Below are 72089 nucleotides of genomic sequence, written 5' to 3' on the forward strand. Positions count from 1 at the left end.
TTCCCCTCACCAGAGGGTCTGGATATAATGTGATACCTTTTTTCTGTGACATACAAAAAGTATCAAGTTAGAAGGGATATTTAAAAAAAAAAAAAAAACAAATCCTAAATAGCAACACTGTAGTTTTTTTCCCTTCTCTTCAATTCTGCTTAAAAAAAAAAAAAAAAAAAAAAAAGGCTCTTAAAAGACAATGGAGAAGATGAGTGAGTGAAACACCATCAAAATGACCTCTGATATCCCACAATCTCAAAGCATTTTTATTGATTAAAAATGTGTTTTGTTTAAAGGAGTTTAAGAAAAATTTAATGTCCTGTTTTTTTGTTTGTTTTGTTTTGTTTTTAGAACTCAGAAAAGGCCATGATATTATACAGGGTCAAGAGCAGGTTGATAAAACTAGCTAATTGCCTTTTGGCTTTTGTATTTCCTTAAATTGCCGAAGAGCTTGTTATTTTTGTGAGTACCAACTGAGAGTGAGAAAAGACAGTAGCTTTGGATTGAGCCTCACACTGCAACCATTATTTAAATGTGATCATTATTAAAAGTGATCTTGTATTTCACCAATGACAGCTTATACTGGAGAGGATGTGGAGAGAGGGAAACACTCCTTCATTGCTGGTGGGAGTGCACTGTGGAAATCAGTATGGCAATTTCTCAGAAAATTAGGGATCAACCTACCTCAAGATCTTGCAATACCACTTTTGGGCATATACCCGAAGGAGGTGCATTTACACCACAAGGACATTTGCTCAACTATGTTCATAGCAACATTATATGTAACAGCCAGATCCTGGAAACAACCTAGATGCCCCTCAACTGAAGAGTGGATAAAGAAAATGCGGTACATTTACACAGTGGAGTACCACTCAGCAGTAAGAAATGATGACACCCTAAAATTCACAGGCAAATGGGAAGAACTAGAGAAAAAAAATCCTAAGTGAGGTAACCCAAAACCAGAAAGACAAATATAGTATGTATTCACTCATAAGTAGATACCACATATAAAGCAAAGGATACTCAGCCTATAATCCACAACCCCAGAGAAGCTTGAACCCTCCTCCAGAAACAGATGGAAGCAGCTGCAGAAATCCACAACTAACCACTGGACCAAGCTCCTGGAATACAATTGAAGTGAGAAAGGAGTGAAAATATGAACAAAGGAATCAAAACCATGATGGGGAAACCCACAGAATCAGCTGACCCAAGCTAGTGAGAGATCACTGCCTTGGGTCTGACAAATGGGGAACCTGAATAAGACCAAACCAGTGTCCCTGAATATGGGTGACAATGATGTGACTGGGACAATATATGAGGCCACTGGCAGTGGGTCCAAGACCTAACACTAATGCACAAACTGACTTAGTGGAGCCCATTCTATATGGAGAGATACCATGCCCAGCCTAGACACAGGGTGTGAGAGTGGACAGGTGCCTTGGTCCTGCCTCAACTAGATGATGGAACAGACTTAGTATACTTCCTAAGGGAGGCATTACCGTCTCCGTGGAGATGGGAGGAAGGGAGGAGGGGAGGGTTTTTGAGGAAAGGAGGGAGGGGGGGGGGACTGGGATTGGAATGTAAAAACTTAATTTAAAAAAAAATGAACAAAAAAAGGTTTTTTTTTTTTTTTTTTGTTTTGCTTTTTTATTTGTTTTTTGAAGACTATATGGCCCAGGCTGAGCTTGAATTCAGTCTTCTTGACTTGGCTCCACCCTGTGACCTTATCCAACTCTACTGTTTCCCAAAAGTCCTTGCCTCCAAATACTATGACCAGACACTTAGGGAGTCAGTGAGCTTTGGAGGATGAGTTCAAGCCAAACTATCTGGTAAACGCTTACCCTGGAGCTTGGTCCACTGTCAAAAAAGGGTGGATATCCTTAAATCAGCATCGCCATTATGTCCTGATTGTTAGGAGGCAGCAATGGAAAGCCACAGTGGTCCATACTGGCCTGGAATAAAACTTCCTATGTGGAATGTGGGGTTGTATATTTACTCTTTGAAAAATCTCCAATAATCTTGGATCCATTTTTTTTATTAGACATAAGAAATCTCTGTATTCTTCATGATGAAAACCCAGTAAAACAATCAGGCCAAACAGCCAGTCAAGTATTAGTATTTTATAGTTTCAAGTATATCACCCAGAGGCTGGATTGACTGTGCAAGCAAAATTGTACATTCTGCACAGTTGTTAAGTCCTGCTTTTGAGGGAAATAGTAAATGTCACCGAATTTCAATTCTTTTATTCACTTATTTTGAAACATCTGAGTTAAACACCTGCATCTTTTGTGTAGGGCTCACAGGGATGACTTAAATTCCTCAATCCAAGTGGGTCAATAAACACATTATTATAATACCAGATGGTAAATGCTGCTGTGTGTGGCAATGAAGGGGCTACTGGAGAACCTTAGAGCATCTGGAAGTTTCCTCAGGCAAATCTTTCAGGGTAAGGAGGCCTTTGCTGTAGGAGCTCCTGGCATCTTTTAAAAGGATGGTGATATCAGTTTTATTAGTTTTCTTTCTATTGCTGTGATAACCACAACCAAAAATAACTTGGGGGGAAGTTATTTCATCTTTCTTCTTACAGTTTATTAAGAAAAGATGCAAGTTCAGGGTCCTGGAGGCAGGAACTGAAGCAGAGAACATCGAGGAATGCTGCTTAATGGCTTGCTCCTCATGGTGTACTCAGCCTGCTTTCTTATACCACCCATGACCACCCACCTAGGGCTGGTCGCTCTCACAGTGGACCGGGCCTTCCTACATTAATCATTGATCAAGAAAATGCCCCCACAGACTATTATGTGCACTTTCCTGCCAGCCTGGTCCCAGAGCCACATCAGTCCCAAAATAACACTCAGAGACTCTATTAGTTATAAAGCTGTTGGCCAGTTATTAGTGTTTCTTATTAGCTATCTCTGTCTTAAATACTAACCCATTTCTATCAATCTAAGTGTTCCCACATGGTCTTGGCTTACCAGGCATGCTGGACCTGCATCCCCTTTGCCTGCTACATCTCTGCAGAGAAGAGAGCGATTTCCTGTTTGTGCCTGCTTATATTCTGATTCTGCCCAGCTACGTCACTTCCTGCCTGTCTGTACAGACCTCCTGACCTCTATGGTTAGCTAGTGACAGTATCTGCCATGCTATGTCACTTCCTGCCTGGCCAATCAGTGTTTTATTCATCAACCAACCAATAAGACAAACATATATACAGGAGAACATTCCCCATCAGCAGACTTGCCTACAGCCAATTTGATGGAGGCATTTTCTCAACTGAGCTTCCCTCTTCCCAGATGATTATAATTTACATAGAGTTGATTAAAAAAAAAAAAAACCTAACAAGCACAAAGGTACAGGCCAGGGTTTCTTTATGCAGTGGTACCTCATTGAAAATTGGAGGAGCAGGCTCTCATTAATGTCTCCACCTTAATTCACAGCTCATCTCTTATTCAGCTCATCTCATGACAGCTCATTTTGAATACACCATTAACACTTTAAGTTTGTGGCTGATGCCATGCCAAAGCATTTAAATGAAAGTGCACGTTCCAGGTGACCACAGCAGTTGATAACCTTTCCATGCCACCTACTTTGTATCCATCAAATGGTTGATCCAACTCTCCTGTCTCCCAGTGACAGAGATGGGGCTGGCAGTGTTTTCAAGCCCCCTCGGCCCTGATACAATGGTGCTCGGCTCCAGGATTCCATGCACGGGAGTTATTTATGTTCCTCATTCTCCTGAAGTCTCCTTCTGCTATCACACTCCACAGGACCCACAGTAAGAAACTAGCATGAGAACAAGATAGCGAGTTATAACAAACCGGTTCTTCCATGGTCATTTACTGGTATTGCACTTAAGTCTTCCTGGAGGCTGGATTTTAAGCATGGAGAAATGAGCTAGGAACTGACAGCCTCGACCTTGAGAACATTCAAGTTTCTTGTGGCCTCTGCTAACTCTTAATGTTACACAGTCACAGGGAGGCTGCTGTGACTTCAGACAATAAGTTTATGTCCTTTAGCATGTCTTGTCTCAGACCTGACCAGAGACAAGACCTGGACATTTAACAGGGTTTGTTAGAATTGGATTGATTTTGTCTATTAGTAGATGAGTATATATTTGCAGTCTCTTGATTGAATCTGCAGACCTGCATATATGATAGAAATTTTCACATTAATTATGTCTACATGAAAGTGGTTCATGCTGATAGAAGTATAAAAGAGTGATATGATATTTGTCTGTCTTTAAAATTGACTCGGCTGCTTATTTGTGCTGAGTCTGGACAGCAGGGAATCATCCTGGATGCCCCCCCCCAAATACCATTTCAGTCTCTGTGCATTACAATAAAAGGCTGGGTTTTCTTCTGCTCTTATTGCAAACAAGTTGAAATTATACCAAGAATGCTCTTAAATGATCTGGCCAATACCCAGTCATCATATTTCCACAATCCCACCCTAAGAATAGAACCAGATTTTGTGTGTTTTTTTAAAGGTCTGGCTTTAAATAAAATGCTGAATACTGAAATACAATAAAAAGAAACACTCCCATCTCCAGGTTGTCCCAGAAACACCTACTTTTCACTTTTAAATTTCTTTCTGTAACTATAAAAATGCCTTCTGCATTTCTCCAGTGTGCCTAAGTCATTATACTGTAATTTCTCTGTTCTAAATGTCATCCATTTCCTGTCATGCTGTATGAAGAGTTAGCTTTGCAACCTTCCCAAACCCTTTTCAAGGTAGAAGGTTGTGTTTCTTTTGTTAGAAATAATTTAAAAGATTTGTTTGCTTATGTGTGTTTTGTGTATATGTGTGTTTTGTGTGTATGTGTGTTTTGCCTGCTTGTGTGTTTGTGCACCATAAGTATGCAGTGGCCACAGAGATCAAAAGAAGGCATCAGATCCCTTGGAACTGGAGTTACAGATGGATGTGAGCCACCATAGGTGGCTAGGATTGAGACCAGGTCCTCTGGAAGAACAGTCAGTGCTTTTAACTGCTGAGTCATAACTCTAGCCCCGTAAGTTATGTTGTTTTAACATATTAATCATGATTTACATGGTTGTGATTTGGGGATTTGGGTAGGCAGGCAGTGTCCCTATGTAGCCTAGGACAGCCTCCTGAGTGATGGGATTACAGGCATGGGCCACCATACCTGGGCAGTTCCTGCTTTTAAATTTGCTCATGGCAAAGGCTCTCCTGAATAGTTTTCTGATACAGTAGCGGTCATCATCCTTTAAATGTGCCATAACCCCAGTGGATAAAAACACCTTCTCCAAGAGAACCCTGGTTCCATTTCTCTTTGTTTCATTGCTATGCGTTGAACCAGAGCCTTATTTGTGTCCCATAAACACTAGGCCACCCAGCTACAGCCCCAACCCTCTTTTCACTTCTTATTTTGAGACAAGGTCCTCACTAAGTTTCCCAGGCTGGCATTCAATGTGCTCTGTAGACCAGGCAGGTCTTGAGCCTTTGATTCTTTATCTCTTCCCCCCAAACAATAGGGATGACAGGTCCATTCCATCAGTTCTTACTGGAGGTAAGAAATCTCAGGGCCTTCGCCAAGGGCTGACCTTATTGCTGTTATTATGTCACCAGTATGCATGCATTGCTTAGAGGCTGGTGTCTTACCTGACACTCAGAGATATACTTTCTGTGTGCAGATTGTCCCCACTCTAGCTTGTTGATCACAGGTGCGGGTTGCATATCCTTTCCACCATCACCATCACCAGAAGTTATCCTTGTGGCAGACTGAAGACAGAGGATTCTGTTCTGCCTGGTCCCGCAGCCATTTATACACAAATAAACACACAGAAGCTTATATTAATTATAAACTGTTTGGCTGATGGCTCAGGCTTCTTATTGGCTATTAACCCATTATTAACCCATTCCTATTAAACGGTGTATCTCCAATCTGTCTTGGTTTACTGGTGATGCCTGGTCCTCTTGCTCCCTTGGCAGTTAGTTACATGGTGTCTCTCTGGCGGCTCCTCCCTGCCTTCCTCTTCCTAGATTCTCCTGGTCTGGTAGCCCCTCCTATACTTCCTGCCTGGCTACTGGCCAATGCATTTATTCACCAACCAATAAGAGAAACATATATTCACAGCATACAGAAGGACATCCCCCCCCCCCAATCAGCAAACAGCACAAAGATGCTGCAAGGGTGTCTGTCACCTAATTACCAGAACCTGTGACTTCGTCACCTTATTTGGTAAAGGAGACTTTGCCTGTGAGGTGAGCTAAGGATCTGAAGATGGGGAAGCGCTCCTCCTCTGGCCTGAGTGGAGGCAGTGGCAGGATTTTCTAACCTTCACCAAGGCTTATCTTATTTGGAGTGCTGGTTTCCAAGGCTAGAGAAAGCTGTCTGCAGCAGGGCAGTCTGACAAATATGTGTTCAATCTGGTTGTAAAGATCTCCTGAAGCTGCCCAAGTGTCCCAGTAGTGTTTAAGAGTCTTAAACAGTCAGGCTGCCATGAAGGTAGTCTGACATGTTGCTTGGCTGACAGTTCCCCGAGTTGGTACAAATACAACCCTTCATTTGCACAGAGGGCTGTCTCATGATGAGTCTACAAGCACCCCTCCTGGCTTTAGAATGAAGCAGTTGGGTTCACATCTTGGAAAAGTGTAAGGCACCCTCTTGTGCTGCTCCTAATGTGGTATCAGTCTGCCGTTAATCTTTGTCATGAGTACAGCAGGAAGACCTGGTGGCGTGATGACAGATGGCAGGAGCAGTGACAGAGCAGGGTCTACAGTAAAGGTGGCGGTGGTAGCCAGAGTGGGCTGAAGAGCTCCAGAGAGTAACCAGGCAAGGAGCAGACAGCAAAGTCTGCCAAAGTGCTGAAGATAAAACTGTAGGTCCTGGCCCTTAAAAGGGTTCCAGGAGGCTGCCCAAGTTTAAGGATCCAGATAGCCTATGTTTAAGAGTTATAGTACTGTTCACTGTCAAAAGCCAATGACTGTCACACCCTAAGCCCAAGAACTATAACACTAGTCATTGTAGGAGTTGAGGGTCCAAACACCACAGGCTTAAACTGTAACAGTAACAAGTACTTCCCCCCCTCTATAGCTAGAAATTGGAAATCAGAAGAGCTATCAGGTTCCAGGACTTGTAGTTATTAAATCCCAGAGCAAGAAACTCCAACCCTGGTGTACCTGTCCTGGTAGGAGAGAGACTGTCTAAGAGAAAATTGTGCCCATCTTTTAGCTATCAGATTTTTGACACAATGGACTTCAAAGAATTTCCCCAGAAATCTCATGCTGTGGGAAGGGAAAGGCTGAAACCTCAGTGCCATCCAGAGAAGGGAACTCATCCTCCAGGAAAAGATTTCATACATTTCTGAAATGTATTAATGAGATAATGATGGGTCAGTGATGGGTAGGATTGCATTTTGATCAAGACTGCTTCACTCACATACCCCCCTTGTCTTTATTTAAATGAATTCCTTGAACATTTATTCAAAGCATTTTGATCATATTCCCCTCCTCCTTCAACTCTTCCCAGATCCACATCTCCTTCCATGCCCACCCAACCAACATTATGTCCATTTTCTCTTTCTTTCTTTCTTCCTTCCTTCCTTCCTTCCTTCCTTCCTTTCTTTCTTTCTTTCTTTCTTTCTTTCTTTCTACTTCTTCCTCTCTATCTCTCTCTCCTTAAAGATTTATCAAATCCAATTCAACACTGCCTATATACTCTTGGCTATGTGGCCACTCACTGGAGTATGGTTGACCTATCAGGGGTCACCTGCTGAATGAAAACTGCTCTTTCTTTCCCAGAAGCTAGCAATCGCTATGTTCTTGGTTGCCATCCCAGAGCTTGAAAGTCAAACTCTATTGTTGAAGACAGCACATTCTCAAGGGTACTCAACTGGAGGCTTCATCCTTATTGGCTAACTTTCATACTATGCATGCTCCTGGCAGAAAAAAATAATCAGCAATCTTATCTAGCTGTGAGCCCTGTGAACTACAGTATGACCACCATGGCAAGTCAGGCCCATTGGTGCAATAATGGTATGCATTCCAGGGGAGAAGGCAACTACATTCTGCTTGTATTTAAGGCCCTGTCACCCCACTTTCAAAACTGAACTTCACCCTGATATTCCCCTAAAATGAACTTGAGGGGTCACTGAACCCCTCTATTTGTACCTCTTCCAAGTGTGACCACACTGAACAAATCTTTCTCTGCTTTTCACTATTGCCTGTTGTATTTGGAATAGTCGGCTAAGCCTACAACCCAGGCTATGAACCTAAATGTTCTGGTAGCCCTAGTTTCTAAAACAGCAGTTCTCAACCTGTGGTTTGCAACTCCTTTGGAGGAGGGCGGGGCATTGAATGACCCTTTCACATGGGACATCTAAGACTATCAGAGAACACAGATATTTACACTATGATTTGTAACAGTAGAAAAATTACAATTTTGAAGTAGCAATGATAATTTTATGGTTGTTGTCACCACAACATGAAGAACTGTATTAAAGGATCACAGTTAGGAAGGTTGAGAACCACTGTTCTAGGATCTGGAACAATAGACTCCTGGGTGTTAGGGCTTAGAGCTATACATTTTCTAGGGTATGGGAACTCAAAAGCCCAGGACGGCCGATGCTAGAAGAGCTTCCCTTTTCCTATTCACAAGTTCTACCCGAGTGAAATAAAATGTAACAAGGAGCTGTCGTCCTTTTACAATAGTCCAGGGGACCTGAATGTCCCCATAGGTCAGACCTGGACCATGGAGTCACCTCAGTGCTGGGGGGGTTGTGGTGATATCCCCCTCAACCTAAGCTAAGGTTGGGAAATAGCTTCTCCATAGACAACTGGTTTCTCATGGAAAGTCTAGGCACTCTCTCCAGAGGCTAAGGGAGGAAAGCAGGCTTGTGGAACCAATGAATGCCAACTAGTGTTGTTTTAACTTCAGAGCAGTGGCTACACTTAATTTAGTGCTATCTCAGCCAGCAATTACAATTCCACTGTCACTGGCCTGCTTATTTGGCGGTGGCCTGGCTACACAGGCTGTAACCTGGCAAGAATTCTGCTCCCTCAGGAAGCCACCCTGTTACTGTGCTAGAGGTAAGTGTCTATCTTTGTAACTATGGATAAAACTCAAGATTCAAAGGCTGGGGGGGGGGGAACATGAGCTCAGAGAGGTGGAGTAGCAACTTGCTAACCTTCTCTCCTTGCAGCATTCACGGAAGACCATTTCTGCTTTGTCAAACCACAAAAAAAAAAAAAAAAAAACTGAGCCATTCCAAACCCTGCCCTACTACTTCCTGTGTCTCTCTATCTCTCCTGGATGCCCTCTGGTGCTCTATGATTACTTTATGTCAAACACATGCTGATGCAGCTTCCTGACCCAAGGTTAATTTTATTTGATTAACACAAGTGCAAACTTGGGGACACAGTGTGATCGAATATCCCCCAACAGACTACTCATCCTTTTGTATGATCAAGTGAACTATCAAGCCAGTTATTTTGTGGTGCAGACGCTGCTTATCATGTTTAGCTGAGAAAAGGATTATAATTGACATGAAGTGTTTCTATCGTTTTTGTTAAGAATGTGTTTGGGTATATATAAACATATTAAGCAGATATTTTTATTCTCTCCCTCAATTTCTTTATCAAGTAGTATAACATTGGTTGAGATAATATTAGTGGGTATCATATTTAATGAGATCCTAAAACGAACATTGCTACCTATCCTAACATACACATGCACGCACACACACAATGCATTTGTAGATGTATATAGTATAGTCATATCATGTTATAATCTGGTTATTATTTGCATTTGAAAATTAAGCATGTCACAAGAAGAGGTGATTGTGTGTCAAGTTGACAGGTAATCCTTGTGATGGATTTGTGATGGCTAATCTTGGCTGTTTACTTGACATCTGGAATCAACCAAAACACAAGCAGCTGGGCAAACCTGAAAAGGATTTTCTTCCATTTCCTTTGCAGTACTAAGGTGCTTTACCCAGCAGTGAGAAAGGGTTGCCATCATAAAAACTGATCCCTGTTCTACCTTTCTGTCTGATCATTTTCTTACTAGCACTAACAGACCTTCTACTTATGTATCTAAGTCTGCATAGCAAGCTTCCCTTTTTGAAGTTTTCCTCCACTGAGCCCCAGTTGTTAAGGTTTAGCTCTGTCTACAGGATGTAACTTTTCTATCTTGTTTCTACCTTGTTTCTTCTAAGAATGCAGTCTGACTCAAAATTAATTTTATTTTCTTTGTGCTTATGAATCTTTCATTAATGTATTCATTGCATTTCATTACATACATTTCATTACATACATATTGTACATGGTACTATGTTCTACAAGGATGTTTTCACACAGGTGTATATAGTATGTTGAGCCTGTTTCCCCCATACATGTCTCTCTTCCTCAGTCACCCTCCTCCCATTAGTGCCCTTCATTCCCCAAGACAGTATCACTTTGTTTTCTTAGTGATGGCCACTCTGACTCCGGTGAGATGGATTTCAGTGCAGTTTCAGTTTGTATTTCTCTGATGACTAGTAAGGAGACCTGTTAATGCAGTTTTCCCACCATCCTGGTCCCACAGCCGTGTCAGCCCCAATAACACACAGAGATGCTGTATTAGACATAAAGCTGTTGGCCTGTTACTAGTGGTTCTTATTTGGCTAGCTCTGTCTTAAACAGTAACCCATTTCTATTAATCTAGGTATTTCCACGTGGTTTTATCTTACTGGAGAGAGGGTCCGGACTTTCTTCTCTCTCAAGTCTCTACATCTTAAATCTCTTACTACATCTCCCAGAATCCTCCTTGTCTCCTAGTCCCACATATTTTGCCTTCCTACTTTCCAACAGTGCTTTATTCATTAACCAATAAGAGAAACATATTTACAGAATGACATCTCCCATCAGAGAACTTTTTTTTCAAGTTTACTGGCAGTCCATAAGCGTGGGAGCTCTTTCTATAGTCAAGTGTCTTCTTTGGTTTCCTCCTTCTGTGTTCAGGGTTAGCGCCTGCAAATAAGGATTCTTTGTTCCTTTCTTTTCGGTTTGCATCCCTTTCGTTTCTTTTCTTCTTTTATTGCTCTAAACTTCAAAGATCAAGAGTGTGGAAAATAAACACCCTTGTCTTCTGATTTTAGTGGAGAAGCTCCGAGATTTTCTTAACATGCTTTCAGTTCTAGGTTTGTTGGGGTTTCTAACTGCTGTGATGAAACACCATGAGCAAAAGCAACTTAGGGATGAAAGGGTTTATTTTGTTGTCTTAGTTAGGGTTTCATTGCTGTGAGAGACACCATGACCACCACAACTCTGCTAAGGGAAATGTTTCGTTGGGACTGGCTTACCATTTCAAAAGTGTAGTCCCTTATTATCATAGTGGGAAGCATGGCAGCAGCAGGCAGACATGGTTCTGGAGAAGGAGCTGAGAGTTCTACATCTTGATCTACAGGCAGCAGTCACTACAATAGACCTAGCTTGAGCATCTGAGACCCCAAAGCCTGCCTCCACAGTAACACACTTCCTCCAACAAGGCCACACCTCCTAATAGTGCTACTCCCTATGGGCCAAGCATTTAAACATGTGAATGTATAGGGGCTATTCCTACTCAAGCCACCATCTTTGCTTACACTTCCACATTACTGTTTATTCTCAAAGGATCAGGGCAGGAACTCAAACAGAGTAGGACCTAGAGACAAGAACGGATGCAGATGCCTCAGAGAGAGGTATTCCTCATGACTTTTCTCAGACTATTTTCTTATAGCACCCAGGGCCACAAGCCCAGGGCTGGCCGTTCAATCATTATGAAAATGTCCTACAGTCAGGTCTTAGGGATGCATTTTCTCAACTAAAGTTGTCTCCCCTCAGATGACTCTAGCTTGTGTTGAGTTGACATAAAATCTAGCTGGCATAGTATCACATCCATGTGGTGCTGGCTTTGCATTTACAGAATACAATAGTTAGGGGTGGGGTGGGGTCACTGAGGCTTGCACAAAAATTCCAGAGGAATGCTGATGAGACTAGGCAATATACAGCAGAGTTGAGTTTCCTGTATGTAGCTCCTGAGAGAGCTGTATATGAAACCCTGAAGGTGAGACCTAAGTGCAATGGAGATGTGGATGTTGGAAATACCAGGACTGTAGGATATATACCAGAGAAAGCTTCAGGCACTGAATGGAGCTGCCCAAATCTAATAGATTTATAGTGTGGGGAGTGAATGAAGTCCTAAGTGAGTGTGTGTTGTTGATCCAAGGACACATCAACATCCTGACAACATGTGACATGTTGACATAACCATGTCAAGGATCCCAATGCCTCAGATCCATGGGAATGGCAAGGCCTCCCCCCCCCCCCAGGTTCAAACACAGGTGTTGATTAGAGTGTACAGAAAGCATCGAACACAATTTCATCTTTCTCCAAGAATGTAGCTTGAGATTGCTTCCCTACAGAGACTCACACATCCAAAATTAGCTAGCCTGCCTCCTCACTCAGCTGTATATGATGTAATATAATAACGTGCTGGGTTTCCAGGCTGTGAGAGCATCTCCATTAGAGGACATATCCCAGCTGATCCAAGCTTTTCTATACTTGTCCTTCTTTCATTCCCATCCCCTTAGTCAGATCAATCCCAAAACCATGTAGGTTGCAGCCCCACAGGATACCACCACAAGTCCCAAGGGCTAGACATGGAGCCACAGGGTTAGTGTTTTGCATGCTGGGTTTCAGATTTGCTTTGCCTTCATTCTGCCCTCTTGGATTGAGAAAGTTTACTGTGTGCCTTGTATATTGGAAAAATGTAACCCCTTCAATTTTTAATTTAAAATATTTGCCATTATGGTTTTGAGACATGATCTCACGACACTTGGGTGGGTTTTGAATTAGTTATTTAGCTGTTAGTATCTTTGAGAGCCTCATTCTCCTTCCTCCACCTTCCAAGTGTGGTTTTACAGTGATACACCACAATATTTGGCTTTCTTTTTTAAATAGAAGATCCGAATTAAGGGATTGTTCTACGTCTCAGAAGAGATGTTGAAATTTGAATGTGTGGGTGTTTCCAGTCATCTGGCTTGGGCCCTTTGCTCTCTCCAGATAGAATCATGGGTAGATAAAGGAAACACTCTTGGAGCACTGGTCCTTGTCAGATTGTTTTGCTGGGTGTTTGGCCTCAGTGAGCCACAGCAGTAGGCAGGTAGGAGCTGCAGCGGGTAGTACCCTCTGTTGCTACAGTTCACATGCAAGCCTCCGATAGCAAAAGTTGTAGCCCTACAGATATAATAGCTCTTACATAGAACTAGGAAGTCAAGGTTCTTCAGCCCTTAACTGAGAGTCCTACGTAGCAGGGATTCCCCAGTTCGTGACAGCAGCTGGCTCTTGACCTGGGGTGTCTGAGACCTTTGTCCCAAAAGACTTGACAACTCTCTGGAACTCTTCTAAGAGCAAAGTCTGCAGTTCCTCTTCTCTGGCTCTTTATGTCCTTTGTCATTTTGCCTTAGCTCTCCATCCTCCCTCTCTCCCTCTCTCTCTCTCTCTCTCTCTCTCTCTCTCTCTCTCTCTCTCTCTCTCTCTCTCTCTCTCTCTACCTCCAAGGCATTTCGTCCTGCCTGGCTGCTCTCAAGTTGTTCAGTTGCTTCTTCCTCAGCTGTCAAGCTGGCTGCCTCATCCCTTTCACAGTTTGACTTGCCAACACCTGCGCTGTTGCTACAACACCGCTTCTTTCATCTCCTTCTCCGCATTACCTGCTCAATCCGCAATACTGAAAGTAGAAAGAAAAGAAAGGACCACTTGAAAGAATCCTTTGTTGACTATTAACAACTTGGGGGAGGGGCAGGAGAGTGCCTCCCAGTGCGTTAAGTGAGCATACTTACAGAGACAAAGAATGGGTATTTGGGCTAATCATGGCCTTTTGTTTTGGACCTATCAAAGACTTGCCTCTTTAGCATCACCCACAAAGTCTGTGCTAGACTGCTAGGGGAAATGCTCCTACTCTGGTGTAACTGGAAATGACTACAGAACCAACTAGAGTTCATGGAGGCTGGTGACAGCAAACAAGCAAATAAACAAACAAAAATGGACACAGTGTTTCAAACAGCCGTGGCTGAGGTTGGGACCCCATAAGTTAGAACAATCATCTCTGGGGTATTTCAAGAGGTTGGTGCTGGTTTACCTTAGTCTCTCTGGTTATTTGACTGACAGTTGTATAGAGACCTACACACCTTCAGAAAGTCTGATTTCAGATGGTCAGTGCACTCTGATGGAGACATACCAGCAACAGTCCAGAAACTCCGCTCATTTCTCATACATTGCAGGAATGGGAGGCAGGTGAGCTAGTCTGGGTAGGTCTGTAGGGAAGCAGTCTCAGGGTTCAGTCAACCAGGAGGAGGAAGCTGCTACTGCAGTAGTAGTTTCTGAATAAACCATCAACATCTGGGAGGAGGAAGATGCAGTTGATACTTTTCTATCACCATCATTATGCTAAAGGTCAACCATTTGCTAGCATCCATACTTGGATCAGGGGAAGGCTCTGTCATCCCTCTGAGTTTGGTCCAGGCAAGGCTTCTGCATTTGCACGGGACTGAGGAACTGGGGTTTTTGACATGGCTATGCTCGTGTCAGTAATACACATTCACTCAGGACTCCGTCTGTTTCCCACACTTAACTCCTGCTTGATGCCCCAGACACAGGTGGACACTTCTCACCTCTCACTGGGACTGTGAAGACTAAACTGAACTGAATGGTTTTTTTTGTTTGTTTATAAATAAATGTTCACTTATTTTGTTCTTCTCACATATATTACATCCTAACCACAGTTTCCTCTTCCTTCCTTTCCCCAGTCTCTCCCCAAGACCTCCTTTCTCTCCCAGACCCACACCCCCATCTGTCTCCCCTCAGAAAAAAAGTAGGCCTCCAGGAACATCAACCAAATATGGGGTTATATGCAACACACCATCACATCAAGGCTGAACAAGCTGACCCAGGGGGAGGAAAGGGGTCCCGTAAGCAGGCAAGAGTCAGTGACCGACATCCCACGGTCCCAGTACAAGGAATCTCCTGAGAGCACCAAGCTACTCAGCTATAACATATATGTAGAGGACCTAGGTAAGACCCCTACAGGCTCCCTGATCTCCATAAGCCCCCATGAGTCCTGGTCAGTTGATTCTGTGGGCTGTGTTCTTGTGATGTACCTGGCCCCTTAGGTTCCTCTAATGATTCCTTCCCCTCCTCCACAGGACTTCCTGAACTCTGCCTAATGTTTGGCTATGGGACTCTGGGCCTGCGCCCATCAGTTGCTGGATGAAGTCTCTATGGTCTCTGTGATGAGGATTCTGCTAGGCTCCGGTCCCAGAACACTGTGCAGCCAGGACACACTGTAGGTCAAAGGTTCAGGGGTTGGGTTGGGGTCCCACTCCCTTCACTTGAGGCCTTGCCTGGTTACAAAGGATGGCTGGTTCAGGCTCCATATCCTCCAGTATTGGAGGCTTGACTAGGGTTACTCTCATAGATTTCATGGAGCTTCCATTGCACTAGGTTTCCACCCCAGACCTGAAATGCTCCCTGACTTCCAGAAGTTTCTCTCAGTACCCTACCACTACAACCACTTAATCACTGAATGTTTTCAATTATGATATGAACATGACTTTATGGGGCCAGGAATGGGATGTTATGATTTGAATATAGAGTATTGCTATAGGCTGATGTGTTTGAACACATGGTCCCCAGCTGATGGTGCTGTTTGGAATGTTGTGGAACCATCCACACGGTGGTCTGTGTAGCCACTGGAGGTAAAGTCTGAAGGTGACATTTGCTCCTGGGTCTGGTCTATGCTTTCTTCTTCCTGATCCTCTGAGAAGTAACAGGCCATGCCGCAAGGTCCTATCACCATGGATGGAGCCACCCCAACCACCTTACCTTCCCAGCCATTATGGACTCATATCCCCTGAAATTATGGTCCACAATAAACCCTCTGCCCTTAGATTCTTTCTGTTAGGTACTTTGTAACTGCTACCTGGATACATATGACTATAGTAAGATCAGTTTGGTTGTCATTTGCTGGTTTTCATGAATAGCCTCGACATTTTGGCTACTGCTCAGAATCAGGCAACAGTGTCCATCACGGGAGGGCATAGCATATTCATCAGTTTGTTGCTTTAGGAATGCTTTGTAACAACATTACACCTCAGAAGCAGTAACACATATTTAAAGCCATTCTTACAGATTACATCATGGCTGTTGGATTTGGCTAAAATGCACAGGGTACAGTTAAATCCAGCTCCAGGCTATGAGCTGGCTCAAGACTTCTCCAGAGGGTTTCTCATTCTAGAATCAATAGTGACCTGAAACACGTTCTTCTACTGTCCAAGAACAGGATAGAAAAAGCTACACAAGGCCACATTTAAATTCTTTGCATGCAAATACAGTTTATATGTCTTGTGTCAATAATAAGTAAAAGACCAAGTCTTACATTTGATATGAGAATCCCTGTCCGCCATGGACAAGAAGGTCAGAAAGAGTATTTACCAACCCACTATACAACCTACCAAGGGGATGAGGTGAAAGGGTATATGCACTGTTTGGACTGGAATGTGTAGGCATTCACAGGGAGTCATCTGAGAGCCAACATGTCTCTATCATATGTCTCAGAGTTTCTATTGCTGTGACAAAACACCATGACCACAAAGAAAGTTGGGGAGAAAAGGATTTGTTTAGCTTACACTTAGACAGCATTGTTCATTATTGAAGGAAGTCAGGACAAGAACTCAAACAGGACAGGATCCTGGAGGCAGGAGCTGATGTGGAGGCCATGGAAAGGTGCTGCTTACTGGCTTTCTCGTCATGGCTTGCTTAGCCTGCTTTTTTGTTTGATGGTTGTTTTTGTTTTTCAAGACAGAGTTTCTCCATGTAATAGCCCTAGCTGTCCGGGAACTCGCTGTATAAACTAGGGTGGCCTCGAACTCAGAGATCCACCTGCCTCTGCCTCCCAGTTCAGGCTGCTTTCTTAAAGAACCCAGGACCAGCAGCCCAAGGATGGCACACATTCAATGGGCTGCACCCTCCTGCATTGATCACTAATTGAGAAAATGGACCTCATGGAGGCACTTCCTCAACTGAGGCTGCTTCCTCTCTGATGACCCCAGCTTGTGTCAAGTTGACACACAAAAAACAGCCTGTACAGCATATATTGCTGAGCCCATGGCCCATGCCAAGCACTGACCAGGTACTGGGAATACACTATATGGTCCCTTAAGGTGCAGTCCCAGGCAGCTGAAATGTCATCAGACCATATTATAGTCCTTAAAAGTAAAATAAAGAGGTGCTTTCAATGGGAACAAAGTGATGATTCTGATTCTTTCACTGTTGGGTGCCGGCCACCAGCCCTTTCAGCTCCCTGCTTACCCTCCAGGTGTCAGCTGCTTCCCAGTGCCAGGGAGTGGAACACAGGGATGCCAAGGAAGTGCTCCCACAAGATGCATGTGGCAATTATGCCATCAGCTACTGCTTCTAGCCTGCACTTGCTGGTGCTTCTCTCCAATAGAAAATGAATCAAATTACAGGGAAGGCTCCTGCCCCACTTTGCACTGTGATCTGTGCCATAGCAGTAATTAAATATCTAATTGCCAATGTTACAGAGTAAACCAGAGAATCCATGTATGGATCCTGTCCAATACACGAGGCACAGCTCACAAAGCAGACCCTGCCATGCAGAGTCAATGTCATGGCCTTGAATCTTTGGTGATGTCTCGCTTCACAATGGCTCATCAGGAAAACACAGACGTTTTCTTCCCCTTTCACTACCTGATATCTAGCACCACCAGGCTCCCCGAGGAGTGAGGTGGCTTTTGATCATCCTTCTCAGCAGGCACACCATACCTCTGTGAACACTCCTCAAAACTAGAGCGTTAACTGAGGGCTGCTGCTTGGAGGTGTGGAGAAGGAGCTGGAGCCACATGTGGCAAGGTCCCTCTCAGTCTTCAACACAGATAGAAATGGAAGAGAATGGGGATGAGCACTAGCAGCAGGCAATGGGCTGGCAGTCTTGGTACCACCAACTTCCAAATCCAAGGATTGCAAAAACTCCCATCGTAACCTTCATGAAGCCAAGTGATTATGGCATACGAGAGAACGTTTTATCTGAAGCTTCTTCTCTTAGTTTGACACTTCAAGCATTTAGGCAGATAGCTGGCAGGCCTGCATGTGTAACCTGTGTCTGAGCCCTCAAGGGTCAGGGGTGGTCTGCAGCTTCTTACTCATTGATTTCTCACAGGTGTGATTCTTCCAGCCACAGGATTTTATCTAAACGACACTGCATATCTCGTTCATTCACTTCTAATTTCCTGTGCATTCCAAATAGCACAAAATCGCCAGCGCAAATTGCTTTTTAAAATTGGTAGTGGGAAAGGAGACAAACTGACACAAACCAGTGCTTTCAAGGAGTTATGAAAAACCTTATAGTCAAAGAGCAAAGAATGAAGGAGGGAGGGAGGGAGGCAAGGAGAGAGGGAGGGAAAAAAAGAGGGGAAGAGGGAGAGGGAGGCAGGGAGGGAGGGAGGGGGAAGGAAGAGGGAGGCAGGGATGGGGAGGGGAAGAGGGAGGAAGGGAGGGGGAGGGGAAGAGGGAGGCAGGGAGAGAGATTTCTGGAAATTAGGATTGGGGATGGTTTCAAGACAGAGTTTCTTGCAGCAGAATCTTGAGGGTTTCAGCAGAACCCTGTTTAAAGCCTTAGTCCATTTTGGTTCACAGAAGCCTTAAAATATTGGATATGACCAAATGCGAAATAACCAAGGCTGGAGTGCCAGTTGCCCAGGGTTAAGTGCTTCTGCGATGGAATCCGCAGGAAGCATTATCTGGCAAAGGCTGTAAGAATGAACCGCTCTGGGAGTGTTGGTTTGCCATCCCTGCTCTCCAGGTGTCACCTGAGCATCAGCATTCCTGGCATCGTTTGGAAGCTGCAAGTGGCACAGATCTGCAGGGCCCACCCCCGCCCGCCCACTCCGGAGCTACTCTAGTTCCATCCGTGATTGCCCTGGGAACAGCTGCTGTCTGTCACCCATCATACTTGCTTTCAGTTTCAGTCGCTTCTGGTACTTTATTAGTCAGAGTTCCCGAGACAGCGAGCTAGTGGAAAGCGAACAGAACACATACTCTGGGGAACCGGCATGTGCGATCACTGAGTGTGACAAATAACAAATAACCTAGTGGCACAAAAGAGCTGACCTGACCTTGTGGTTCTTGCCACAGTCTGCTAGCCCGTGGGTGGGGTTGAGTCTTGGGAAGAGGCAGCATTTTAGTTCGAACACATTTTTTGTTTGTTTGGTTTTTGTTTGATTGTTCTTTGTTTGTTTGTTTTTATTTTTTGTTTTGACAAAGTCTTGCTGCAGAGATCGAAAGTCCTGGAACTTTTTTTGTAACCCAGACTAGCCCAAACTCACAATCCTCCTGCCTCAGTGTCCTGAGTGTTAGAATTGCAGGCGTGGCCTGTGATGCTCAGTGAATCTGAGTCCTAAGTCAGAGAAAACAAAAACAAGCCCATCTCAAGAAATAACCAGGCAGTGTCTGTCATACATAGCTGGCTCAGCCTTTTTGTCCTAGTCAGGTGTCGACTGATTGAAGGGGGTCCATCCACCCTAGCTAGGGACCCTTGTTTCACTCAGTCTATCAATGTAAATGTTGAGCTCATATGAAAATATCCTCACAGAAATAACCCAGATTAATGCTTGGCCCAAATGTGTACCATACCCTAGCTTAACTAATTAAAATTAGTTATCATATGCAGAGTATTGAAAAAAAAATGAGGCCAGGCAGTGGTGGCTCATACCTTTAATCCCAACACTTGCCAGTCAGAGGCAACCTGATCTCTGAGTTCAAGGCCAGCCTGGTCTACAAGGCTAGCTTCAGTACAGCCAGGGCTACACAGAGAAACCCTATCTCGTAAAACAAAAACATAACAAACAAACAAAAATGAGACTGTTACTGGCTTACTCCTTCCATTTCTCTTCATTATTCTTCCCCACTCTTGGATCTCCACACCCCAAGCCTATGGCCTGAGATCCTGACCGCTCTCCACCCCTGGCAGCCAGGCAGAGTCCTCGTAAGGCACAAGAACGGAAGGACTATTCCCAGGGACTCTGGGTTCACACAGCCTGTGGATCAGCTGATCTCTGTCTCTGTTTCAGGAACTGTCCCTTCCATCGCTGCATGGATCTCATAGTAAGATCCTTGCTATAACAAACAAGCTAACCCTGAGCACCCTGCAATGACTTCTAGCAGAGTCAATGTCCACCCAGCACCAAGCAACGATTCACAACCATTCAGGTGCCTTTGTAAACTGAAACATTTTGAGAAAGATGCCACTGATCTGGCTCGGCCTGAAAGGCCTTGCAACGAGGAGAATGCCTAGTTTTGCCCAGGTTGAAATTCTACTCAAAGGTAGAGAAAGGTTCTGCCCAATCAGCACGGCCCTTGCAGAAGAGACCTCCAGAGTTTAATATTTATGATGTTGAGTTTTCCTGTCATTTACTTTTTTCCATATTGTCATCTTTGTGACATGTGTGACTTTTTATTTTGGGGCTAGAGTCTTGCATTTTGTGAGATAAAGTAGATTTCCAAGGTAGCTCTGACCTCTAACTCGGTGCCTTCCGGAAATGAAGGCTGTTTTATGAAGAACTGAGCTAGAGCAGTGAGTAGACCTGGATTTCATTCAATCTCAGCTTGGTTGAGTTGTGTTTCCACTCCTCCTCTGAGAGCCAGTCTCCTTGGCTAGAGGGGAGGGGCTTGCTGTGGGTTAATGAGGCCCTGGGGCAGGATTGCTAGGATCAGGATCTGATGGATTGCTCACTAGCTATGTCTGCCCCTCTGGTCCATGATGCCTAAGATGGACAAATTGGTCAATGCAAGCTGCATACTAATGAGTTTGTTGGTATAAATTATTCCTCACCACCTAATAAAGGTACAGGTGATACAGCTATTAAATATCCCTCCCCTCAATGTTAAAACTGTACTTGTAAAAGAGAAAACAGGCTTTCACTGCCATGCACAGGCATGGATAGAGGCTGGCTGGAAGAATGGAAATCTTGAAGCACATACACGTCTTGCCAAGAAGAGATCCTTTGCAAGCCTGAATCTCATCCTTCCCCAGGAGACACTGATGGCAGATGACCTCCAGGTGTCCCTCAGCTAAACCAAACACTCAAGCAGCCACTTGCTCTGTGAGGTCACTCGGGTGCCTCCGGGGAACACAGACCATGACCATCTGGGTGAGCTCCTGGCTAGTGCTGCTGCAGCTGCCCTGGATGGGGATGTGGAAGAATGCACTTTGCAAGCCAAGCACTGGACAAGATCCTTTCCTAATAGCTGGTCTCATACACTTCTCATGCCTCACACACTGTGAAGCGTTTGAGTTTGAAAATAGTCAGCTCAGAGTTGTCCTTCATCTGTTCATGTCTATGTGAGGTGGATCATACATGAATGCTCTGGTAACCAGCCTCAGGGGCTTTGCTTCATTCTGCAGCCATCTCCACTTAGAGACAACATAAACATACCCTGGGAAGGAAGAAGGGAGCATCTAGGGATGTTATAGTGATCTAGATCTTAACCTAGCCATGGCCATATGATTAAACTCATTTGTAAGAGCATCTTTGAACTGCCTTGTGATGTGTGCACTTCAATCCACTTTTTTATGCATACATTATTTCAATTAAATTTCTTTTCTTTTTTTTTTTTTTTTTTTTTTTTTTTTTTTTTTTGGAGACAGGGTGTAACAGTCCTGGCTGTAGACTTACTCTGTAGACCAGGCTGGTCTAGAACTCACAGAGATTCGCCTGCCTCTGGCTCCTGAGTGCTAAGACTAAAGGCATGCACCACCACTGCTCTGACAGACAATTAAATTTCTTAGGGAAACATGAGAAGACCTAGAGGAGAAAGTCAGCAGGCACATTCAGGCACCTATGACAATTGGAGCGGTGTATCCAAAGGAGGACAATGACCTTTAGCTTCTGAGGAAGAAGTGAGGAAAATCCTAGAGTCATCCAGAGCTGGGCTTCCACTGTTGTTGGCGTTCATAACTTTGGCTTTGACCTTAATTGAAAGCCAATGTCAAAGTGAACAGCAGGGAAAGGTAGCTCACTGCTTCTCCAGCAGTCTGTCCCAGTAGACACCAAAGACCATCCCTCTCCACACTTGAGTAATCCCTACCAAATTACCTCAAGAAGGGCTGCGGGATCGCAGCCTCCAAGAGTTCTGATGAGTTCAGAATTGGAAATCATTTGGTCCCCATAACAGCTACTTAAGCATTTTTCGGTTAGGAATCCTTTGCCCCAGACACAAATGGTGGGCTATAAATTATTTATGGACCCAATTAGGGACATAATTGGAGTGGGTCTGGCTGGTTGCCAGAGCACTAATGCTTGTACAGTTTTCATCTTTCAGTTAAACTTTTCTCTGCTTTTCGTTACACTTTGATATTCTAATCTGCTCTCAGAAAATCTGCAAAAGAAAAATGTTCATGACTCTTTCATAAGTTTCTAAAATTGAGCATCCATTCAGAGTCATTGAGCATGCGTGAACTCATCCTGCTTCTCCTTCATCGTGTTCCCATAAGTGTTAGCAAGAGGCACACGCTCACATCTCTTATAAGAAAGGGCTGTGAGGCATGTACATTCTCTTCCTCCTCTGCTGGCACCTCCCTAGGTGCTTCGTGTCCCTTCTCTTCATAGGACTTGTGAGTGTGGCCCTATCGCTTCTGGCACCTTCTGATGATATCATCTCTTTATTAGAATTAACTTTTGTGGGTCTTGATCTGTTTTTCTCCAGACTGCCCTTAAGACACAGACTGAACTTAGTTAATTTCTTCAATATACATATATCTGTCTTTCCTTACTGAAAACTCGAGTGCCTTCATCTTTATTATACCTTGTCCCACACTGACACTCGATGGCCTTCAGACACTAAGACATCCCTCTCAGGGTTTCCATGATAGTTGCCGAGAGACATTTCTTTGTCTGGCCCACTCCTTTCTCAGCACTTCTCTTTGGTCTCTGTTATCTCCCAAGTCATGTCCATCACAGAGCCCAGAAATGTGAAGAATACCTACATCTACAGTAGAGATATATTTAAAAGTCTGCTGGTCTCTCAAAAAGCTTTCCACAGTGCAGCCATTTTACTGGACTGGCCCAAGGCTTTCAGCCCAGGAATTTTATCTTATCATTGTTCACAGGGCAATGGAACAGATGCCCACAAAGACCAGGGACCCTGACCTCTCAAGATGGTATGTCACCATATTCAATTGGTGTTTGCTGCCAGTTGGCATGACAAATCCAAATGTCTCTGGGGAGTTTGGGCCAAGAGCCAGAAGAAGACTTCTAGGCAACCAGAACTCTTCCTAGAGTTAGGCTGAGGTGACCCTTGCAGCCATCTCTCATGGATGCTGTCAACTCAGTCTTTGGAGTTTTGCATCTCAGCATGTTTCCACCTTCATCTAAATCTCTATCCTGGCTGGGCACATGCTGCCATAGAAACGTTGATAACATTGTAATAGATACAGCTCTAGCCCCACACTGAACACAAGCTACTGAGGCCACCCAGGAAAATGGTTTCACCTAGCACCATACTCCCTCATAGCAACATCTGTCTTCCAAAGACTGTTGTATTCAGAGAGACAAAACTTTCCATTTTGACTCACCATGAAGGGTAAACTGAGTCTGGATCTCCCTGGGAAGTTGGTGGAGACATTTGTCACAAACACATCAACACTCCAAATCATTAACCGGCCCTCTTTGCTCTCTCCTAGGTGCTGATCTTCTAGCAACAACTCTTGTCGTAGAGCCTATTTCCAGAAAAACGTGGTCTGAGAATATTGCCACACTCATACAGAATCCACGGGACTTCTGACTGACTTAGAAAAATGTGTTTTATAGTTAAATTATCATTTGAAAATGGCTATCTTCACTGGATGGTAGTGGCACACACCTATAGTCCCAGCACTCAGGAAGCAGAGGCAGGCAGATCCCTGTGAGTTCGAGACCAGCCTGGTCTACAAGAGCTAGTTCCAGGACAGGCTCCAAAACCACAGAGAGAGAGTCTCAAAGGCTCCAAAACCACAGAGAGAGAGTCTCAAAAAACAAAACAAAATGGTCTATCTTCTCCTTTCATACTGTCTCAGAGTTTTTTATTTCTGTGAAAAGACACCATGACCACAGAAACTCCTATAAAGAAAACATTTAATTGAAGGGGCTCACTTACAGTTTCAGAGATTCAGTCCATCATCATCATGGCAGGGAGCATGGCAGCGTGCAGGCAAACGTGGAGCTGGAGCTGAGAATCCTACATCTTGCAGGCAACAGGAAGTTGACTGAGACACTGCACAGTTTCCTGAGCATAGGAAACTTCAAAGCCCATCCCCACAGTGACACACTTCCTCCAACAAGGGCATGCCCACTCCAATAAAGTCATACTTTCTAAGAGTACCACTCTTATGACATTATGGGAGCCAATTGCATTCAAACTACCACATATACCCTCAAGGGGTCCCCTCAATGGTGGCCCTGTGTATACCTGCTTATCCATTCATAACTTCACTCCTCCATTCAACAAACATCACTTGAACACTATGATTGATGAGTCATACAAGTGTATAATTCCAAGTCTCAAATATAATTGAGAGATAATATAACATGTTCGACAGATGTTGGTGGCACACACCTCTAATTTCAGCCCTCAGGAGGCAGAGGCAGGCAAAACTCTGGGAGTTTGAGGCCAGCCTGGTCTACAGAGTGAGTTACAGGACAGGTTCCAAAACAATACAGAGAAACCCTGTCTAGAAATGTATGTATGTATGTGTATGTATGTACGTATGTGTGTGTGTATGACCCTCTTTAAAAGTTTTAAAACTTACAAACATTTTATATCTATTATCTTTTTAGTATCTATTATATTTGCAGTCACAGTGTAATGGAGTCAAAACTAAAATTTGCATTTTCATGAGTTTAAATGAGCTTCTCAAGATTTTACAAGAAGTAAGTTGTGCTTGAAATCCATTTATTTGAATACAGACCCAAGGGGCTTTTCATGGCTACATTTCAGGCTCAGACAGACAGATGTGAAAAATTAAAGAGTATGTAATTAAGTGATACATGACTAAGCCAAACACTATTGTAGACAGACAAGAAAAATGAAGGCAATTGTGTGAAGGGTAATTCCGACATTTCTCCTGCGTCTCTCTGTGGTTATGGTGAGGACCACTGACTGGTTGAGTCCATGCCCAAGCCTAAAAGATGAACTCTAGAATTTGGATTCATTTTGTGTATGTGGTTTGTCTTAGCTGGAGTTTTGCTATGAAGAGACACCATGACCATGGCAACTCATAAACAAAAACATTTAATTGGGGGTGGCTTACAGTTTTAGAGTTTCAGTCTATTCTCCTTATTGTGGGCCATGGTGGCATGCAGGCAGACAATGGTACTAGGTAAGTAGCTGAGAGATCTATGTCTTGATCTACGAGCAACAGGGAGTGAACTGTGACACTGGGTAGCTTGCGCATAAGAGACCTTAAAGCACACCCCCACAGTGACACACTTTCTTCAAGGCCACACTTACTCCAACAAGGCCACACCTCCTAATAGTGCCACTTCCTGTGGGAGCCATTTTCTTTCAAACCACCACAGTTGATAATTATTTTAGTGGTGGTGGTGGGGAGTGTTCTCACTATGTAGCATTGGCTGGTCAAGAACTGTCTCTGTAGAGCAATTTGGCCTCAGCCCCCTGAATGTTAGGGAGACCAGTGTGTGCCACCATACCAGGAAAGATTCATTTTTTTTAGAGAGGTTTGTCTACATCTTTTTAGCCTTCCTCACAAACTAATCTGGCATCCTAGGTCTTAATAGTATAGTGACGGGCTTTCAACTGTCTATGACTCCAATTCCAGGGCTTCTGACCAATGATCATACAATTAAAAGAAAATACAGAAAATAGAATAGTAGCAAGGAATTAATCATGACGTTCAAAAGCCGAGAGGTCGAAGGTTTCATTAAGCTGAAAGGTCATCTCAGTTATCAAGAGGTGGTAGCTAGAAAATGGGCTGTTTGAGTTTTTGTTTCAGAAGTCACGATGTAGGGCTTGGTCCTTGAAATGAAGGCCTGTCTGAGCTGAAGTCATTGGAGATGATTACATCAAAAAATGAGAATTCTGAGTGGCCAATGACAACCTGTAAGGAAGTGGAAATCACCCAGACTGAAGCAGATGTTGAAGGGAGGGCATGACTGTGGATGAGACATCCTGGTGAAGACATTGGTGAATGACAATGAGAGAAGGAGGAGAAAGGAAGTGATCCTCAAAGGAAAAGGAACTTTCTAGAAGAACAGATTGGAATCCGGCAGTAGGGACAAAGAGAACATCAACCCCACTTCCTGGCCCTGAAGTCACTGCTATGAAAGGAGAAAAGACACAAAAAACAGCTGCCACTTGAGATGGCTGTCAAGGAGTATTCTTATAGGAGGGTCCATTAAGTTCAGAAGGAAGAGGAGTGTTCTGGGAAGACGTGATGACATCAGAAAACTTGGCAGCATTCCCAAGCATACATGGAAAGTCTTGAGGGTGTCCATATTGGAGACAGATTTAATAGGACACGAAAGAGTCTGAGTGACAATGGAGCTCCTGAGATGACTTAGGCTCGGAAGCCCAGAAGCAGGGATCCAGATGCTCACAGTGTTTCTCCATCTGGATGTCCTATGGTACCTCATGACAACTTGCATCTCAGCCTGTGGCGTCTTATACACACAGCATACAAATGTGACAAATAGAATCATCTATTTTCCTCTCAACTGCAAAGGCTATGTCACCAACTCTTGTTGATTTTACTTATGAACTGTGTCCTTCCTCTCCTTTCTGCTAAGGGTCTTCTCATTAATCCTGCCTGATGTTACCATCCCCAACTCCTCCACACTATGACTGACTGGGAAGGAAAATCTGACTCATAGCTCTTTCCTTTAAAGCCTCGCTGGCTCCCTGGGCACTGAGCAGAGCGTGTCACATGACCCCAATCATCTTCCTGATGGGGGATGTCTTTCTGTATGTTGTGACTATGTTTCTCTTATTGGTTGATAAATAAAGCTGTTTCAGTCAATGGCTTAATAGAGTAAAGCCAGGTAGGAAATCCAAACAGGGATAGAGAGAGGCAGTAAGCAGAGTCGAGGAGATGCCATGTAGCCACCGGGGAGTCAAGATACCAGGGCATCACCGCCAGTAAGCGAAGGCCACGTGGGGATACACAGATTAACAGAAAGGGATTAATAATTGAGAGCTATCCAGTAAGAAGCCTAAGCCATTGGTTAAACGATTGAAACAGATATTAAGCCTCAGAGTGGTTATTTCAATAAGTGGCTGCAGGACCCATTGGACAGAGAGAAAACTGGTCCAGTGGGGCAGAGATAGATGGAAAAAGTCTCCTCTTACACCTTTCCAATCTCATTTCCACCTAATTCTCCAATTTGTTATTCCTCATGGATCTCCCAAACACCCCACAGCCCCCCCCCCCAGACCTGGCCTGTATTCCTACAACTCTTTCAGATGCAGAGAATAAAGACACACTGGGTTTTCCTTGGGAAAGGGTTTATTGTCTATCAGAATGGATTTTACCCTGAGTGGCTAGTCTTCATGGCAAAATGGAAACAAGAATCCAGCATGGCCTATAGGACTTAGTGTGGCATTATGGGATTCTTCATGGCCTTGTGGGATTCAGCATGTTGTTTGTGAGGTGAAAATCCACTTGGGCACTCCTAGATTATCTTCTTCTCTGACTAGCATTACTTAACTCATCAGTTGCCTTTCAGGGCCAACTTAGCTTAGCACTCTCTACCTCTTTCACACTGCTTCTGGCTTCTGTTGTGTTTGCCCTGTCCCTATCCTGCTTTTTTCCTGCATATTCTTTGATGCTTGCTGCTATCAACTGCTCATTAGCCTGCTGCTGTGGACTAAAAATCCTTCAAAGAGGGCAGGAGAGGTACCTTAGCTAGTTAAGTCCTTTGCATGTACACAAGAATGAGGACCTAATTCAATTCCTAAAGGCAAGTTTAAAAAAGAAAAACAAAACAAAACACAGGCATAGTGGATATTATAATCTTAATCTCAGAGCTGAGGGGGTGGGGAAACAGGAAGATTTCTGGGGTTCCCTAGCTAGTCAGCCTAACCTAATCAACAAGCCCCAGGCCTGTGAGACAACCTAGCTCTCAATAACAACAAAATAGCAAGTTTGATAGTGCCTCAGGAAAGAGTCTTAAAGTTGTTCTCTGGCTTATACTCATACACTCACACCACATGCATCATGCATACATACACAGACACACACACACATACCACACCGCACCACATACATCTACCTATGCAGTAACTGCATCTTACATATGAAATAAAAAGTATGAACACTCTTGGCCATCCCAATGTCTTTTGTATATCTCAAGTTTTAGATACAAAAGATCTCAATAAAACAAATAGATTTTTTTTTTCTGGGGAAGACAAGATGGAAGAGATGGCTTCATGAGGAAGTATCGTCTAAATAGAGACCCTGAAAGAGTGGGAGAAAGAAAGAGTGGGGGGTCCAGGTGGTGGTGGCACACACTTCTAACCCCAGCATTTCAGAAGCAGGTAGATCTTTGAGTTTGAGACCAGCCTGGTTTATAGAACAAGTTTCAGGATAGCCAGGGCTCCATAAGAAACTCTGTCTCAAAAACAAAAAAACAAAAACAAAAACAACAAAAAAAAAAAAAAAAAAAAAAAAAAAAAAAAAAAAAGAAGAAAGAAAGAAAGAAAGAAAAGAAAAAGAAAAAAGGAAAGGAAAAACAAGTCAGAGAGAGAGCATATATCATTTAAATATGTATATCTTAATATATATACATATAGGATATATGTATATATGAAGACAGAGACAGACAGAGAGAGAGCATGGCTTTGATAAAAATCCCAGAAGCATGACATGGGCAAGGGCGGATCAGGACCATGAGACAGCAGTCCTTGGCTGTAAGCCCCAGGTATCTTTGAGGGGAGGGATGCAGGTGGGAATGGATGGGCACTAGAGACCTCCACAAGCAATAACATCTGAGGAAATTCATCCCAGACCTCAGGTTCATTAATTCCAGGCAGACCAACTGGATCTAGCAAAGCTGATTTAATTTTTAAAAGGAATAAATTAAGAATGAGAGCCTCTTAATTAAGGATGAAAACTCCAAACATCAGAGAGAACAGAAAGCTCATGTAAACATGCCCAGCATGCTCTCTCCATGTAGATGGACTTAGGTGTGAAGCCGATTTCCAAATAGAACAGTGTGGGGTGATGATGATACCGGAGCAAGGAAACTGGGATTTCAATACATAGAGACATTAGTCCCCCATCAGGAGCTCAAGAGAATCCGATGGCACATTCAGTTTGGGCAGCCGGGGACAGTGCAGTTCACTGACACCGCCTCACTACCTCTAGTCAAGACAATGAAGGAAGGGAGGGGTGGCGGTGGTGGGGTCCAGAGCAGGGGAGCCACAGCAGTCACAGAACAGAAGCCATAGCCTCAAATCAACGCAGCCAGCACGGATGGAGGCAATGAATTAATTACGCAGCGCTGTTCTCATATATCTCATATCTTCTCTGTTCTCCTAAACTAAATGCAAAGTCAGGGACTGAGGGAGTCCATGAACTCTGCCCACCTAGGTCAATGGCCAAGGCCAGAGCAGGGTGGAGCATCCAACAAGGAACTGGTGTATTCTTCACAGCCAACAGCTTCATCTACGACAGGAAGTGCCCAGGATCCCTGAGCAACTCTTGGATGGATGCTGGTTCTTCCTTGTGGAGAACTCATCTTCCTTCACATTCTGAGGGCTCTGCCCTTTGGGGACATGCATTTTCTTCACAGAACTTCTTTGAACACCGATACTCTTTTCTCAACCTTGGCCCAGTCTGGCTGGCATAGAAAGGCTTTGTTTGTTCTTGCCTTTGGGGGTCCTGAATGACTATTTCTAGAGAGCATTCTGTGTGTATCATTCCCATCCATTATGGATTAACAACTATGGTGAAGTCTGAGAATTAAACTGTGCCTTCTGGCCACATGAATGGCTTTGAATTAAATTCTGTACTCATCAGAGATTGGAGACGCTAATGGTAGCCAATAATGCTTAGATATTTGAGAGAAACCAGTTAGGAAAGTATTACATTGGTGATCGGAAGGGGGAACAGAAGACGGTTTTAAAGACTTCTTGGGTTCCAGGAGATGCTCAATGGGTAAAGGCGTTTGCTGGTCGAGCCTGACGAACTGAGCAGAGAATAAACTCCCAGAAGTTTTCCTCAGGTGTGTACCTCCATATCTGTGACAAATGTGCATGCACACGCACATGTACATGCAAGCACAAATATTTTTAAAGGTGTTTTGAAAGAAGGCATACTAAAGGGGAAACAAAATGTCTAGAAGAAGATGAATTTTGGGGGATTATAATGTTTGAGGGGCAGAAGAATTCCAAGAAGGATGATTCCTGGTCATTATTAGCTATCTAGTTTTTTTTTTGTTGTTGTTGTTTTTTTTTTTTTTTTTTTTTTTTTTTTTTTTTTTTGAGACAGGGTTTCTCTGTGTAGCCTTGGCTCTCCTGGATTTCTATGTAGACCAGGCTAGCCTGGAACTCAAGGAGATGCACCTGCCTTTTTCTCCTGAGTGCTGGGATTAAGGGTATGCACCGCCGACACCAGGCCTTTATTTTTTTTAAGAACAGTGACACTACCTGCAACTGTTCTGTCTCGTGCTGGATGGCACTGGGGGTGGCCCATTTCCTCCCCTTGTGCATATTGTTCCCATGCCTCTTCAGATCCCAGGCCTTGGCAAATGCCTAGGTGCAGGAGCCACACATGAAAGGCTCTTCCCTCTGTGTCTCCTTTCATGGTCCTTAAGGTAAGACTTGTGTTTGAAGGCTTTGTCACACATGTGACACACATATAGTCCTTCGTTGCTGCGAGCCCACTTCTTTAGGCCTGGGGCGCGGATAAATGACTTCCCACACACCTCATGGCTGTAGGGCTTATACTGTAGGGTTTTCAGGTGGGACTGAGTGGTGAAACCCTTTGTACACAGTTCACAAACACTTGGCCTGTCTGCCATGTGGAGATTTTCATGTTTCCTCAATCTGCCCTGCCAGAAAACGTCTTACCACACGCTTGGCAGGCAATCTGCTCCCAGTGGTAACCGTAAAGCCAATACTCAAACTTCATGTCACTGGCAGCTGTTGTCCAGTCTGGAGTCTGTTCATCCTTCCCTGCACCCATCCTATCGTTAATGTTAAGGCTTGAGGGGTCTGAGACCCCAAATCTTTGGACTCAGGGGTCTCCATGGATTCTACTTCCTGGCCGTAGCAGTTCACATTCTGGACTTCCTACCCCCCCATCCCCCCACCCCCCACCCCTCCACCCCGCCCGTTCAAAATTGCTTACTGACCCCTGAGGGTGGTTGTGGGACACTTTCCATCCTCCTGACTCAGGCGAGTGCCCTACTGTGTCATCTGAAGGACTGTCATCCTGGTCCCCGATCTCTTCCACATCATGACCCTGAGTGTCAGCGGCATCCCGGATGAGGCGATTTAATGTGAGGCAGTACTTACTCGACAAGAAACAAGTGATTCTTGAGATGTTTTTTTAGTTGATGGATGATCAAGCTTTGGGGCTGTCTGGGCACTCCGTTTCTCATAAAGAAGATGCTGAAATGAATTTAAGATCTTTCAAATGTGTAAATAGTAGTGTTGGTCCTGTGTGTTTCAAGAAAAAAAGAACAGTTATACTTTTTTCTTTTCTTTTTCACATTGGATTAAAATACCTTTCATTGGCAACAAACATCAAACTGTCTTAACCAATATTGAAAATTAAACATTTATGTTTTCCAAGTATGTTTTATCACTGGCTGCAGTTTTCAGTAGAAGCTGACTACTGGCTTTTCATAGCCATAAATCAGAATTATGAACTTTGTTTCAGATCCGGCATACTAAATGTGCTTTTAACTATTTCCTTAGGAGTATATTGAAATGCGGGCAGAGTTTGAATTGCATTCTGTGAGAGAGTACTAGACGATTGTTTTAGGGTATGTACAGATGTAGAAAGTGCCAACTTTTAAGGTTCATGTTTGGTTCTTAAGATTTCCTTTTTTAAAAAAATAACACTAAGATGATTTCATTACATGGCTTGCTGTATTATCACCTATTACTACTATTGTGAGAAAAAATTATTTTCAGAATTGCTGTACATGTTATGCCCAAGATTATGAGGTGGGGATGCTACCTTTCAATTTTCTTATTTATCGGTAAAATGTTTTGGTTTAAAATTAATTTTTCCTGAAAGCTCTTTTTCTGTATTGGAGGCAGTCCTGTCAGTATGTTTCTGTGTTGTAAGGAGGGGACCGACTGCTGTTCCCAGCCTGTGTTGACCAAAGCAAACATGAAATGAGCTGACAGCCTGTTGATAGCTACTTCAACAAATCATATTTTGAATACACACACATACATACATACATGCATACATATATATATATATATATGTTTATATATAAACACTGACACATCCAAACATTAGGCAGAGCTGCTCAGGGACTCATACAGTAGGAAACCCCATCCAGACTTAATGGAAGAGGAGGTGTCTAGTCTCACTGCAGCTTGATAGTTCGTGGCTGGCTGATGTCCATGGGATGCCCACCCGCATCTGAACAAAAACCATAGAAGAGGAGTGGGTGAGGTGAGGGGACTGGGGAGAGGGAAGGGAGGGGACACTTCAATTGGGATGTTAAAACAAACAAACAAAAAAGAACACTGATACATTTTAATCTTTAAAAAATAGATAAAATTAGTGGCAGGCAGTGATGACACACACCTTTATTCCCAGCACTCAGACGGCAGAGGCCAGCTTGATCTACAGAGCAAGTTCCAGGACAGCAAGGCTACACCAAGAAATTCTGTCTTGAAAAACAACAACAACAAAAAAGAATAAAATAGATAGAATGGGATACCATCTCTATTACAGACATGCAAGGCATTTATATTCTACCTTTGAAATGTTTGGATTTTTTGTGTGGCTATTACCTTTATTTCTTATGAAAGTCCACAATTTAAACTGAACAGATTGGCTTGTAGGCTTTGAGATCATTGCAATCATTATTTTATGAACCTTTTCTGAACAAGACTTTGTAGATAGAAAGATGAGTGTGCTCCGGCATTCTCTTGTCTTTAATGAGTCTGATTACTATGATTACAGGGTAGATAGTAAGGTGTGTGTATGGACTCAGGGTATGCAAGTGGTGTATGGACTCAGGGTATGCAAGTGGCTCTGAACTCTCAAAGTTCAAGTTGCTTAACTAAAGCCTCATGGCTGTTTAGGGACGATGCCAGTAAGATTATCTGAGTACCTTTATTCTCACTTAAGTGCAGTTGGCTTTAAATTTCACAAGCAATCTTGAGCGTGAGCAATGGATGTCCCTAAGAGTGATAACTAGTGTCTAGTTAGCATTAGCATCAAGTCAAGCAAATGTCTGTGGTGCTGGATGCTAGAGTTTGTCTGTGAATGACAGATGTGTGGTTCCAGCTTCACGGAGCTCAGGTTAGCCTCTACTCATCTGTGTTCTAACTACATATGAATATGAAAATTGCTCTATACAATGTACCTTGTGTTACTGGAATGTGGGGCAATCACACAGCCAATTACCTCCCCTTCCTGTCTTGTTCTTTTCAGTAAACTAACTTCAAGAAACCAACCCAAAGGAATTCTCATTTCCTATGCTTTAATTGGCTTGACCTGCCATGAAGCCATCTGTCCTGGCTCGGTTTTATGTCTACTTAACACAGGCAGAGCCATTTGGAAAGAGAACTTTCCTTCCCTCTGAACAGACTGGCCGGTAGGCAAGCCTTCAGGGAATTTTCTTAAGTGATTGATATGAGAAGGCCCAGCCCATTGTGGGTGGTGCCATCCCTGGATCTGTGGTCCTGGATAGTATAAGAAAACAGCCTGAGCAAGCCAAGTAAACAGTATTTCTCCATGACCTTTGCATCAGTTCCTGCCTTGAGTTCTTGCCTTGACTTGAATGATGGACTACAAGCCATAAGATGAAATGAATAATTTTCTCCCAAGTTTCCTTTGGTCATGTCATTTTGTCACAACAACAGAAACCCTAAGATATCATCTCAACTGATTGGTTCATAGACTTAGCTGATGCCCTGTTTAAAGAATGCTGGACATGTGGGATTCCCTCCTTCTAGGTCTATAGTTAAGTGGCAATTACACAGAAGATGCAATTGATCCCATGAGGTTCTTCCAGCCTTTATAACTCAGCCCTATTTTCTACCTCCTGATTTTTAGCCACCTAATTAGCACACTCACTAGTGAGTACCCAAAGATAGTGAGGAAGAAGAAGCCATATTATCTCCTCTAGCATATTTGGTGGTTCCTCTACCAACTCCTAGGCAACTCTACCAATGCATAGGCAAACTAAATAACTATATAGCTTCTCAAAAGGGCTTGGCTGTAGAATATTAAGGTGGACATTGCACTATATATGCCTTATTGCATAACCAATGTCTTGCTTGAGTAGTATGTTGTTGATACTTGAATGTTGTTAATAATGATGAAAAGGCAATGAGGTCACATAGAATTGTCTGAGCAAACTATAAAATGTAGGAGTCAGTAATCTGAGTTCTACACCCATCACTTCACATTTAAAATACCCTTTCTCAATATTTATAGCATATGCTTAGAGATGAGATAAAGACATGTGCCCATTCCTCAGGATATTTTCTATACACATAGGCATTCTTGAGTATATTATACTATATGCATAAATGTGTGATTGGATTGAATTTGTAAAATTACTGACTCTAATCCTTTCCTTAAACATATTTTCTTTCACTATGAATATGACAGTTAACATTATGTTCCTAATAGAGACTCCTGACATTAGAAGAGACCGCTAGTCTTACCCTCTGCTTCCATAATTAACTCTGACCATGTGATCTGTGGCTTTCATTTCTTTGCTTGCATTCAGGGATAATAAAATGAGTTTACAGTGCCTCAGTGGTACCAAAGGACTGCTATTCAGTTGCCAACCCAGGTGATCCCATGTTTAAGATGCATTAGATGCAGGATTCTTCTGTGTAAATCCATACACATTGCACTGAGTTCCACTGATGAGTCAGTTATTAGAAATCAATTAAAGATGAAAAAGATGAAAGTCTAGGGCTAAGGAGTTTAAGAAATGACAGTCTGGTGGGAGTGGTTTAAATTCCTCTGTTGTTCATATTCTTGTTCACTGTTGTGTTGCGTCATGCCCCCTGGGCAGGGGCAGCTCAAGAAGCGGGACTAGCAGGATAGAGTTAAGTTATACACTTTCTGCTTTTCAAAGTGGATACTACTTTCAGATTTGTGCAGTAAATCATTATGGGGAAGAAGATAGCATGGATTCTCAACTGTGGCTGTGCATTGGGGAAGAATTTTTTTTTTCATTCCCACACTATACCCTTATTAATCAGAATTTCTGGGGGATCAAAATAGGCGTCAATTTTTAATTTATTTTATATATTATTATTATTATTATTGCCTTGGGAGAAATTCTAAATTTGAAGATTCATTTCAAGTGATGGTCATTAAGCAATTTTGGTGCCTGAGTGCAATCACAAATATTCAATGGCAAAAGGGTTGGGGTAGAGTCTGGGTACCAGGAGTCATATAAGTTCTCAGGATGACTCCAGTGTGTAGCAAGATTGGTAACCACTGGTAAGAACAAAGCAATAGCTATATAAAATGAACATATATTTTAGCCATGGAAATTCTACCTTCTTGTCTATCTTCTTTACCCTTTCTCCCCGGCCTTATGAAAGAGCAACCCAGGCAGAAGAGTGGCTGGACACATTTCTTTAGCTAGTGAGAGAGCTCTAGGTGGCATTGCAAAGCTGTATGCCCATTATGTAGATCTTCTGAGGATTCCCCCATAAGAAACTACTCCAGCAATGAGGTCAGCACCTGAGCATTAGATCTTCAGAGATGGGAAGGTCTCTCTCTACCTGTGTCTGAGGTGTCACATGCCCCTCACATAGAAGGACCAGATCATTTGCCTGACAGAGACGAAGCAGCTCCAACTCACACCAGAAGCTGCAGCTTCAAAAAGACCATGATGAGACTTGATTGTTCTCCTGCCGGAGGATGCAGATAATGAAAGGCCACTCTCCAAAGTGACTCCAAACTATTGCCACAAGCGAATCCCACCTAGAGGAAACACAGGCAGCATCCGGGCCAAAGCTCCAGCTGTGTTTTATGAGAGCAGAAGCAAAGCTCTAAGATGGAGCCAGACTGGTTAACCTTTAACCCAGTGGTTAGATGTTAAAAGGCAGTAAGGATTTCATGGTGGGCTAAAGGAAACCTAACTAATGCAATGATGTTTCTTTATATTTTTTATGTTTTCCTCAATCTCACTCTCCAGATGCCTGTTTTAAGGCATAAAGCTGAAGTTGAAGCCTTATAAGTGAGCAATGCCTGGGAAAACCTTATGCTTTTATTTGTGTCCTTTGTGAAATTGTATTGTAGTAGCAGGAGGAATGAATGCAGTCTCCTGTCTGCCTGGTAGGCAAGGACTATGGTGTCTTGTTTCTGGAATGATGAGATGGCAATGTGGCAGAAGTTCAGGGAGGTGGTTGGTGTGGAAAGTGAGCCATTGCCAAGTTTTAAATACTTCTCTTACCTTGGGAAGTGTACCAGCACCATGGCTCTAGGGCAGTCCCCCCATCCAACATCCAACTTGCTCGGATGCTCACCCCAATGGTACTCATTAGACAGTGTGATCCGTGGAGCTTCATTTCCCCTTTTGATTAGCTTGTTATCTGCCTACAGAGCTAAGCCCTAATTAATGAATTCCCAGATGGGAGATGAACCCTCCATTGCCAGCAAGCCCCTTCCTCGGAGGATCCTTTGCTTCCCAGCAGAAAGGGGCAGACATTTGGCTGCTGTCCAGCCCTGGGCTTCACAATTCCACTTTGATAAAGCCTTGGAGAGTTTCTCTCAGAATCCACTTCCTCAATCACCGGCATTTCAGAGGTAATTACACTGATTTAATGCACCTGGCTTTCTTTTACACTTAAAACCTTAGTGACTGGGAAAATACTGGTCAGCGTTTATGTGAAAGCCAGGGAGCCAATGATATTTAAGCTCCGGGAAACACATTGAGTCACAGTGCAAGAGTCGTCTGCAGCCCTGGAGAAAACATTCTGACCTCCGGCTGTGATGGTGCCAACACCATGCTGAGAATCGCTATGCTGGACAACCTGTGGACCCAAGCTGTTGTCTTAACAGTTTGTGTGTAGCCATACAGCTCTGCTGGCCCTTGTTAATGCCAATGAGAGAGTGTGAGCTTGGGTCCTCTCCTTAGGAGGCTGTGAGAAGAATGGCTAGGAGAATGAATTCTAGATTCTAGAGCCAGGTACCCTGGACTGAAGAGTCAGCCTCTAACACTGATTACACATAGGGGTTTGGATAGGTAATTATTCCCTCTATGCTTCCTTCACTATAAAATAAGGAAACTACCCTATTTTAGCTTTGTATGTGAGCCACTTGGGTCTCACTGTCAGGGATAGTGGCGTCACTGTTACAGATGGTATCTAGAACTCAGACGCTTAAGTGTCCCACATGCAATCTATGCTGAGAAGGGCTGTCAGCTGTAAACATGAAGGCTTGGAACTCCAGGTGTAGCCTTTGGATCTGCAGCACTGGTCTTGATGACGAATTTGCTTGAAATGTGGGCTGCCCCATATCCTTTGCAAACACACTGACTGCATTTTATTCAGATACCTCGGTGGTTGGCATGTGTCCCAGCTGCAGAGGAACTGGACAAAGCACATAGTGTTAGCCTGGCGCATAGTAGGAGCACATCAGGGAAGATGGCAGCTTCGTAATTATCACTGGATAGTCAGGCAATGTATTAGACAGAGGAGACAATGTCAGAGAATTGATTTTGAGGTGTAGGGGATTGGTGCTACCATACCTGCCAATACCCACCCATCAAAGACTACTGGAGGAAGATAAAACAGGTTTTTCAGCAAAGCTGGGCACACACCAGAGGAATCATGGGGCTCCCCAGTAGAGGGAATTAGAAAAAAATGATAGTATTTGGGTTTATACCAAAATGTTTTATAAAAGAGAGTTTTGAAAAGCAGGGGACAAGCTTGGTGATAGCAGAATACACCTTTAATGCCAGCACACAGAAGGTGGAGACAGATGGATCTTTGAGTTTGAGGCCAGCCTGATTTACTGAGTGAGTTCCAGGACAGCCAGGCTATATAGAGAAACACTGTCTTGAAAAAGCCCAAACACACACACACACACACACAGAGAGAGAGAGAGAGAGAGAGAGAGAGAGAGAGAGAGAGAGAGAGAGAGAGAGAGAGAGAGAGAGAGAGAAGCAGGGGATAGTTCTGGATCTACTGCTGTCATGGGCTAGGAACTATCAAGTGACTGAGTATCTTAGTGATTTTTATCCAGCTGGTAGGTAGATTAGCATAGCATTGGAGTCATACCCTGTAAAGGAAGAGGACAATATTGAGTAAATTAGGAAGCTGCAGAGTGCCTCCATGGACACATGGCAGACATGGCCTATCTGACTGTCACTGACATTCTCTGTCATTGCTCATAACAGGCTCCATGCCAGCTGTCAACTGCAGGGCTAAAGCACTTGCTGACATTGGTAACTATAGAATGTGGATTAATTCTGGTCTTTACTCATGCTCACTCCAGGCTGGGATCATCCATCAAAACAAAAGTATTTCTTGGATTATTAATGCTGCAGCAGCAGCTTTTCTTGCTTAATTGGTTACTGATGGCTTCTTCTCAATCCTGATGGATTATGCTTTGGGGAAGATTTTTCTCAGACATTCGTCATTGTAATTTATTTAATAACTCTCCCGTGTAACCAGTTCTCCCAAAGGATTTTATGCTGGGCCCTTTGTATCTCTCCATTTGAGCTAACTGATGAATTGTATTTTTGTACAAATGCATTTATTTCATCAATATTATCAAATGTGTTGACACAGAGTTATGCAAAGCATCCAACGATTTTTTTTAATTTCTTGTTTTGATGTTTCTTCCCTTTGAATTTCTAATATTATATGTCTGATCCTTCCTTCTTACAAATTATCTAGCAATCGATCTATTTTATTTATGTTTTTCAAAGCAGATTTTCAATGTGGGCATGTTGGCTTAGCTCAGCTCTTGAGGGAGAGAGGCAGGAGCTGTTGAGCTCTGTTTCCCTGAAGCTGCACCAGCCTGCAGGTACTGTCCACTGTTCCCACCTTCCCTCCCATGCTGAGCATAGCTCAGAAACCTCCCCAGACCCCATCAGGCTGCAAAAGATCAGCTACCATGGTGAGCTGAATAACCCCTGTCTGTTCTTTATGGCTGTAATACAGTTGAAGACAATAAAAACACAGTTATATATACATATGAAAACTTCACAGCTGGTCTAAAGCATCTAATCAATTTCTCAGTTAGAATTTTTTTTTTCCTCACAATTTTACTGCCTTTGTTGTCTTACAGGCACTTAGTGGAGGGCATCAGTGAAATCAGCTGCCTTTCCCACCCCCAAATATTGCAGATTAATGCATGGGGAGAAAATGACCTTAATTTCAACAGAGGAGGGTTTTAACAGCGTGGGTAAGTCCAGACTGAAATGTTCGATATGCCGCAATCAGAGGGCTGACGACGCTTTCTAAGCAGGAAGTTACGCCCTAAGCCTGCTGCAAAGCAGGTTCAGTCTGGATGAGAAGTGGTTCCAAGAGCCACCAAGGGCCTGAGTAGCCACAGGCAGGGAATCAAAACTGTTCTCTGTTTTCCAGGTAATGCATTATTGATTCCCTGATACCTGTTCAGAACATCAAACCCTCCGCAGCATATAAAATTGCTTTGTGTTAGCCTGAATACCCATTCTAGGCTACATGCAAGATGCCTAAGAAGTAAGACTTTAACCCAAATCCAATACCTCCCATTAGAAACCTGGAGAAATGGGTGGACTTGTACGAAGAGTGCAAAGATAATGCGCAATTTTGCAGATGTTTCCCATAACAATCTGCTATTTCTTCTGACTGTTAAGTTCAACATGTGTCTACAAGGCAAACAATTTGGAACTGTGTTATTTCAGCCAATAAGGACTTCAGTCTTCTAGAGATGTGACATAAACTCCACAGTATCTGCTGTCCACTTGTGCAAGATCTGAAATGGGGATGCCCTGGGCGGTGTCAGGAGGTGCTCTGGTTTCATGAAACTATTCTTGAACTTTCTGTGTGGATGGTTGAATCTGAAAATGTGCACTTGGGGTTTTGTTGTTGTTTATTGCTCCTGGTGTTTTTGAGATAGTTTCACTTACACCGCCGTGAATGGCCTGGAACTCACAGAGCCCTGCCTGCCTTTGCCACCTTAATGTTGGCTTTAAATACATGCACCACCACACCCAGCCAACCTCAGCCCTGGAGATGGGGAGAGCAAACCTAAGGCCTCATGGCTGTGAAACATATAGTCTACCAATTGAATACATCCGCCAGGAAACAAACATTGTTAAAATTTAGACACACAGGAGTGTTTCATCGCACATTTGTTTGTTGGATTTTTGTTGTTTTAATTTAGAAATCCTTGAAGTGTTTTTAAAATTTTAACTTGCTACAACTTGCTGGATCAGCAGTTCCATCCCTGACCTGTTTCCCACTGGGGCTGTTTCTTTATTCTGAATCCCCCAAAAATCTACACACAGAGGCCTCTCTCAAGTTAGGGGGTACTTGGTACCATGAAGCAGTGCCGGCCTGCTCACAGCACACTCTAGGCCCAATAAAAATCCACCTTGATTTCTAGGTTGGAACAAGTACCTACAACTCCAAGAGCATTTATAGTAATTTTAAAATTTCTTAGTGATGGGCTGAACCTGAGTTTGAGTCCCAACACCCACGTTAGATAGCTCACAATCTCCTATCACTCAAACTCTGGGGAATCAGACATCCTTCTGGCCTCCATAGGCACCTGAACACATGTCTCTACCTCTGTCTCTGTCCGTCTGTCTGTCTGTCCATCTGCCTCTCTCTCTCTCTTTCACACACACACTAAGTAAAGAAATAAATCTTTAAAGATGTTTCAAAACCATATCTACCTTTACAGTCATCATGACCTAAGAATTTTAAAAGTCTCTACAATCTGAAGAATGCTACAGATTTTCTACAGCTGACCCTTGGTTGTTGCTGTTTAATGCACTGTCATGCAGAACTCTCCAAAGTGTGAGAGTGGAATGTCTTCCAGCAAAATACGATGGGCTGGCAGCCCTAGGAGCTGCCTCCTGCCTGCCAGTGCATCCCAAAAGGAGATGCCTTTTTCATCCATGTCCCTTCCTCTCCATTCAGATGAAGGACTCTTAGCACTAGCAGATTGTGTCACAAAAGCAAGGAGAAAACATGTATTCCAAAGTTAACCAAAAATGCAATAAATCTCCCTTCACAGCATAACCACTTCTGTTCACAGATTTTTGTTCATTCCTTTGTTTTAAAAGATCTATTCACTTTTACTTTATGTATGGAAGTTTTGCATGCATGTAGGTCTGTGTACCACATCCATGCAGTGCCTACAGAGGCCAGAAGGGGGTGCAGGATCCCACGGAACTAGAGTTAGGTTTGGTTATTACACTGCCACGTGGGTGCTGGGAATTGAGCCTGGGTCCTCTGGAAGAGCAACCAGCCTTCTTCACCTCTGAACCATCTTTCCAGCTCTACCCCCACCTGGGTTTTTTTTAAACAATAAAATTTATTTATTTTTATTGTGTCTGTGTGTTTTGCCCGCATGTGTGTATATGTCCTGGGAACCAAACCCAGGTCCTCTGAAAGAGCAGCCAGTGCTCTTATCCACTGAGTCACCTCTCCAGGCCATGTCCATATTGTGTAGTCGGTCAATGCATTTTAACCCTTCCGACCTTGCTCGACCTTGGCTATTAACTTTCCTCAGCCCAGCTGTGCACTGTGCAGTGATACAGGCAGCTGCATTCGGGACCGCTAGACCTTATCCCAGGCCCCTGATTTTTAGCCTAGCATAAGGATGTGCCATGCCAGTTCTCTGTGAATGGCACTGGCTGCCAGGCCCAGCAGCATCTGGCTCTTCGTGGGGGTGGTTAACAGCAGCCTGATTGCTTATTTCTTTTTCAACTAAAGTGAATTGTTGGCATTCCACGGGAGCCATTTGTCATATAATGCAGCACCTGGCGCTCAGGGCAGGGGGAGGAAATAATTGATTATCCTAAAGAGTCCTCACTCATAGCATCAGCTGCAATGCTCACAGAGAGTGGGGGAAACCCTATCTTACAAGAAAAGCGCTCTCCCGAGCAAGCCACCGAGCTTCCTGGCACAGACTGTGAGAAAGTGATGAGTGTATACAGGTACTGTTCTCAATTACCAATATTAACTCACTATCCTCAAAGCAGCTCCATGCTGTGGGGGATGGCTGGGGATGTTAGGGGGAAACAGGGTCTTTCTATGTAGCCCAGGCTAGGCTGAAACACTTAAATCCCGCCTCCATCTCTCAGAGGCTAGGGTTACAAGTTGTACAACACATTCAGTATAAGAGGGCTCTAATCATCGGCCTGGATGCTGGGTGTTTGTGAAAACATACCCACTGTTGGCTTGGTATAACTAATCGAGTACTGAAAGAGTCAAACATTCCAAAAGACATTATTACTGAGTTTGCTCATTTTACAGCTCATCTGTAAAGTGAGAGGTGGAGCTTGCAGATGAGCCACATAGCTGAGACTGGCACACTGGAATTGGAACCCAGCAGCCTGGTTCCGGACTCCAGGCTATTGCCTATGAGTCACATCATGTTCAGGGAAAGGCTATGGCCATGCAAGAGAAAGGAGACTATATCGCCACCCACCCCTGCTGGTGGGAGGAGATTCTCTGCAAGGAAGCAGGTCTCCACTCATGAGCCTGCCCCTTGCTCATAGCTTGTTCTCAGAAGAACACTCGGCTCAGTAACACAGGAATGCATCACGGGGCGGAAGAGGTAAAGTTGCTAACACAGCCGAAAGAATAACCTCAGGAGGCCTGCAGTCAGGGAGCCAGCTGCAGGATGTGAAAGGAAACAAAGACAAAGTTGAGCCAGGTAAACACAGAGCAGGTGGACAGTTAGCCAGAGGGCCTGCGTGGAGAGGAGCAGGGAGACCCCAGTGACTTGAGCTGCTACAGGAAAGCCTCGACTTACCAGAGTCTTATCTTCCTTCCCCAAGGTGACATTTAAGAAAATGAGATTAAAAAGTATAAAGATTAGGGCTGGAGAGATGGCTCAGTGGCTAAGAGTGCTTGGTGCTTTTGCAGAGGACCTGGGGTCAATTCCTAATGCCCACAAGGAAGCTCACAGTTCCAAAGGATCTGAGGCCCTCTTCTGGCATCCATGGGTACTGCATATACATGTTGCATATACACGCATGTGACAGGTAGTCGTGAGCATAAAGTAAAAGTAAACAAATCTTTTTTTAAAATCCACAAGATTGTGACCTAGAGAATTAGACTTAGATAGATGCTCACATTCACAGCTCTTTCACTACCCAGCATGGGAAATGATCCATAGTTTCATCTAGGGAAGAGAATATGAAACTTCTGAAGCATGCCTGTGAGTTGAATGGGCCTTGAGACATAAATAATGCATTGCTTGTATCTCTTCATCGACAGTAATGATGGTAATATGCAAAGGCTTTACTATGCACCGGGACCTGCTCAAATGTTAAACAAGAATAGCAGAAGTTAAGTGCCTCCTTAACCACACACCTTAGAGCTGAAGAGCACCCCACAGCTGCAGGACTGCGAGTACCAAGTGAGAGTCTGGGGCAGTATGTGCAGAGCTGTAGACAAAGGAGGCTCTGAGTGCTACCCACAGTGCCCAGGTCCCATGTAAGAACTTCCCCCATTCTGCTACTCTGGCTTCTGTAAGATAAAGATTTATGGGTAAATGGTTTTAAGGGGATTGTCCAAGGAAGTATTGGTAGGGGAGCAGGGAAGTAAGACAGAAGTGAAAGGAGCCAGGACCTGTATGCTATATGACTATTACCCTGAGGGCACTCAGAGCTCAGTCTTGCTGGGCATCTGCAAGACTTCATGGACCACCCCAGAACTGACTACTATTTGATGGAGGACAGGTCCCACTATACAGACTGTCTATGAGCCAAGCATGCTATACCAGGTGAAGAACCACGCCATTTTACAAGAAAAAGGCTGTGGACAAAGGCAAAAGTGAGTATTGATGGGCATTGATGAAGAAAAGGTTTTTGCATGGTCTATCAACCACTGCATCTTGTTTAAGGACTTGAGAGCTCTCCTGTGGTCTGATACAGTAGATTGTATTTCAGGTAACAGCTTCCTGTCAGAAATTGACCAAGAAGTTTGAGCCATACATCAGGGCACCAGGATGGTGACACTCTGGGTCCCTGATACTCAGTGTTTTGGAAGCATAGGGCTGGTGTGGATGAATAACTGTAAAGTAGATTCGGGTCTATGGATTTATACTTTAAGAATAAATTCTATCTGGGTGTAGGGCCCTGCATGGACCCCCAAGGCACCTTGAGCTAGCCTGAAGCTGTTGGCGGGAACTCCTTGCCCCAAGACTATTGTTGGTACTCTTCTCGTGACACACACCTCGTGACAACACATCTTGTGACACACATCTTGTGACAACACACCTCGTGACACACACCCTGTGACAACCATACCTCGTGACAACACAGGGAGGAGCTAAGCCAAAAAATTCCTGTAATTTTCCACTGTGCTATAAGTCGGTATTTAAGCCCGTTCTTGCCCCTCAATAAACAGCATTCGGCATTTGGCGTTCCGACTTTGCCATTGAACGAATGACCCACTGTCTTGTCTTTATTTCAATCTCTAGGCCTTCGCCCGATTCGTGGAACAGATTGTAGCGCGGGCGCTACATCTGGGCATTGGTGGCTCACACCTTTGATCCCCAACAAAGCCATTACCTAGTTTCAATAAGCATTGAATGAAGTACAACCCATCATTATTCATTCCACCCCAATGGATTATTTTAAAACCAACCTCAGATACTTCATTGCCTCTACTAAGTACTCCTAAGGCTAAAAACCAACACACAACTGTTACCCTTAAAGCAATAACTCCTTTATGTAATCAAATACCAATACGCAAATTTCTCATCACAAAGTCATTATCATTCTAATGGAATTAGAACACACAATGTATTGGGCTGATATCACACACACCACACACCTGTGTGTTCTGAGACAGAGTCTCTCTCAGGTTGCCTGGACTTGCCTTGAACTCATGGCAGTCCTCCTGCCTTAGCCTCAAAGGTGCTAGGATTACAAACAAGAACAAACATACTCTGCTAATCTAGATGACATTTGCCTTTTCCAGTAAACCTTGTTTGCTTCTCTATTTTGTGAGACAAAGTCTCTCAGCATAGCCCAGGATGGCCAAAGCAGTCTATGTAACTTGGGCTGACATCAAACTTGTGATCCTCCTGCCTCAGTCTCCAAAGGCTGGTATTATAGGCGTGCACCTTCACACTTGGCTCTACTAGTAAATCTTCTGTTAAATTAGAACAGTTAGAAACTTATAATATTTTATCTTTCAATTTGTGTTTGTAACCAAGAGCTGGTGGATTAATGAAGTATGTGTGTGTGCACAGAAGACCCATGTAATACTTACCGCCACTGTCTTTCACTGCCCGTTTTCATACAATGCTTCGTGGTGCTGCATGAGCGTGGAAATCTGGACCCATGATGTATGACCATACAGAGAGAACTTAGGGCAAATACAGAGAGGCATGCTACAAAACTTGCTGGTTTTATAGAAGTTTTGGTAGAGAGAACATGCCTCAGAAAGTTAAATAAAAACAGTGTGTGTGGGGGGGAGGGGTCATAGCCTCAGCATAGAAACTATTATTGTTTTGCCAAATGGTGTTATTGTCAAACTGCTTTCTAAATAGGTTTGTTCCCACGGACCTATCTCCTTTTCAACCTTGGTCAGAGAAACCCCTTTATGCCATGGACAGCAGTTAATAGAGAAACTCACAACTGATCAAAGTGCTGAGAAAAGTGAGTATGAGTGCTTAACCCTGAGAGGGGCATCTATATCTATCACACACCTGCCCTTGACAGGTGACATAAGAGCCAGACGATGGGCCGAGGGCTGTGAAATGCTGTCTTCTGCGCATGACATGGTGGGTGAACTCATGAACTCACAGCAGCGTGGTTACCGGAGTGAGACCTTCATAAAACCAAGCCACTCAAACTTCCAGCATGGATAGGGAGGGGCTCATGAGGATCTCCCCCAACTGAGATGCCATTGGCAGTTGATACCTTCTGATGGCAGGAGAGTTACTCTTTTTTGGAGATATGGTCCCTGGCAGGTAGTCCATGTTCCAAAGGAAGGAGCACATATTACTAACTTGACAGAGTGGGTATTGTGTGACTTTTCTTGGGGAGACACAACACACACACACACACACACACACACACACACACACACATTTCTATTCATCCTAGAAAAGGAACCCAAACCCATGACAGATCAAAGTAATGATTGCACGAAGTCCAACTTGGTGAACCAATGAGTTTTTATTGGAGCTACTAACAGGAGTAAGCAGGATGGGTCACTTATGAGGAGCAGGGGTGACTCAAAAGCAGCTGCAGTATCACAAGGCTGTCCTCAGCATCAGTGACAACTCCTGAGAGCTGCAGGCAGCACTATAAGGAGTAAGGTTTTTCCTGCCGGCCTGGACCCATTGCAGTGCCAGCCCCAAATAACATACCGAGACTCTGTATTTGATATAATGCTGTTGGCCAGGTACTAGTTTCTTATCAGCTAGCTCTGTCTTAATTATTAACCCATTTTTATTAATCTAAGTACTTCCACGTGGTCTCATCTTACTGGAGAGAAGAGGCCAGCGGTTCTGCTCTCTCCTGTCTCTACATGCTGACCCCTCCCTACTACTTCCTCAAATCCTTCTTGTTTCCTAGTCCCGGCTATCTTGCTTTCCTATTGGCCAACAGTGCTTTATTCATTAACCAGTATGAGAAACATATATACAGAATGACATCTCCCATCACAGCACCACAATCTGAGTGTTCCTCTGAGGCTTAGCTGATCAGAGTCTCCCTTTCCCAGAAGCAGGTCGTGCCTTTATATACTTTTCAAAAGAGGCCTTGAAAAATATGGTGCTGGTCTTACCTGCTAAAGAATAGTGCTGGGAAATTTAACAGGCTGGGAAACCCTTATCTATCAGGTCTACGACAATGGCTTTATTTCCATGAATTATGTGTGAGAATGGTAAATTTTGCTATATATAAAATATACCTTAATATTTTAAATGCTAACAGTTCATGCATGCATTGTACACAGCACCCAATCTCAGGGATATTTCCCCAGGTTGTGAAAGAGAGTTGGGGCTTGGTTCCACTTCTGACAAGGTTTTTAATGACTGTCTGCTCAATTTCCATGTTTATAAGATGAAAATCAAAGACCATCCCCCAGAAGACTGTAGACAGGGATTAATACAAACAAAAGTCTGGCGTACAGGTAAACAGTTATTACCAGAAAATAATTTCCTGACTGAACTCTCGTTATTTCCATTCTACATTTTTCCTCATGAGGAATTCTCAGCCCAGTGTTTGTGTGAAATAATTAGCACCCTCAAGAATTCTTTCTGTTCTATTAAGTCTTATCACAATAGAAGAATTGGTCATAATTGCTAACTGGGGATAATTGAATATGTCTGCATGAATGCAAATTCTTATTAATAATTTCTTGTTTGACTTCTTTTATTCTCAGGAGACTGGAGACCTGGCTAAGAGTCAGTATCTCACAGGATCACCAAAAATATTTGAAAGAACTCCACTGAGTACAGAACAGAGCCCAGTTCATGACTCGGAGGCCTGCAGGACAAAGAGCTGCAGACAGTGTCAGGAGACCAACTCACCCCTCACCACAAAACAGATGGGCTGTTCACCAGGCTTGATAGAGAGGCTATGATGGAGAATCATGGAGAGCTGAAGATATTTAGAATGCTGATACACTGTGACATTGTAGGACTGCTGACCAGATTCCTTTCCATAATGGAAACACATTTTTAGCATAATAAACCACCAAACTTAAGCAGCAGCAGCAGCACCACCACCACCACCACCACCACCACCCCCCGCACCATGGAAGACCAAGGACCTACTGAGATGAAGGGAGGAGACAGATCACCTTCTTCACCTCCCTAACACTGGGCTTCCCTGAACAGAGCCTGTAATGAAAGGAGAGATGGGTGGAAGGGGAAGACCAGTGGCAGAAAAGTCTGTGGGCCCCACCCATACTCCTAACCCTGTGGAGTCAGAGACAACCCAATTGGAAAAGAAAAGAAGCTGGGCATCACGTGGACTGTGTGAGCAATACTACCTGATGACCCTCAAGAGTATTTGATACTGAAACCTATCAGTGCTCCAGGCATTCAAGGCATTACATAGGGGTGATAACATTATCAGCTACCACTTAGTGTATGTTTCCTCTGCTCAGTGCTCAGACACTAGGCTGCATCCCTCCCATCACCCAATGGGCCAATGGGAAACAGAAAAAGAGACTGCATTCTCCTTTTGCCCCATCATTCCATTGTAATGGTGCCGCCCTCGTTCAGGATAGGTCTTCCTCCCACAGTCAATCCGATTGGGAAAAACTCTCACAGACCTACACAGAGATGAGCTGTATCGATGCACTAAGTCCCATCTGAACCCAAGCCTGATAACAGTGACGATTAGCCATCACACAGAGGCAATGATGAAGCCTGAGGTGTGACTGGATGCAGAAGTGACTCAGGGCTGTATGAATCACAGTTAGTGCACTGAGCTTCTTGGGTCTTGGCCTCACAATTCAACCTCAATTTGAAGCATTGTTTTCATGGCATGAACACAAAAAGTAGCAAGAAATGGTCAAATTCAGGATTGAAATTAATTAAATGAAAACAAAAAAGAGGGCTAGAGAGATGGCTCAGCCATTAAAGGCTAGGCTCACAATCGAAAATTGGAGATGAAAATGGGACATTACAACAGACATCAAGGAAATTCATTGAAACATAAAGAGGTACTTTAAAAATGTATATTCCACCAAACTGGAAAACCTAAAAAAATGGGTGACTTTTATGATATATACAACCTACTAAAGTTAAATCAAGATCAAATAAGTAATTTAAACAGACCCATAACCCTTTGTGAAATAATGAAGTCTTCCAAGCCCAAACAAATCTCAGGGCCAAATGGATTCAGTGCACAATTTGATCAGACCTCTATAGAAGAACTAATGCCAATTTACTCTTCAAATTATTCCACAAAATAGAAACTTAAGGAACATCACCTAATTCTTTCTACAAGGCCACTATTTACCCTGATACTAAAACCACACAAAGACCCAACAAAAAAGATTATAGACCAATATTTCTTAACATAGTTGCAAAAAATTTCAATATTACAATTGCAAGCTGAATCCAAGAACATATCAAAAAAATAATAATCTACCATCATGTAGGCTTTATCCCAGAGATTCGGGGGTGGTTCAACATACACAAATTGATAAATGTAACCCACCACATAAACAAACTGACAAAAAACATATGACTATCTCATTAGATACAGAAAAGTCCTTTGACAAAATCAAACATTCCTTCATGATGAATACCCTAAAAAGTCTAGGGTTACAAAGAACATACCTCAGTTGGGTGATGGTGTCACACACCTTTAATCCCAGCACTCAGAAGGCAGAGGCGGGGGGATATCTGTGAGTTCAAGGCTATACACAGAAACCCTGTCTTGAAAAAAACAAAGCAAAACTATACCTCAACATAATAGCCTTAGCTACTTTTCAATTGCTGTGAAAAGATACCATGATCACCGTGGCTTATAAAGGAAAGCATTTACTTCGGGGCTTGCTTAGAGTTTCAAAGGTTGAGTTTAACAGAGAGGGGAGCATGGCAGCTGGAGAGAGTCATAGTTGAAAGCTAATAAGTTGAGACAACAACCACAAAGCAGAGAAGGGAGAGAGCTAGAGAGAAAAGCTCACTGGGAATGGCTGTGGTTTCACTGGGCTCAAAGTCCACCCCCAGTGACACAGCTTTTCCAACAAGGCATACCTCCTAATGCTTCCCAAATAGTTCCAACAACTGTTGAACAAACATTCAAATGTGCAAACCTATGAGGGTCATTCACATTCAAACCACCACCAAAATAAAAATAAAGGCAATATAGCATGCCCATAGCCAGCATCAGCTTAAAGAGAGAAACCCAAAGCATTTCCATTGAAATAAGGAACAAGACATGGTTGTCCACTCTCTGCATACCTATCCAATATAGTACTTGAAGTTTTAGCTGGAGCAGCAAGACAACTTAAGGATATCACAGGGGTACAGATAAGCAATGAGTCAAAGTATCTTTATTTGCTGATGATGTGATTTTATACATAAAAGACCCTGGAATCTCTACCAAGGAACTTCAGTAGCTGGTAAACACCTTCAGCACAGTAACATGATGCAAAATTAACACAATGTAGCCACCTTATATATGAATGACAAACTGACTGAGAAAAAAATTCAGAGAAACAATATCTTTCACAATCGCTTCAAAAATAATATTTTTTTTCCCTGAGCTCATGATCTATCTAGCCTCAGGTTCTTGGCCACTTTAGCAGTACCAGGTATGGGTTCTGTCTCATAGAATAAATCTTAAAGTCAATCATAAAATGATTGGTTATTCCTGTAACATTTGTGCCACTGTTGTACCAGTAAACTTGAAGGCAGGTCACTGTTTTGAGTCACAGGATTGTAACTGGGAGATATTGGTGATTGTCTTTTTCCCCCAGTAACACACAGGGTGCCATCCAGCACCATGGATGCTAGTCAGTATGGATGAAGTTTCTAGTTAAGTACCAGCTCTGTATCCCATTTTTACCTGGGTTATTTATTTTCTTCATGTTTGGGTCCATATATATATATATATATATATATATATATATATATATATATATATATGGTTGCTAGTCATCTATCAGAAGTAAAATTGGTAGAGATCTCTTCCCATGCTGTATGTAGGCTGCTATTTTACCCTAATTACAGTGCTCTTTGCCTTACAGAATATTTTCAGCTTCATAAGATCCCATTTGTTGGTCTTACTGCCTGTGCCATCAGTGTCCTGTTTGGAAAGTCTTATCCTGTGTCAATAAGTTCAAGTATATCCCCACTTTCTACTTTATGAGATTCAGGTTATCTGGTCTTATGTTGATGTCCTTGATCCATTTGTAGTTGAGTTTTGTGTGGTAATAAATATAATGATGAGTCTATTTTCATTCTTCTATATACAGACATGCAATTTTACCAGCACCATTTGCTGAAGATGCTATCTTTTTTCCAGTGTATAGTTTTGGCTTCCTTGTTAAAAGTCAGATGTCCATTGGTTGGGGGGAGTCTGTGCATCCTCAACCCTACACAAAAAACTTCAAGTGACTAAGAAATACTCAGAGTAGACCTAAAGGAAAATCAAATACTATTGTTCTATTAAAGGAACACAGCAATAAAATAACTCCTAACAACATGCTGCTACACCCATAGATCAGATCAGTTCTTCCACTCAGCTCTGATAGTAGGAGAACCAGCATAGGACTGAACCAGGCCCCCTGAATGTGGGTGTCAGTTGGGGGGTCAGTTGGAGGAGCTTCTTCTTAGTAGATGAGAAAAAATGGAGAGAATGAGAGACTTTGGAGCACACAGTCCTAATCGGGATGCCTTCATCAAGCCCCTCCAACCAGAGTTCAGGAAGCAATGTGAGATGAGGGGGTGGAAAGATCATAAAGCCAGGGGAGATGGTTGAGTCCAAGGAAGCCACGTCTTCCAGATACAACAGGACTGATGCACATAAGAACTCAGAGAGACTGTTGATGGGGAATGTCCTTCTGTATGCTGTGAAAAATATGTTTATTTGTTGATGAATAAAGCCGTTTTGGTCAATGAACAGGCAGAATTTAGCTAGGCAGGAATTCCAAAGAGGCAGATAAAGGAAGAGAAAACACAGGCTATGTAGTAGCCAGGAAGGCCTGGGTATCACTGCTAACTAATGGAGATACACAGATTAATAGAAGTGGGTTATTAATTAAGAGAAAGCTAGCCAGTAAGAAGCCTAAGCCATTAGCTAAACAATTGTAACTGATAGTAAGTCTCAGAGTGGTTATTTCATTAAGCAGCTGCAGAACTAGTGAACAGAGAGAAAACCGGTCCAGAGGGACCAAGATAGACAGAGTAAATCTCCCTCTACAGACTATGGCAGCATGCACAAGGCCTGCACAGATTGAAGCCAGACAGGGCCCAGTGATATGAGGAGAATACGTCTGCATGCCTGTAAAGTAGTGATGTCAGACACAGACAGCTCCCACCACTAACCAGACTATCTACAATTATTCCCTGCTTGCAAAGGAAAACATCAGTTTTCCCCAGTGGAGTCTCACTGGCTATATTAATCACATGTCAGGGTAGGTCACATGCACAACAGTAATTGGTCATCACAAAACAAACTCAATGGTATTTTTTGTAGACATTTTGCCTCATTTTGTTTTATGTGGGCTTTTAAAAAAGTATTTAAATTAAATTATTTAAATTAAAAAACAATTTTATTTTACATACTAATCCCAGTTCCCTCTCCCTCCCATCCTCCTATTCCCCTCACCAATCCCCCATCCCACCCACCCCCATCCTCTCCTCAGGGAGGGTGAAGCCTCCCATGGGGATCATCAAAGTCTGTCACATCATTTGGGGCAGGACCTAGGCCTTCACTATGTTTCTAGGCTGAGAGACTATCGCTTCATAGGGAATGGGCTCCCAAAGTCCATTTGTGCACTAGGGATAAATACTGGTTCCACTGCCAAAGGCCCCATAGACTTCCCAGACCCCCCAACTGACACCCACATTCAGGGGGCCTGGTTCAGTCCTATGCTGGTTCTCCTACTATCAGACTGGGATCCATGAGCTGCCACTTGCTCAGGTCAGCTGTTTCTGTGGGTTTCCCAAGCAGTCTTGACCCCTTTGCTCATCACTCCTCCCTCTCTACAACTGGATTCCAGTTCGGCTCAGTGCTTAGCTGTGGGTGTCTGCTTCTGTTTCCATCAGCTGCTGGATGAAGGCTCTAAGGATGGCATTTAAGGTAGTCATCAATCTCATTATCCAGAAAGGACATTTAAGATGCCTCTCCATTATTGCTTAGATTCTTAGTTGGGGTCATTTTTATGGATCCCTGAAGATTTCCCTAGTGCCAGATTTCTCATTAAGCCCAAACTGGCTCCCTCTATTAAGGTATCTCTTTCCTTGTTCTCCTTTTCTGTTCTTCCCCCATCTAGATCTTTTCCACACTCCCCTTCCCCCTCCTCTTTCTCCTACTTCTGTCCCCTCCCTCAATTTATTCAGGGGATCTTGCCCCTTTCCCCTTCTTAAGGGAGTCCATGTATGTCTCTCTTAGGGTTCTCCTTGTTTCCTTGTTTCTGGGGGGTGTACATTGTAGGCTGATTATCCTTTGCTCTATGTCTAATATCTACTTATGAGTGAGTGCATGCCATGTTTTCTTTCTGTGTCTGTGTTACCTTACTCAGGATGGTTATGGGATTTTTTTTTCTTTTTTTCTTTTTCTTTTTCTTTTTTTTTTTTTTTTTTTTTTTTTTTTTTTTGTCTTATAGATTTTTTTGCTTGCTTATTTTTGTTGTTTGGTGACATTTTTGGTATATTTCTTGTTTTGTTGTTTTGTTTTGCTTATTTTTAGAGAGAGAGAGAGAGAGAGAGAGAGAGAGAGAGAGAGAGAGAATAGATTTGGGGGGATAGATAGGTAAGGAGGATCCAGGGAGAAATAAGGGAGAGAATAACATTATCAAATTGTATCTCATGAAATTTTTTTTTCAATAAAGAAGTATCAGATACCTGACTTTCACATAAAATGGGCATTGTCTGTATCACCAGTATCCATCCAGATATCCACCTGCAGATGGTGATGGAGATGTGTATTTAAGGTAGAGCAACAGCCTCACTAATTGACAGCCACCAAACTGCTAACAAGTAAATTATTGATGTTTTGGAAGAAGAACTGTGCCTGGCATTCTCTTTCTGCACATCAATGAACTCCTAAGATTTGAAAAATCCTCAGTCTTTGGTCATGAAAAATTAGATCTCTCTCTCTCTCTCTGAACCACTTCTCAATTTCCTGTTAATCTGCAAAATGACTCATCACCAAGGCAACTATGTGAGGATATGAAAACTGGGAACATAAAAGCTTCCAAAAGCCCATTCATTGTTCAATACCCTTCAGAGTCCTCAGATTACAGTGCTCCTTGGTTTGGATGTAAATACTTCGGTAATGGTTTATACATCTTTTGTTATTTCTGCCAGTTTTTTCCAGCCTCAATTCTGAGCACAATAAAAATTCATGTTTCTGTCATTGTGCTTATCTGAATGAACACTTCTACATACCTATAAAATAGTGATAATTAGCATTCATAAGAAAGTCTCTGAAACAGACAGCACCTGAGGTGGCCTAATTTGCCAAGGCTAAAAGAATCATGTGTCGATATCAAATGGGCTTTGATGTGCTGTAGAAACTAATATAAATGTATATGACAATAATTACATGGTTCCTGTTTAATCCAAACATGCCAGTCTCTGCCTAAGGCATAAATAATGGAAAATTTGATCTTTAAGGGGAAACTAAGATTGTAAAATATAAATGAGTCTTCTAACACCAAGCTACTTTCTAAAAGTATCTAAAAGCATGCTATTAAATGCTAACTTCGTTATGATTTCTATCATCCTTTTTATATATAGACTCAAACTTTTATGTATTTCCTCTGTGATTCCTTTAATTAAAAAAAAAAATGAGCTAGGTGTGATAGCCCATACTTATAATCCCAGCACTTAAGAGGCTGAGACAGGAGGATTTCTGTGCGTTCCGGGACAGCCAGAGCTACATAGCAAGAGTGCCTCAAAAAGTTAGATATTTTGGACTGACGAGATGGCCCAATGGTTAAGAGCACTAGCTGCTCTCCCTGAGGTCCTGGGTTCAATTCCTAGCACCCACATAGCAGGTTACAACAGGCTTTAACTCTGGTTCCAAGTGATGCAATGCTGTCTGCTGGTCTCTGCAGCCACAGTAAGCACTCTGCACATAGAAACGCATGTAGACAAAAACAGCACCTCCCCACACACAAAACAGAAAGGGAAACATTAGATAGTTATCAGTAGAAAGTAATAAATCAGCGTATGAGGATAGCTGAGTCTACAAGCCAGTTTGATAAATGCTGGATTTTATAACAAAATGTGTGCTGAGTAAGAAAGGCAGCCTAGCCCATCAGTCAAAAAACCAATGATACATGTATTCTATGGGCTTGATCCTACATGCGTGATATGTGGAGTTCTCGTCTTTTATTATTATTGTTGTTGTTGTTATTATTATTATTATTATTATTATTATTATTATTATAAACTCTCTAAAGATTTCAGGGGGGAAAAAAAGAAAGAAGAAAAGAAAAGATTTTAGAAAAACTGTCTCCCTCTTGCTTTAGTCCAAGTGTGTCCTCCAAACTTCATGTGTTGAAATTTCCCTTGGGTGTGATTAGGTCAAAAGGATGAGACTTAGTGGGCTTAGTGCCCTTAAAAGGGGGACCCAAGGGGTCTAGTTTGCACCTTTCACTGAGAGCATAACATGAGCAAATGGGAAGAAGAGAGTGAATGCTCACCTCACAGAATCTGTTAGAAACTTGGCGTCGCCCTCTCTGACTTTAAAAGGATGGAAGAAATACATTTATGATGTTTATAGTTACTGAGTCTGGGGTATTTTGTAATACCAGTTTAAATGAACTGACACACAACTCCACCCAAATATCAAGTGTAGAACTCAGAATTTACTGTAACATCAAATGATTGAAAAGTAGTGTAATTCCTGCTATATTGAAAATATTGATAGCTAAACAAAAATGTTACATCCATTGTGTAACCAATAGCCATCTGTCCATCAATCCATCTGTGCAACCATAGGGCTGTCCCCTTCCTCCTCCCAATCTGTACTTTGACTGATGGATACTTGTATGGTGGTGCACACCTGAAATCCAGCATTGAGCGGGAGTGAAGCGAAGGAATCATGAGTTCCAGACCAGCCTGGACTATACAGCAAGACTCTGACTCACAAGTACGAAAAGCAATAAACAAATGCATGCTGTCCTGAACACTCTATCAAGTTGTCACACAAGAAGTGGCTGTATATAATAATAATTTCTGACCCTCCGGCTCCCTTCCCCATCGGATCTTGATGCTGGTCTTGGTGGTCATAAAGAAGGAAGACCACACTGACACTGGCCTTTACCAGTAGGAGCACTGGGTCAGATTCATACATGCCTGGGCTCTCAGTAAAATGGGATGAGAGTTACAGATTCCTCTGAGCACTTGTAGCATTGTTGACTAAGTACTTGGATTTCTGTAAGTTTTATTATTTTTTAAAGCCGTGTGACCAATGAAGGGGTCATTGTTATGATCTGATCTACAATTGGTTGGAAAAAATTAAAAGGACCATCTGGAAGCAGGCAGCAAATTGTGTTAATACTTTGCAACTTAGGCAGGCTTTGCCAGCAGTGATGGCGCACACCTTTGGTTTAAGTCCAGTCCATTAGGTCTACAGAGCTAATTCTAGGACAGACAGCAAAGGCTATACAAGAAACCCTGCCTTGAAAAAAAAAAAACCAAGAGTAAAAAAAGAAAAGAAAAACAACAAGAGTGAAATGCTTTGTGATTTAACATGTAATTAACATGTGATTTAACATGCAAAGTGGAAAAAATATTTCTGTGAATTAGTAAGTATGTGTTTATTTATCAGTTATTTGTACCCACACTTTCTATTTCTCGGTATCTAAACTAGTAAATTCCCCCTGTCTCACACTTAATAAAAATTAGGCAATCTGCCATTAATCTATTCACATCAAAGCAGTCTGCATGTTGTGGAGACCCAAGCATGTCCCGGGCATTGGCCATTTGGATATATTATGAAATGCTTCAAATCTTCTCCCAGTTTTCTGTGTGAAGTTCCAGCTTTTCTCATCAGTTTATGGGGCTTTCTTTAAATATCTGTTCTGGAACCAGTCCCCTGAAAAACATAACTACTGAAAATATCTTTATTTTGTGGCTGACTTTTCACTCTCTGATGCCTTTTGATGACCAGAAATTTCAAATTTTAATATAGTCTGATTTTTCAGCTTATACCTTGTTTACAAAAGTCTTTCTAGTTGGGCAGTGGTAGCACAGGCTTTAATCCCACCACTTGGGAGGCAGAGGCAGACAGATCTCTGTGCATAAGAGGTCAGCCTGGTTTACAGAGCCAGTTCCAGGACAGCCAGAGCTACACAGAGAAAACTATCTTGAAAAACAACTAAAACAAACATCTTTCTAACCCCAAGGATGTAAGATGTTCCTGTGTGTTCTCCTAAAACCTTCACAACTTCACCTCTCATATTTAGGGCAACAAATTGCCTGAAACTGATATTTCACATGAGATGGAGAGTGGACATGTATGTACTCACCTTCCACTTGTGTGTGAGCAGCCAGCCAATGGTCCGCTCCATAATTGCTGGTGACAGCCAGGGGATAACACAGTGCTGGACTCCTCTGAAGTGTATGTGTTAGCTTCTTCGGAGCCAGAAAGAGTTGCAGAACTGTCAATTATCTTTCTCTGAGGCCAATATCTGGATTTTTCCTTGTTGTCAGTTCTTAGAAGATAAACAGCACAATGTGTGAGTAAAAAATAGAAAAGGGGCAACTGGCTTACAGCAGTCCTTCTTAATCTGCAGGCCTGATGTTGTAGAATAAAAACTGTGCAATTAATGACAGCAAGCCAGTGGCCACCAGTGGCCAGTATAGCAACGATGACCAAACCCCTACCTGCTATTCATGGGCAGACTGTTAACTTCCCCGAACTGGCCATTCCTTCCTTCCAACACTGCCCTGGTGTTGTCTAGAAGGTCACTCCCTTTGGGTACAGGAGATGCTACAGGCCTGAATGTTAGACAAAGCGTGCAAGAGCTCTAGCTCACAAAGCAGGACCCTGACGCTAGCCCTTCCGTGTCCATACCAATAATAACCTTGAGCAAGTCATGGGCTATCTGAATCGTGTTCTCTTGATTTTGAAACAGCAGCTGGCTAGGAATTTCAGCAATCCTTTCCATGTTGCCTGCTTCTGTGAAACTCAAAACAACACTGAAGTCAAGCAATGACTATGAAAAAGAAAGTCTTAAACAGCAACTGGGCGACAGAGAACACCTTCCATATGCAATGTTTGAGAATTGCTATTTCTCAAACCAGCAAGACAATTACCATATGGAATTAAAGTAATAAGAATAGCTGATGCCCATACAGAAACACCAAGTTCAATTATTTTTGAGTAAAGGGAAATCATGTGCTAACTTGTGGGCGAGCCCTGGTCTTCTGGCTACTGCATGATCATTGTAATAAGAGGCGTGGATAATGTGACCTCTGGTAGCTTTAGTCATCTTTGTGTGGCATGCCCACATTATTCCTGGAATTCCAGAACATGTCCTGTCGTTCCTTTGTAGCTAGCTCTTTCTGGAAGGATTTAAGGGTAACAGCCTCACTGATGGGTTCCTTCCCAAGCTCAGACCTGGAGCCCAGCAAGTGGAGACAAAATTGGAATGAAAGTTGCCCCTAAGAAAAATGAGACAGAGAAGCAGACAAACTGGTCCCAACAGCCTGAGACTGCATTGTTGGGAGATCAAGGGCCCCAACCTTTCTGTAGGATGAAGGTTGAGTGCATTTAAAGGTTCTGGGGGACATATATATGCATAGGTAGCTACCAGGAAGTTACAGCTATTTATTGTGGTTTGACTGGAAGCACAGTGGGATGTTTTCAATATGCAGGCATATTGTTTAGGCAGGTGGAGTGGAGCAGTCAGGCTGGGTCTACGCAGTCCTTTATGGCTAGAGGCTATTGTCCAGTACAATTCCTCATGACCTATCATATGCCAACTCTGGAAGAAGACGAGAGGTTGTAGTTTCGGGGAGGTTTCTTCCTGCTGGAAGGGAGTCCCAGTGGTGGAAGGGGCATATTGAGGCCCCGTCTAGCTCGAATAGGGGCTGGTAGTTTTTGGCTATGAAGAATTCAGTGATCTTCTGGGAGTGAAAACTTGTAGTCTTTGTTGGAGGAACATGAGAGATAGAGGAAAAGGCAGGGGCCATAAAGTAAAGTTAGTACAATCATAATGATTGGGCTTGCCAACGGGGTACGCCAGGTCTCCAAGCAGTCAGAAGTCCCCAAACCTTCCGAAAGTGCTGTCTGCCCTGCATCTGTTTTTAATTCTCTCTAATAACGGTTTGGCGGTTTCCTGTACTAGGCCAGATTAGTTTGTGTAAAGACAGGGTAGTCATTAGTACTCGGAGGTTTTGGAGGACTGCACAGCCAGAGAATCCATTTGATTTTGCAGGGTGGCAGCTATGCTTTGTTGTACCACAGTCAAGTCTTCCTTAATCTGATTGGTCTATTGACTGTGCTGAGCCTGTTGAAGTCCCATTGCTGTTGCAGGGTGAGAGCCATTGGGAGGGCTGATGGGGGACATTTTGTTTGGCTATAAGGGAAGTTCAGCACTTGAGACAGGATGAAATGTATGAGGATAAGGAGGGGAAAGGAGTTTTCCAGGGGAGAAGCCAGAGTGGGAGGGGACTGAAAGTCAATACATAGGAGGAAGTTTGTGATTGAATTTGTGTCTATGGCCCCACCTCAAACCAGTTAGGATACAGAAGCAGCATCGTTCTCAGAGGAAGGCATAGAGCCCATCCTCAGCAGTAGTCACAGCTGGTCATGGAATATTATAGCAGCCAAAGAAGCAAGCTGGTCCTGAAGGATGCTAGGCTGATCTGAGATTTCTCTAAGGCTTTTGAGCTCTAGTGAGATAGAAAGCTTAACTAATGCAGAGAAGGCTTAAGTCCTGTTATTTTAGTTCTGAGATCCAAAAACAATGTCCACCGTGGCAAGAGGAGGGACTTGTGGGATGGAGTTGGACTTCCCCAAATTATAGGCTGCTCGTAAATGCTGTAGGAAAGTCACATCAGGGCTCAAACGTTCTACAACAGCCACCAGATGGTTTTTAATTTGTTTATGGAAATATAAAGGCGTGAATGCAGAAAAGTACACAAATGTACAACCTGGTGCCTTTTCTTTTTTATTTTAATTTTAGTTTGTTCTTTCCGGTGTATAGGTGTTTTACCTGAGTGTACATCTGTTTACCACATGCATGCAGTGTCCAGGAAGCCAGGAGAAGACATTGGATTCCCTGGGACTGGAGTTGCAGCCAGGCAGATGCAGGGCATCTAGCCTGGGTCCTCTGGAGAAGCAGCAGACAGTTGTGAGCTACCAGGTGGGTCCTCTAAAAAAGCAACAAGTTATCTGTATTTTTTAATAAAAAGAATATACCACTGTTATAAGCATCCTAGAATGCTAGAAACATTACCAGCTTATACCTTCCCCGAGGCACGATCCTCTCTAAGTGATGTAAAAAATGAGTTGACAAGGACTCAAAAAGTACAATTAAGTCAAGAATGTAATCTAGCCAGAGAAGGCCGACTGTGAAGGAAACACCCTAGAGAGATGAGGCATCTTGTTCCAAGACTGACTGCTAGCGACATACACTGGCTTTCCCCAGTTTTGTACTTTAAACAAGGAGTTTTGTGTCTACCTCTTCTCATTCCACATTTTTGCCTGTGGCTATAACTCTTTCATTCCTATTGTGTCGCTCCTATACTCCATGTTCACTGCTCACCATCCTTCCCGTCATCGGCTTGATAATGTCCCACCAGTATTTTACCAAAGGGATGCATTTGGCGTGCTAGAGATGTTTGCCCAGTAGTTTTGAAGATAAATAAGCAATACACTGGAGCAGTGGTTCTTGAATGCCAGTGTGCACTGAAGGCCCCTGGAAGGCTTGCTAGAACAGAGATTTCCAGACTCACCCCAAGAGTGTTTGGTTCAGTGGGTCTGTGGCAGCCTTGAGAACCCTCCTTTCTAACAAGTTCCCTGAGTACCAGCAAAACTGCTTATTCAGTGACCACACTTCCCCCCCCCTTGGGTGTTTATCAGTGTTTATTAATGTATAAAACATTAGGTTTTACTACATTTTCACACATGTAATGAAGGTACATCGGTCATATGTGTCTCCCTATCACCAATGGTTATCTATTCTATGGCCCCCTCCTGCCTTCCTGTTCCCTAGTAATCCCCCTTCAACTTTTATGTTCATTTTTATATTCCACATCTGAGAGAAATCATGAAATACTAGTTTTTCTGCATCTGTTCTACACACACACACACACACACACACACACACACACACCACATGTCCTCTATTGTTCACCCAGTAGTAGCCATGCAGACTGATTTGGTGACTTGGGCATTGTGAATAAGTACAATAAAAATGAGTATGCACACTTCGTGGATAATCACAGAACTGGAAAGATTTATAAAGCTTTGCCTCTGTAGAACTCACTGTCCCTGAAGCATGCCAGCCATGGTGAATGGCGCTGTTGGCCTCCAGCAGCCTTCAATACCCACACTCATTCTCCAAAGCTCTGCAGCTTTCTTTGTAGAGCTCTTAGACAGAAATTATTCCTTCCCTCTGGGAAGAAAGGAGCAGGGTTTTTCAGGTTGTAAGAAATGGGGGCCCATCAGGTTTCCTCAGGTGAACTGACATTTAGAAAGAAAAAGACTAGAAAGGAAGGCCTTCTAGAGCCTGCCTGTCACTCAGGCTTGCTGCAGGCCTGCCTGCCAAGCCTAGTTAGCAAATGAGTTGCCTGGAAATTTTGTGAACACATAGATCCTGAGTTTGGAAGTTGAAGGTGGAGCTCTATTCCCTGTATTTCTTTTCTGTTTTCATTCGTGTTACTTATTTTTTTGTTAGCATACAAAGTAATGGGTTTCACGTCATATCTTCATGCATATATGCCATTACATTTTGTTTTCATGCACTCCGTTCTCTATTGCACTCCTTTTCCTCACAGCCCATCTTTCTGGTTCCCTTTCTTCCCCCACTGGGTTCAAACTCCTGCTCTTTTATTCCATATACTTGATTACCTCACTTCCTACCTACATTAAGATCTCTTCCTCCCATCTCATAACAGCCTTTCTATTTTCATGATCTCCACACAGACATATACAGACACACAGGCACATACACAGACATGCACACACACATACACACACCCACACATATACAGGCATATACATAGACAGGTACACACACACACATATACACAGAGAGAGAGAGAGAGATGGATGGACATGCGGGCAGATGGATAGATGGACAGACAGATCTCTAGTCCCATTCATTTCCATGCTTGGGTAAAACCAAATACTGTTGTTCTACTAAAGGAACAGCAATAAAATGACTCCAATTGACATTCTGCTACATCCATAGATCAGTGTCTTGCTCAGCCATCATCAAAGAAGTTTCCTCCTGCACTAAATGGGAACTAACACAGAGGCCCACAACTGGACAGTCTGCAGAGTAAAAGATCTTGGAACACTCAGTCCTAATGGGATGCCTTCATCAAATCTGTCATCTCATGGTTCAAGGAACTATGAGGAAGAGAAATGGAAAGGTTGTGAGAGCCAGACGGGATGGAGGACACACAACAGGACTGACACACACATGAAGTCACAGAGACTGTAGCAGCATGCACAGGGCTTGTGTATGTTCAAGCCAGATGGTGTCCCAGTGCTGAGAGGAGGAAGTGGACATGATTTCCCAAACCGGGAAGCTGTCGCTAATTGACAGCTGCTTGCAAAGGAAAAAGAAAGTTTTCTCCAACCATCTCACTGGATATAAAACCACACTTAAGAGCAGGTCCCCTGCCCAGCAGTAAAAGGCCAACATAAAACACACTCAATGGTAATTTTTTTTGGAGATGTTTTGTTTTGTGATGTTTCATTTCATAGCGCTTTATTTGGGCATTTTAAATCTCACTAGTCCTTTGCTTGTATATTATGATTTTGTGTTTTTATGGTATGTTTCTTGTGCTTTCTCATTGTTGTGGTTTTTATTTTATTTTATTCTGGTTTCTTTGCTTTTTTTACTTGCCTGCTTGTTTTCTAAAGAGAAAGATAAAAAAGGCATGAAGTTGGATGAGTGGGGAGGTGGGAAGGAGATGAGAGAAGGGAAGCAACGATCAGAACTTATTGTACGAATTTTCAATGAAAAATTTATTGACAAAAATTATTCTGTTCACTAGCTCAATTATTGATGAAATGAACTGGGGTTTTGGTGTTTAATTTTTGCAAGTCTTTGTATAACCAGGATGTTACCCCCCTTCCTGATATCCAATTGGCAAAGGTTTTCCATTTTCCAGGCTCACTCCTTGCTCTGAAGGTTGATTCCTTTGCTACAAAGAATTTCCTTAATCCCATTCCATCCTGTTTGTCAATTCTTGGTACCATTTGCAGAGATCCTTGCCCATGCCTATACTCAAAGGATTTTCCATACATCTTCCTCTAGAAGTTTCAAAGTTTCAAGTCTTATATTAAGGCCTTTGATTATCTAATTAATTAATTTCGGTTTTTCAAGACAGGATTTCTTTGTATTGCTTTGGAGCCTGTCCTGGAACTAGTTCTGTAGACCAGGCTGGCCTCGAACTCACAGAGATCCTCTTGCCTCTGCCTCTGCCTCTCAAGTGCTGGGATTAAAGGCGTGCAGAAAGCAGGCAGATTTCAGATGAGTTCAAGGTCATCTTGGTCTACAGAATAAGTTCCAATACAGCCAGGGCTACACAGAGAAACTCTGTCTCAAAACACCAAAAAAAAAAAAAAAAAAAAAAAAAAAAAAGGAATATTTAATAATTATAAATACACATTCACTAAACAACAGGTTCTCAAACACTACTGGGCATAGAAGCCAAACATCCTAATACAATACCAATGTGCGTTTTCAATATTCCAGTCTCATTTATAGATAGGATATTCAACCTAAAGATCAAAAAAGAAACCTCAGCTAAAACATAGATTAAATAAACATAACATATATACAGGGTCTTCCTTCCTATAGAAATAAAATACGCATTCTTCTCAGAAGCCCATGGAATGGTATCTAAAACCAGCCAAAGGAACAGATTAGATCCTATAAAATATAAAATCACCAAAATAATCTCTTGTATCTTATCAGACTATAGCATATAAAACTAGAAATCAATAGCAAGAAAAATTCTGGAAAGTACATAGTTATATAGAGACTCAGTGTTTTATTCTGGAATGACCAGTGGGTTATTGGAACATCAGGGAGGCAATATAAAGGTTTCTAGAATCGAAGGAAAATGAAAACATAACTTACCAGAAGCTTTGGAATTTGGTTGTGATAGCTGATCTTGGTTGTCTGTTGTAATTTAAGAAACAGTGAGAGAGAGGGAGGGAGTGAAGGAGAGAGAGAGAGAGAGAGAGAGAGAGAGAGAGAGAGAGAGAGAGAGAGCATATAACAGGGCTCACATGGGAAGTTCATTGGATGAGGAGAGAGAAGGGGCAGAGAGGGGGGCAGAGAAGTCCCTGGGGACAAGAGTGGTGAAAGAGAAAGAGACAGACAGACAGACAGGAAGAGATGGGAGGTGGGCAAGGCCCACCTTTTAAAAGGGAAGGTAGTGAACGTGCACAGGAGGTGCTCTTGGTGGCTGCAGTTGAGGGTGTATCCTTTTAGGACCCTGAGGGCAGGCCAGTACAGATGCCTGAATACTAACATTGTTAACTGGATTACATCTGAAATGAACTAAAACCCAAGCAGGTGGGCACACCTGTGAGGGAGGTTTTGATTGGATTATTTGAGGTCAGAAAACCCACCCTCAATCTGGGCTGTAGCTGATGGTAGCCAACCGAGAAGGACATGGAAGAAGGAAGCTTTTTTTTTTTTTTTTTTTTTTTTTTTTTTTTTTCTGTCTGCTAGCCCTCACAGTGGCAAGTTTATTTACCATGTGGCCGAGACAGTCCTTCACTGGTATTAGAACCTACATTTTTGGGGGATCCCAGTCTTTAGACCAACATTTCTCTAGGAATTCCCTGGGACTTCAGCATCAGATTGGGATTGATGAGACATCCAGTCTCATGGACTGAACAATTATATGAGCCTTGGCCTTTCTGCTGGGAGACAGCCATTGTTGAAACAACCAGAACACAGTCTGAAAGCTACACTGACAAATCCCCTTTAGTATATACATATAAAGATTTTATATATTTTGAGGTCTCCTATGCTCAAGCCATGCCCAGTGTCACATTTCACTTCCTGTTGCCAGTGGATCAAGATGTAGAACTCTCGGCTCCTTTTCCAGCACCATATCTGCCTGCATGCCACCATGTTCTGCCATGATGGTAATGGATTAAACCCCTGAAACTGTAAGCCCCCCAAATTAAATATTTTCCTTCATAGGAGTTGCCATGGTCATGGTGTCTCTTCACAGCAATAGAACCCCTAACTAAGACAACTTGTTAGAATGTTCATAATGTGGCATTGTCATGACTGTCTCCTTAAATGACCTTCCCATTTCCCTCCAAACACCTTAAAATGACGCCACTTTAGAAACCAATGGTCTGTTTTCCCAATTGACTTGAGAAAGCCATTCATCCGTCCTCCTCTAAATCAGTATTCAAGGAAGCAAACTCACAGTGCTGGCATCCATGTTGGAAAGTGGTCATCCTCACCACCCTAATTTATCTCGGGACATATTTATAAAATTACAGAGGCAGGTCATTTGGCTACTATTGTGTAATTACTGCCACATACTTTGTATGAAAATCCCAACTCTATGAAATTCCAGAAAGAGTAAGTCAAGCCAAACCAAAAGTTTATGACCAGAAAAATCTGGCATAGTTTTGGTAATTATCCCATAAATAATGAGGCATTCTGATTTGGAAGGAACTGTAGTTCCTCTCTAAAGCATAAGATTGGTCAGAGCCTTTGTCTCCCTTGACACTTTTGCAGGCTAACAGTTGAGACATTTGTGAATTATATGAGCAGGACTAGAATGTTCCAGAATCTTCGAGAGCTGTGTAATACTTCAGATGTGAACACATCCAATACCCACACTTGTGTTAGGCCAGCGTGATAACCACTACACTACGGAAACCCCTCACAACCAATACCCACACTTGTAAGGGATCAGTCACTCAAGCACTAACAGAGGGCTCTTCCAGGCACCTCTGATTTGGGTTTAGATCTGACCATTGAAATCAGTGTTTACAAGAGAAAGGTGAGCTTTAACTGGGGCACTTGCTCAACAGCACATTCTAAATGTTTAGTGGTTACTAAGCAACTGGGTTCTTGAGTATACTGCTATTGCCTTTGGGGAGCCTTTTATTTATTTATTTATTTATTTGGGGAGGCTGAATAATTTCTTTGTTTTTTCTTTCTTTTTTTTTTTTTTTTTTGATAATTCTTTATTTAAATTTGAAACAAGCTTGTTCCACACGTCAATCCCAGCTCCCACACCCTTCCCCCCTGTCTCCCTCCACCAACTCACACATTGACCTTTGTCATATACAAGCAAGTGCAGCCAAGATCCCCCAAGTCCCACTCACATCAGTAGACTGGTACAACTCACCCACTGACCGGATAAGAACTAATAAATATTATTGTGTTAAACCACTAAGTTTTGGGACAATTTGTCTTGTACCAAACTCTAAGTGATAAAAAGTATTTTACCTCACCAAAGTTCATCCACAATGTGAACCTTTTTTTTTATTTTTAAGCTAAATTACAGATTATAGCCTCTGTTAAAACAAAATTTATACTTAGTCCCTTTCATCATTCAGGGTTAAAACCCCCATGGTTTTAAATTATTTCAGAAAATTACATTCAATTAGACTCAGGATCAAGGATGTATGACTTTCTGTCACACACCTACTTCCCCACATGGTGGAATTCTTCATGCCACTGAATTACACCTTAGAGCAGTCCACTATGCTTCAGTTGGTTGCCTACAAACACATACTTTAGTACAAACGAGGTTCTCGGTGAAGAGCCCAACCTCAAAGGGCAACTTCATTTTTAAACATTTACAGTAGTAAGAAAACCCACAAGGAAGATGCTCAGACTTTTCTGAGTCTTAGAGTCATCTGGAAAAGCTTTAAAGCTCCCAAGCCCAGGCCGGGCTCCAGACCTCTAAGTCAGAACCAGTGAGGTTAGTCCCCAGGTACCATTTTCTTATTTTACAGCAAAGCCTAAGAAGCACAGGCACTGTGTCCTGCTCAGAGCTGCATCAGCAGCAGATGTGCTAACTTTGTCTCCTTGCTCACTGGAAGAATCTAAAATATAGCATGTGACTCTCACTGATCTGTACTCTGTAGCATCTCTAAAGCACAGACAGGCACCTTCCTTCATCCCCCAACTTCATTTCCTACCGAGAGCAATGCAAAATGATCTGATGGCTTCACAATTCCCCAATGATGCTGACAATACTTGTTTCCTTGCTTCTTTTACATGTGTGTCTCTTAATTCCTGGGCCCTTACCAACACTCCAAAAGGTTTCCAGCTATTAATCAGAGACATAAATAGCACATCATTTTCTCAATAGCCTACTCCACTCAGGCTTCCTGACTCTGCCTCTTCCTGCCTGATGGAAAGCACTCTTAAAACTCTTTGCAAAGATTGCTCTTGGCTTGCTGTTCCGGGCTCCCCAGCCCCCATAGTCTCTTAGTTTTATAGCTCATCAAGAGACTCCTAACTGCACCCAAAATCATTGTATCTACCACGAACTTCCATGAGGGTCTTTTGATGTTCAGGGGTTTTTATCTGCATTTAACAACTTGACTCCACAAACCCCCAGCAGCTTCTCTAACCAAAGGTCTCCCAAATGAGCCAACCCATTTTTTAAAACTTTCCAAAATACCACCAAATAGTTGCTTAAGTAACATCACACACACACACACACACACACACACACACACACACACACACACACACACAAAACAAAACAAAACAAAACATCCAATAATCTCTGAGTTAAAAAAAAAAAAAGATAACACCCTGTTGTAGAAAATGGTTAAAAGAAATTTAGAGAGTTCTTACCCCAGAGGAGACTTCAATCATTCAAGCCTAACTGTGCATATGTCCATCAGCCCTCTGGCCAAAACTGCCCATCCAATTTATGCCTTGCATAAATCAAGCTGGAATTACTTCATATCAGAAAATAGAAAATAAAATAAGGAACAGAAAACCCAGAGTGTCTGCCAAAGTATTCTAAGGTCAATTACAATCATCTACTTCCAGATATAAGGAGAGGAGAGAATGTCTTGTCACTTCTAACAGAATGATATTTGAGATGTGTACCCAGCTACGTATAAAGTGATGGGAAGAGCAGTCGGGAACTGGGTCAGAAGAGCTCTGAAAAAAGAGAAGCCAGAAGGAACAGCAGACTGCCAGGCAAGTCTGCTTTGCAGGGAAGATAGGGCCCAAGGGGCCCTGGAGTCTCCTCCAGAGCAGACGGAGGAGAAAAACCAGATGCAGGGGAGACCCGAGATGGAGTTTTATGTCTAATAAAGGAATGAAGTTGACAATTACAAACAGATTCCAGAAAACCACAGTTTATAGAGAGTGGGTTCGAGCAGAGTTCAAGAGGAAAACTGTGATTGCCTTTCTGGGCAGACGTAACCCCTGCCAGCCAGATATTTCCAAGTGTCTAAAGTGGAAATCCCACAAGGAGAACTCTTCTTCCCTTCAACCATTGAACAAGCCATTCACTGCCCAGTAGTGAGTCCTCCCAAACTACTGTAGTTATAGCTTCGCATGGAGGATTCTGCCTGAACCCTGACTTCTATGTTTTTCCATAGCTACACACAGTAACACATCTCTCGGCTCTATTCACTGTGTTTGCCAAACAAGGGCTCCAAGCTTCTCAATAGCCTAAGCCCCAATTTGGTGCATAATTTCCTTGACAAAGATAAGGTGGAAACTTCTCAAGCTTTTTTTTTTTTTTTTTTTTTTTTTAAGCTTGGGGTCAGAAGAGAGGAGCACTGTCCTCCATCTTCCCGGAGGCTCACGATACAGGTATACTGCCCCAACTCTGGTCACAGTGGACTGGATCAGGGTGTATATATAGCTGCTGTGTGGTGTCTGCACATGGAGGGAAGTGGCTTGGGGTTACATCTGCCTGGAAAGAGGGCACTTTCCCAAATAAAACAGATGCTCTGATAGGCTGGTGGCCATCAGGTAAATGCTTGGCCCAGGCTGGGCCAGTTAAATTCTTTTCTTCCCCAAGAAACATGAAATTTCTAGACTTTGAGACTGGAGAGTTCGGGCCCAGTTGGGTATGGAGCAGAAGGAAAGCATCAAGGGGGAATGTAGGAAATCTAATAGTGCCCCAACAGAGTAGCTATCTCCCAGCTGAGGAGTGCCTTCTAGCTGTGAGTCTGCCCTGCCAAGTCCTGACTTGAGACCTGTAAGACACACCTGGTTGTCTCCAGAGTCCCTTCCTCTGATTGGCTGGTTCAAGCATGTTTCTCACAGTTCTACCAAATGACATGCCTCCTGGCATGTTAAGAGTTGCTCCCCAGGGTGGGAGAGATGGCTCAGCGCATACTGACAAGTCAGAGAAAGAGCTCTGATGGGAGATGTCATTATGTATATATGTTTCTCATACTGGTTAATGAATAAAGCACTGTTGGCCAATAGGAAAGCAAGATAGGTGAGACTAGGAGATAAGGAGGAAATAGGAAGGAGGGAGGAGGGTCAAGATGGAGAGTCTGGGGAGACGAGACGCTGGCCCCTTTCCCCAGTAAGAAGACCACGTGGAAATATTAGATTAACAGAAATGGGTTAATACTTAAGACAGAGCTAGCCGATAAGAAACAAGTACCTGGCCAACAGAATTATATCATATACAGAGTCTCAGTGTGCTAATTGGGGCTGGCGCGGCGATGGGCAGATAAAATGTAGTCCTTACAAATGGCGCCCACGTGGCTAATAAGAACTTCCACTTAAAATTTAACAAAAGCTTAAAAAAAGGGGTTAAAAACAAAAGAACAGAGACAAACAAGGTTTCTTGGTAGCAGCATTTTTCTCAGTTGGACTCTGATTTGCAAGAGACAAGCAAATATTTGTGCGGCTCCTTTAAGGGAAGATTCCTGACTCAGCATAAGGGGCAAAAAACTGCAAGGCTTTTAAAAAGCACTGCTAACAATTTATTGGTGTGTATGAGAGATGGCAATGGCATTGATCACATCTCCAAGCCGGCAGCATGCTTGCTAGATGGCAGCGCAGACCAAGGCAGTAGGCACAGCTTTCAGTGCTGGTGGTAAAAGTACCTGCCGCCATCTTTGGTAATCCGCAGCAGGAACTATGACTTTCATTTCAGCAATGTTGTTGTTTACCAGATAAAAGACTCATGGCCAGAAAAAGATAAAGATTTACAGTAAAGACAGATTCACATTAAGAAAAAGCGCTAAAAGTTTACAGTGTGTTTTAAAAAATAACGTAGGCTTGGAAAAAATAAATAAATAAAATGGTTTTAAATAGACAGAGAGGATCTGGTGTGGTAGCACATGCCTTTAATCCCAGCAGTTGGGAGACAGAGGCAAGCAGATATCTGATTTCAAAGTAAACCTGGTATGCAGAGTGAATTCCAGGACAGATAAGAGTTACACAGAGAAACCCTGTCTCAAAAAATAAAAAATAAAAAGTAAAAGAAATGGAGTAATAATAAAGCCATGTAAAGATGAAAAGCTCACAGAGAATCTGGATACTGTATGGTATTACATAGTCTTTGTATTGTTTGACTGCTGAGGAAACAACTATTAAAACAAATGCTGCTGAATTAATTCAATTTATATATTTTAAAAATGCTTTGATTCAAAAATTTAAGTTCAAGGACAAGTTACTGGGGAAAAGAATTTCTATTTTTGTTTCCAGAGAAAATAAAAGGCTGTGGATTCCTTCCAGACTAATGTGGTTTGATCAAGCCACACCCCCTGAAACAGAGTTCCTGGTGATCCTACATTCAAAACAGCTGAACAAAGCAGCCTTGCAGACTACAGCCAAGATTTCTGTGTCTTCTCAGGATCCCCTATGACAGCGCCCCCTATCAGCAGGAAGTAGTTTGGAAAGAACGACGCCCAAATTCCCAAATATTGTTTATGTTTGTTTTTAAATCTTTTTAAATGTAAAAAGGGAGTTATGATATAGATATGAATACTTTGTTTTGGAATGGATTTTCATTTGTTGATACAATTTAAAGTCAATTTTGTGATGTGTATATTTCTCCTCTTGTTTAGGTATTGTGTTTATTTAGCTCAGTTAGAAATGTAATGTATAATGTAGTACAAATTATAGATAATTACCTATGATAGTCAAAGCTTAGAGTTTAGTTAGGTTTTTAAAGATACACAGGTGTATTTAAGATAGATAGGAATTCTTCAAATTTTTCAAAGACCTACAGAATATGGCATTTAAAATGGTTTAGGGTTTTTCTTGACAGTGAGACATAATTGTTCCTGGCAACACCACCTTCGTCAGAAAGGAAGATGGACATTGAAGAAACTCGTTATGGAGTTTACTTCCAATATGTCAAGACTGGCCATTTGGACAAGATACTGCTCTTGTCTGGACTGTTTGACTTTATGCTGTATAAACTGGACATTCAGGGCCCACAGAAAAGTGACTGCTGATTCAAAATGGACATTGCTACAACGGTCCTACTTCATGGAAGAGTCTGCCAGACAGTCTGCAGGACACAGAGAAAAGTGACTGACAAACTGCCAATTACAAGAAGACAGTTTAAAGTTTCCTGCTTTGTTGAAGAGTCTGCCAGACACACTATGGCCTATGGGCTGAAGATGGAAGATTACAGAAGAACTTCAGGTGACTGACAATGCAAGATGTCTCTGTCATTTCTAGGGTTTATATACTATCCTTCTGTGGTCTTTGAAGGAGTTGAAGACAGATAGTTATGGTTATAGTTTTCCTTCTTAAAGATAAGTTACATATAGGACTTTAGACTCACAAATGTAAGATAGATAATAGAATAGTTTATTTTAATCTTGCTAAATGTTAATGAACTAAATATTGTTAACTGTGAT

The 72089-nt window shown here is 42.8% G+C and overlaps 2 pseudogenes; one reads left to right on the forward strand and one right to left on the reverse strand.

Moving 5' to 3' along the window:
* Positions 1 to 21879: 21879 nt before the first annotated feature.
* LOC127221264 (zinc finger and BTB domain-containing protein 14-like) lies at positions 21880 to 57609 on the reverse strand (annotated as a pseudogene).
* Positions 56276 to 56392, forward strand: LOC127221678 (uncharacterized; annotated as a pseudogene).
* Positions 57610 to 72089: the final 14480 nt, after the last annotated feature.

This window comes from Phodopus roborovskii, unplaced genomic scaffold (genome assembly GCF_943737965.1).
Source record: "Phodopus roborovskii unplaced genomic scaffold, PHOROB, whole genome shotgun sequence".
In the NCBI taxonomy this organism is placed as follows: domain Eukaryota; kingdom Metazoa; phylum Chordata; class Mammalia; order Rodentia; family Cricetidae; genus Phodopus; species Phodopus roborovskii.